Source organism: Punica granatum, chromosome 6 (genome assembly GCF_007655135.1).
Source record: "Punica granatum isolate Tunisia-2019 chromosome 6, ASM765513v2, whole genome shotgun sequence".
Taxonomy (NCBI): Eukaryota; Viridiplantae; Streptophyta; class Magnoliopsida; order Myrtales; family Lythraceae; genus Punica; species Punica granatum.
The window spans coordinates 3,325,942-3,395,969 of NC_045132.1; the positions used below are offsets into that span (position 1 = coordinate 3,325,942).

Sequence of the window (70,028 nt, forward strand, 5' to 3'; positions counted from 1 at the left end):
CTTGGCCATAATATGCCTTTTATGAATATCAAATCTACTGTAAGAAAGTTTGTCCATTTAAAATTAGAGGACCATTTAAGCCCTATTATATTGCCATCATGGTAATCCAATTAGAAATATTAGAATTTTAAATTAAGATTAGTAAAGAGAACTATTAGCTTTTATATTAATTAGTATGATTCTAACAAATGAAATAGTAATTAGTACAACTTTACCTCTTTTATTATCAATAGAGAGTTAATATTTTTTATACATAAATAGTTTTATCATTAATTTCAGTTATACAATATATTAGTTATTACACAAATTACTGCGATAAAATTAAAAAAATTACTTTTGGTAACCGAGATGCTCTAGGTTCGATACTCAATGGGACAACGTGTGTCCTTTATTAGCTATTATGATTTATATTTTATTGTATTATACTCAGAGAGCGAGTGGCTTGTTTTCCATACTTGAGAGTTGTCCTTTTCTTTTAAAAAATTTTCCTCTATTAGAACATTATTTGTTTGAGGTAGATTTTCTCTTCCACACTTGGGCAAGGGGAATAATTAGCTACGATGCCGGTTTATACTCTTCTGCACTCGAAACAATAGATCACAATGTCCAACTTGGCCTACAAAATCTATATATAATTTAAAAAATCTTTTTTTTGCAAAAAGCAAAAAAAAATCGAGAAAATTTGATCTGTCCCACATTAATATGTTTGAAAAATTAAAAATTAAAAAAAATCCATTTTCTAAAAAAAGGCCCAAAAATTGAGAAAATAATTATTGATCCCACAAATTTATGTTTATTTATGTTGTTTTAAAAAATCTACAAAATTAAAAATTAAAAATTCTTTTTCAAAGAAAAGTAAAAAATCGAGAAAATAATGACATGTCCCACAATTTATATTTAAATATTTTAAAATAAAAAATTACTTTTAGAACAGAACTAAAAATCGAGAAAATTTTATTCAATAATCGAGCATTTTAAGGCTATCAGAACGGGTCCATTACAACTCTGCTTAGATAAATTAATCAAATATAACAAAACACTAAATAGGTATATTTCACATGATTTTTTAGCGTCCAATGCAACTGTTGAAACATCGACAGGACAATTTTAAAATATAAATTACAAAATTGGGGTGATTATAAAGTACTCAGTTGCTGCAAATTTTTTGTTCCTGCAGCATCGCATGGTCCTTAAATAGTAAATAATAAAATTGTTTAAAACAATACAAAATATGCACGAAAAATTAATAATTATTTGAAGAATATCAAATATTATATTTAATTAATTTTTGTATAACCCCCACAACGTGGACTTCATGGGCAGTGCAAGGAGTTGAATACCACGGGAAGTTACTCGAGATTAGGGTCAAGTCGATACTCGAGCGGAAATGAAAAAACTTCAATAAATAGAGTGAGGACACCGTGTGATCTGATTGAACAAAAATAAGTTTATTAACCTAAAATATTTATGAGGTTGCAAAGCTTCATCTCTTGTCAAGGCTGAGCAAAAGAGAAATCACAACTGTGAATCTCATTCCCATTTTGACGATGATCATGATGCCCCACAGAATCATTGTTATTACTGAAAGCAGTTGGTGCCCCCACCTCTCCCTCAGAGAGCTCAGTCTCAGAGTAGTAAGACCTTGGGGAGCTGAGGCCACTCTCCTGCGGCCAGTCACTTGAGTTGTGCTTGTACTTGTGGAGGAGGTGGAGAGGAGAGGAGCCGATGCTCAGGCTGTTCTCCCCGCTCATGAAACTCGGTGTTGGTGACGATGGGTACTCGCCGTTGTTGTTCTGCTTCTCCTCCTGTTTCCGGAGTTTCTTCCTCTCCTTTGCTGCCTTATGCCAGTTCTTCAGGGCCTTCGCGGTCTGCTCCTCGAAGATGGCCTTCTTCATGTGCGATCCCATCTGCAAACATATATCACGGTTTTCCCAAAAATCAGTTACAAAGGAAAGGTCGTCCAAGTTTTCCTGGTAACTGGTCAGCGTTCTCGTTTGTTTTGCAGATTGTTTGGTTTGACAGGATGGAAGTGTCCTGGAATGGGATCCAGTGCACTGCGGAAGCTTGATCATCTTCTGTAGTGATTCCATTATGTTTCCTTTCCATTGCCTTCTTTTCCGGATTTGACGTCTGGGTTTAGGAAACATTAGCAGAATTTATGCGATAGAAAGATAGCTTCCAGAGGATTAAACCTCTTCCTGGAGACTTTCCAGAAGCAGCTTCTTGTTTCGTTCCGGAAAACTATTCCTGGAGTTTCACCTTTCTGTTTTTTTCTCTCTTTTAAAATGAAGAAAATAATTCCACGATACATGGCATTGCACTTGGAGTTGTTAACCGTCCAAAATGCTTAACTGAGGAAAATGCAATGCAGGAGACTCTGGAACGAAACCCAGAATTCTTTACCCTTAATATGGTTCCAGAATTCAGGACCAAGAGTAGACTTACTTGTGTTACCAGTGCGTACAGCGGGAAGGTGATGTAGCTACACAATATTTGAACGGCAACCCCAAGGCACACCCTCGTCAATATCTCGTAAAATCTCTTGTGGAAGCACGATCTTAAGCCAAACTCGTACTGCATTTCACCATCACGTCAGCCCCAAAAGAAGAAAAAAAAAAGTTACAAAACTAAGATTGAATAAACCAGGAATTGCTTACCCATATCCACAAGAAGTAGGCCATCTGAAACGCATTCTGTTAAATTAGTGGGAAAATACTTGTGAATGTTAGTGTTGGATGAAGAAGTTTCTTCTAGTGCAAGAAAGAGGGCGATAGAAATCCGAATGTTCGTGGGAAATGTGATTCCTGGTTTTGCAGGGGTATTATCGCAGAAGTATTACCTGAAACAGAGTGAAGTGTATCAAGAAGAGGATGAAACCAGGTCGGTTGAACCAGAAGTACTTGTTGCTCGTCTCCACGATTGGAGCCCCTTTAACCACCGTGGTCTTCTCCTGAATCTGTTGGGCCATCTCCATTATGATGATCTCGAGTTTAGCCCCAACTAGCAGGAGAATCTGTACATTGCGAATGACAGAAGGGAAGATAGTTATTTCCGATGATTTGATGGATATATCTCTGAAGAGATGAGATGGCTGGTGCAAGCTGCTTACTGCCAGTGGTAGGAATGACACCAATTCAAGTGCATATGATCCTGAAAAAGTAGTTAAAAGGAAAAAAGAGATGAGAATTCTTCTGTTGATTTGAATCGTGAAACGATCCTAGGGAAAGAGCGACGTGTTCAGTGTCAGGTCATACCCTTGAAGTTCGTGAGTAGAAAGACGATACAACAAATCCACAGGGGGATACTGCAGGAAGCGATATTCTGTCGTCAATACCAGCTTACCAAATGTACAAATTTCAGTTCTCCCCAAAGGAAATATGTTTACGATTGCTTTTTCGCTGTCCAAAAGCCAGAGAAAGGGAGAAGAGATCAACCTGATACCAAGGACCACCTTGAAGTCGTCTTCCATCGATCTTTTGATGTACTTGTGGAAGTCAAATTTGCTATTTGGAGCAAAGTGAGCCTGCAGATTGCAATTATACCACATTATGAATATCCTTCGAAACCGAGCAAAGGCAAATAGGATCAATCGAAGTTTGAAATTGCTCAATAAAGAGTCGGTCGAGATGCGATGGTTAATGACCACAATTCTTATACTTAAGTATTTTCTCCTATTAGATTTTTTAAGCCTATCTGTTCCTGAAAGAAATAAAAGTGTGTGCGAGGAAACTCACATTGATGAACCCGCGCCGCATTGTCATGTAGTCGACCTTTGTCACTGAAGCAAAGAACTGCCTGAAGAATGCTACCTGCAAGCATTCGGATTTCTTTATAAACTGGGCATAGAAAAGGTACGTTAGAACTCGAGAATGATTCCTAGGATTAGAAAGTAATCTTTTCAAATCAACTTCATAATTTGGGAATAACTCAGTTGTGTTTGAACTAACTCGAAAAGTATACGATTAAATGAGTCTTCTTACTGTCCATCGGAGACCAGGAGTGGTAGAGAGTCCACTGTGCCGACGAATGAATGATGTCTGATGAGTCAGTCTGAATCTTGAAGGATCTGCACAACATCGAGTAACGATAACAATATGGTTAAACTCTGCTAATCTCGACTGTTCCGAGTTTGATTAACAAGTAATTACCATTGTTGAATTGGTACTCCAGCGAAGTGGTCTCCCGCTCCCATGCTTCCCATTTCTTCATCTGCTTGGAGATAAAAAAAGAATCCGGTGCATGTTTAGATCCTTTCCAGGAACGAAATTCTGAATCAGAAAAGGAAAAAGGAAAAAGGAAAAAGAGAAAACTAATTCGATACTTTTGCTTTTGCTAGTGCAATCAGGAGGACGCTGTAGAGAACGTGAAACACTGCAAGCACGAATATGAAGATGTGCAATTGATGGACCCCTGACTGTGAGATCAATGGCACTTGGTCCTGAAATACAATCGAACCATATTTCAAAACTATCATCAGATTGAACGAGTCAATTTCCATAAGCAAAGCTGCTATGAAGGGGCGGATAAACCAATCAGCAGATGGAATAAGTCCTGAAAATGTTTTCTTTACATGTTTCGAGCAGTGATCGGTTTTCTCTTCAGGAGCAAGGAACCGGCGCCAGGGAACATCTTCATTGTACCAAAGCAACTTCCGGTCCTTGCTCAGGTCGGCGTCTTTAGAGTCATCAGAATCCTTGGTTCCGTCATCTTTCCCGCATGGAAGCATGGTTTTTGCAAAGTTCTTGGGCATGCAGATCATGGAGATCGGTTCCGTTCCCACCGTGATAAGGAGAGATATGAAGCCCAACAGCATCAACTCTGCATATTAATCAAAAGAATGAAAGAGAGAACATGTAGTTTTCTCTATTGTTTCGCCTTTCGGTGGAAAGATGAGTAACCAGAGAAAATTTTCCCAGAACTGAACGAGGAGCTAGCATGCTGTGGAGTTATGAAACTAGAATAAGAATCCGATAAGTGAAGCAGAGTGACCTGCTTTTATTTTCTCTAGAGCCTCGATCATCGCCTTCTTGTGGCGCTTCTGGAACCACTGCCACGAACACAAACAAATCAACTTCAGCAAGCAGAAACATGAAAAGCCGAAGCTGAAAAACATCAAAACACATTGGACAGACATTCCCGAGAGAGTGGATCCCATGTTCGATCAAAATGGAGATGATCACGAAGACCGCACAGACGACCGCGACCGCCCAGGTTGGTGTCTCCTTCAGAGACCTGTCGCCGGCAGCAGGAGCCATGGTAGATGCAGCGTCTAACGGGCTCAAGCTTCTTCTTCCTTGTTCCTTAATTTGTGTTTTCGGGATTGTCGTTGCATTAGCTTATGGAATGAAGCAGGATTGAGTTGAAGAATTCAGAACAGAGAATTGTAATCGACGGGAAGTCTAGGCAGAAGCACTTAAAGTAGTTGGGAAGATTGGCATTTCATTACATGTCGGGGCATGCAGTGCAGACAAAAAACAAAGTGGCGCCGGCCGTTCTATAACATTGTTTGTCAGGCAAACTATGGAGGAGTGTACGCTGACATAGTAATAGAAATTTGAATATTAACAATCGAATGGTCTATTTTAGCTTTAGACCGGTCAAGGCGAACATCTATATAGGTAGCTTAGACGACCGACCGTCCCAACAAGAAGATCCACACAAGAGTTAACCCCACGATAATTGATGGCGTGGGCGGAACATCCTGCAATCATCATTTGATCAAAACATTAAGCATGACAGCATTTGAAAACCCCCTTCCCCGAACTCACTAATTTGCGATAAGAGAGGTGCCCAGCTCAACAAGAAGCGATAAAAAATGCCTCGAGAAATCGCCAGTGTTGGATCCATTTCTGGAGAGCACGCAGCTCCACTACCACTTTAGTGGTGGTGCCATTCGATTCTCGGATAACACCTATTCCTACAACTTCCTGGTGCCCCAGACTCGATCCGCGGTGTTGAGTTTATAAGTTTATAGGTGTACAATGATGGAACTTAGCTAGGAGTATATCAGCCTCATCCCGATGGTTAACCTGGACAGCCATTCACTCAGGTACATCAAATCCCAAGTCCAAGTGCATCCTATCCTAGGTCGGTAAGAATATATTTGCCCCATCGTGCCCTAAACTCCAAAGTCCAGACTCCAGTAGGTAGCCACAATATGTACCACAGAGAAAATTAACATACTGGGAGTACAACACCTATCTCGATAGAGGTGTTCCGAAGTCATTGATGATATACGACCTTGTAACGCGGGTATGGGATTGACCGGTTTGCCACTGCGTTTCATGCTAAACCGAATAAACCATACGATTGGTGCATAAAATATGAACTGCTCTAGGCCGTGTAAGTTTTTTACATGCTTGCATCTCTTTCAATCTCTCTTCCTAGTCACGAATCCATCCAATTGGGGTCTTGCCGACTTTTGTGGAATTGGTAATCAATATCAACTGCCTATAGAAATTAATATAGCCTTACAATAGATTTTTGAGACTAAGGTGGTATTCGGTAAAATAATTGCTTAATAATTAGTTCTGGGAAAAAAAACGTATAGAAAGAAAGGAAGAATGAAGTTTTGTTAGGGATAAAAAAAACATCAATAAGTGAAAAATGACTTAATTCATTAAATCAAAATTTTCTACTTGTTTCATTAAATAATTATATACTTAATGATTAAGTAGTTTAAACTCTCATCTTTCCATATTTCTTCCATTCATTTTATATTATAACTAACTCGTAACTAACATTTAAATATTTATTTAATTAAATTGAAATAAGCACACCCATGAGTATCTTCAGCTGAGATTAATCTCGCTTAAGTGTCAATTTAATCTTAATTAAAAGATACTTCCAGTGAATTTTGAATTCTTACCATCATATGAATCATGCACAACACCCCGTGATTTAACACTTGTAATTCTCTCTTTCGGCATGAGAATGTTCTGTTTGTCTCCATTACGAGGCTGAAGAGCCTTTGACTTGGTCTAATTAGACATCATCCTGTGACGTACGGTTTGGTCGACTCCACATTTTTAAGTGTGGTTTATTTGTTACAATTATTAAATTGTTAATTATATACCCAAATAAAAATATAGTAACATCGTATTTGTTTACAATAGCACCTCAAGCATAAACTTCTTTACATATATGTGTGCAACTTCTTTACATATATGTGTGCAATTATACATCTTTGATCCCTTCAATAGAAGATGCTTTTCCTGATAAACACATATTACATTTCACCGTTGGATAAACACGGTATCCATGCCTGCTGTCATTTTACCAATCTATCAGACTGAGTCCCATAGATCACCGAATTAATAGCTCACGATAGCTCCTATTTGACGAGGCTCATATTGTTAGAAGCATATATCAAATGTGTATGGCCAGCGCAATAACAAAAGTTTCGTAAGGGGACTGAAGCATATTATCACGAGACGAAAATACTTTCCAAAAATCTCCGAAGATTCAAATTGATTTATAAAAAATATATAGGTTTTTTGGTATGTCGAGTTATAGATTTTCTATCTTATCTTTGTTAAGTTATAGTCATATCCTTTACTCCCGTGGAATAAGCGAGTTTTACCCGATGAAGGCGCGGGTGAGGAGGGTTATGTCAGTCGGTGAGACATCAGCGCTTTATATAATAAGACACCGTTGTGTGCACCCAGGCCTCCTAGGAGGCACTGCAGGCGACATGGGTGCCTGCAACAGGAGCTCCTACTCGAAATTGGCTTAGACCGATGCAAGATCGAGGAGAAGCTGTCATTGCGGCGCCTGACATCGGCTGGAGTGCCTCCAAAGGGACCAGGATGTGCACCGCCATCACCCTACGCTTGGACATAGCATATGCGATTCCTCTACCACAGCATCCACGATACCTGCCGGCTAAAGGCCTCATTCATGGCAGTAGATATAGGATCACCGAGTCGGAACAACTCAACATTTATGTTGTTTAACGTCTCTCTCTCTCTCTCTCTATATATATATATATATATATATTTATCAATATAATAATGCTCATTAAATTTAAAAATCATATCTCTCGATATACTGGGAAACGATCTGATACAAAATCAGTTTTATATCACAAATACAAAGCGCTCCAGGATCGAGTTCGATGCTATCTTATTCATAATATTCTACTTCTTAATTCATCAAACAACTGTCTTGGTCATTTTATTTCTATCCATTGCTGAATGTCTTATTCGTAATATCTATTTCCTAACTTATCAATGTTTTCTTTTCGTCATCCCACTCATTGAGGAATTGCAGGGCGAAACTATAAAACAAAGTTTAAGACCGAAAAAAAGAGAAAAAAAAACTTTAAAAAAAAAGAGTTTAATCTTCAATTTTGGGCCTAATATGGGCCACAACAGCCCATTCGTGAAAAGACCAGGCCCAAAAAGCAAACGCATATTATAATATAATATAATATAATAATCTAAAAAATGATTGGAGAATGAGTAACTCTGCGACGCCAATGCGTTGATATGCTTGTAATTTACATAATATTTAGTTACTTTACTACAGTAATTAGTAAATTATTTTGCATGCGTTGTAACATCACTTTAGACCTTCCCTCGTATCATACCATTTAATTATCACACCCTATTCAAACAATTGTAACGTGAAATTTTTAAAAACGCAGACTAGATTGAGGCGATTTATGATACATTTCTTGGGGGGTGGTGGTAAAAATTGGAGTGGTGCTTAAATTAATTCTGGTTCAACAATTGAGTTGGTCCTGAGACAACAGGATGCTTCTTAAATATTCAAACTCATCCATATCCATATTATATATTAGTAAAATTGACTCCTATAACAATAAATGCTTCCTCGTTAATGAAATACAATTATTAAAATAATTTATTTAAAAGAATAAGAGAGATATTTAAATAATTCATATATCTCATGTCATTTCTTATTATAATATGTGAACTTATTGTAATATAAAATAAAATAAATATTTGAAATAAAAATGTCGTAAAACTTCATATGTAAAAAATGAATAATCAAATTTGTATAAATATTTCAATATAATGATTAAATAAATACACAATAATTGAGACCACCAGTTGAAAATATTTATTAAACCATCTAAAGTTAGTCTAAATTTATTAATTACTCATTGTATGAAACTTAATGTTAACATTAAAAATATTTTATCGTGTTAAGAACTATATTTTCTGAAGATCATACTAATTGTTATAAGAAAGAATATGTCTATGTGCATACTAAAATGGGCATATATATATATATATGATGCAAATAATATAAACGCTACAAAGAAATTAAATTATTATATATAGAATTTATAAAATTGTTATTATCTAATAAAAGAAAATATTTATGACATAACACTATAAATTTAAGCTCACACATAAGATTAAAAATATTAAGAATAGGGATCTTCTAAACAATGTTTTATAAAAAGACAAAATAATTTTTTATCCAAATAACAAAACTTATTATGTACGACAAATCTATATTAACAATTAGCATAAAGATGTGACACAAACTATTTGAAATAATCAGTTTTTAATTATTATTATAATAATTAACATACTCTAATTTTATAAAAAAAATTACTAAAGATTATTGTTCGCAATTTAAAATTAATAATAAAATATTATTTTTTTAATAAGAAAATTGGGGTTTCAAATGTAAATAATTACAATAATGAATGATTTAAAGATATATGAAAATAATCTCGTGTAACACACGGGGCAAAAAAAATTAGTATATAGTAAAATTGATTCCACTTTGCATTAAATATGGCCATAATTATTAGAATTAAAATGGTCAATTTATAATTATATAACAATGAAATATTGGATATTGTTGTGTAACTTATATACTGAACCACAATTAATTGATCATCTATGGGAGTAAATAATAAACTATTGGCATGTGAAAAAATTAAAATATATGAAATTGAGTATAAAAATGTACATATCAAATTTTTAAGAGAAATTAAAAGAAATACTGAATAAGTAAATTAGTCCAACTTCATAGAAAGTTACTATTCAAATATTATTGTGAGAAATTTTAAACTATTTTTTTATATTTTTATGATTCTTAAAAATCAAATTGTTTCTTAAAAATATATATAATTTCTATACAAGTAAAATAAATGTATGAAAAAGATTAACCGCGTATAATAAAAAGATAGAACCCTAAAAAAATATTAGTTTTTCATATAAAAATTGTCCAAAAATTACTAATAAATCACTACCTTTATGAACTTATACTCATATAATTAAAATTGACTCCTATATTAATAAATGATCTCTCATTAGTGAACAAAATTTTAAAAAGTTTAAGAGAGTTGATTTAATCATGTGAATTTCATTTATTTAATTGGATGTTAACCTAATCTCTATTATAAGATTAAAATTATTATTATTATTATTTATGAACTTATGATAATATAAAAAATTAAACAAGGATGTCACAAATTTGCATATTTAAAAAATGGATAATGAGTAAATATATATGAACTCATCATAAGAATGTCATTTACAACAAATCTCTACAATATATTTACTATTAAATAAATTTATAATATCATGTTCACTAATTTGGACTGTTTGATGCAAAAAATATATTGAACCTGGAAAAATTACTCTAATTTTATTATTTAATTTTTTAAGTTAATTTTTAAAAATCTGTTATTACATTAAGAGGCCAATATATTATTCAAAATTCAGAATAATTATTATAAAAATATATAAGGGTGCATTTGTTTTTTAAAAAAATTTCAACTTAACTCAACTCAACTTTACTTATTTTCAATTCAACAACATAATCATTACTTATTTTTAATTTTAATTTTTTTTAATCATTCAATTCAATTTTTAATATTAAATTCTCTCAACTATTCATTACTTTTTCACAATTCAACAATACAATCATTACTTAATTATTATTTTCTCTCAACTATTCATTACTTTTTACATTTTTTCTCATAATTCAACAATACAATCATTACAAACCAATTAAAACCAAAACTCAACTCAATTCAACTCTAAATCCAAACGCATCCTAAATGTTTTAAACTCATAAATAAAAATATAATTTTTAAATATATGATCTAATAAATGAAAAATATATTGCACTATGAGCTTTAACTTATAAATAAAATTTTAAAAATAAGAATATCATAAATATTATTAAAAAAATGAGCGAAATGAAGTTTTATTCTAAGTAGTAATTGCCACTCTATATTGATAATTAATAAAAATACGATGATGCATATTGTTTGAAATAAATAGCTTCAAAATATTATTATAATAATTAACTTGTTATGGGAAAAAACTTAACTTACTTTAATTTTTAACAAAAAAAATTGTTACGATAAATATTTAAAATTATAATTAATAGTTTAAATTTTTTATTATTTTTAATCAAAACACCTTTACTTCTAAATGTAAATAATTATAATAAAATATAATATAAGAATATATAAAAACAAATAGAAGACCAGTACACTGAAAATAAAATCCGTCTACCGAGCCCTAGCTTACATCTCATGGTTGTCATAGAATTTTCCGACTGGATCGCAAAGGTGTTATCGAAGCCGAAACCACCACGACCACGATGACGACGACAATAATAATAATAATAATACTTTAAAAAAAAATAAAAATCAAGAAGTGAGCTGTCTTTCTTCATTCATCGCTTTCGTCTTCTGTTCTGCTGGAAAACGTCAATAATCTCTTCACTGCAAAATCCTCTCTTCCGTGAAGAACCCAAAGAGATGACTGCTCTTCAGAGCTCTTTCGTTACTGGGTCGATCAAAAATCCCCAATTCAGCTTCTCATCTGGTAATTCTTCTACTTCCTTTTTCATACCTCGCTCCATTGGCAATTTGGTTTGTAATTCTACAATTTTCTGCTGGAAATGTATGGAATTCAGATCACACCCACCTTCTCTGTCGCATCTTGAACGCCAAAATAAGATTTCTGCTCAGGGATGATGCAGAGTTTCATTCTTGCTAATTGCTATTATAGCAGGTGTGTTCTTGAATACTGATGATGATGATGTAGCTGCCTGCTATCATGATCGAATGGTCTCTTGAGGAGAATGCGAGAGGCTTTAGTCAAAGCTTTGATGATTTACCATGTAGAGTATGGATTTGAGCATGAATTGGCTCCGCGCAGTTTCCTTGGATGTTCCCGAATTCGAGCCAAACTCAGACTCGGGATCTGTTTGGCTTAACTTGTGCTTGAGAACTCAACCCAAGAATCTCATCATACGCTTAACTTCATTTTGGGTTGCATCTCGTACCTGACTTGGCTGCCTCGGATGTTTTGATGTTTGAAACTACGAAAGCTCAGGATTGGTCGAGCTCGAGATGAAATAACGCAGAAATGGTGTATATTCATAGATTGAGATTATAATTGTGAGGAAAGGAAGTTAATGATATCAGAGAAACTCGGTTGGGTTCATGAGCCACTCAAGATGAGTATGACCAAGCTTGAGCTGCATAAATATAAATTTGAGTAGGCAAGGACTTGACCCTTAGTAGCTTGGCTCACTCGAACACCTAAATAACGCTATGATAAATTTCATGGAAGGCTACAATCTTATATTCCTCATCATATTCCATTAGATACTTCCTCGTCAGAGCTTGTCTACATTCATAAATGAGTTATTTCTTAATTGGCATCTGTACTCTTTCTTCATCATGTCTCCGCAGATGTGATTTTCTCATTAATTTTGCGACTTACACTTCCCTTGTTTTCATGTAGGCTCGGCTCTGAAGTCTATGGAACACATGAGCTGTAGCAGTATTATTCCCAGTAATAGCTTTCTGGGTAAAGTTAAGCTTACAACTTCAGGAAGGTCACTGATCATTCGAGCAAGGTCTGTGTAGTCTTCCACCTCAGATACTTGCTTAGCCTTGTCTATATTAACTACTTCAAGTCAATAATAAAGTATGTTTCATCAAATGCTGTCTCAGTCTTTTGATTAAACCAATAAGAACTGGTAGATTATTTTCAAGCTTATCCTCCAACTGATTAATACACACTATTCACTTCTTTTTTGGTCCTTGGCATTGAGTTTCTACGGGCTTTGTGTTTCTTTGGTTCATAATATTGACTGTTTAGATGATTTCGGGATCCTCTCTCGATTTGTCATTATGTTTATGTAGTGATTGTGTCCAAACTTCATAATCTAAAGGGCCTGCGTTTGGTGCTAGCGCAGTCGGGATGAAGGAAGACCAAGTAGTGCAAGTGTTTTTGTTGGTGGCTTTGTCTTGGGAGGAATTGTCATGGGAGCATTGAGTTGTGCATACGCACCTCAGGTATTGTTGCAATGCTTTGTTTATCAATTCTGAAAAATTGGACCCTGTAGTGAACCAGAAAGGTATTTAGTAGGAGTGCTTCCCGGTTGAATTGCAGTTGGACCATTAACAAACCATGTTGCAATTTTGATCTTATTATCCACTTACGAACTGATATGTATATATATATATATTGGCAAGGAAGTAGTACACATGATGAGTTTGGTATACTAACTCACAGATAAGCAAGGCGCTCACGGGAGCTGACAGAAAAGATCTAATGAGGAAACTACCGAAATTCATATACGATGAGGAGAAAGCTCTAGAGGTATGCCATTTGCTTCATTGTTGATTCTCTTTTTTGTTGGTTCTGTTTAGTGTCCTTGGCCAGCGGATAGTCGTAGCAGAATAGTGGGCACATGAAGGCCATACTGGGGATCGATCCATACAGCCTCTTTCCCACCGGACCTGCTTGTGTAGATAATATGGATGCGTAAGAAGCATCAACGTCTTCGTTAATGCATAATTTCACATACAGTAGTACCAGGGATCTAGCCAACTACCCCTCATCTAAAGGGTGAAGAGAAGTCACCCAACTGGGACAATGAACCTCATTGAATTTTGGGTCATAGACAACATATGCACGACCATCGAATTTAATTTCAAAAATAAACAGAACAAGGCTGCCAATCTCAAACATGGCCATGACCATTTGATCTGTTTACATGGATACCATCACATCTCATCTATGAGGGCGGCACATTGACAAGGCTGGGCCAGGCAGAGACTGGCCTCAGGGAGGCCATAAAGACTTGCCTGGCCTTCATGAGAAAGAGGCTGCTTCATGGCAAAGTCAAGAAGGGCCTCCACGAACACAAATCTCATTTCGCAAGCCTGAGCTCACCGTTAATGCCCCATCCAGCCTCAAGCAGCAATTATTTTAGCTTTGCTGGGCTGAACCTTCTCTTGCCTTTGTATTTGCAAGGCCTTTCCTGCATGACAAGAGCCTTTTCATGGACAAATTCCGAGATTCTTTCTGAAAAACAATTTTGGTTGCGATCAAATTTGTTGACACTGAATGTTTCTTTTTCGTGGTTGACAGAGGACTCGTAGAATACTGGCTGAGAAGATTGAACAGCTGAACTCTGCCATAGATGAAGTCTCCTCTCAGCTTCACGGAGATGACCCTCCGAATGGAACTGCAGTTAATTCAGACGAGATCGAGGCTTCCATTTAGTAAAAAACACCATTTCGAACTCACGGTTGAGTTCGTAGTATGAGATAGGTAGTATCCGGACGTTACTTTTTTCTTTCTTTGAACACGGATGTATCTCAATATGGGATCTTCTAGAAACATAGTATATGAGAATTACGTGCTCAACTTCACATTTCGTCCAAAAATTAGTCTCAGGCGTGGCGTCTATCCCTTGTACCTTTCTTGAACATGAATTTTCTCACCTCCATAGACTGAAACCTTTGTTTTCTGCAAAATTTTCGATCTTCTCTTCCTCGTGAATGTTTTTGCTAACTTATGTCAAAGACATCTGTGTTAGTATGCATTAGGTTCAATTCTGCCTGTGGATAGAGCGCGCATGGTGGGATCATGAAGTCACAATCGACAACGAACGCTATGAAGGACAGTAAGACTATCCGATAACTCAATTGAGATTTCCCTACGGAAAAAATTAAAAAAAAAAAAGGGATTTAGTTTTGGACTGATTTGCTGCTCCTAACATTGACAAGAATAAGAAAGATACCGAACACCATTCAAGGATCGGTACTCGCCTTTGGGACGGATTTTGAGTGCACGACACAAGCTCTTTCTGCTGCACCAAGCGAATGTTGATCACACAGATGATGCAGAATGTTGGATATTTGAATACCGAAATCAAAATCAAAGGGAAATTTGATTTGTGGGATATTAGTGGTCGTCATACAAAGAAATGAGGATCCAATATCCCATGTTAGTTGGATGAATTATTAGGCTACCAGATCTGACAAACTTTCATTATTGATCCATCAAGCTAAATTAATTAGTTTGCCGATTCGGCTGGTAATCATGTGGATTTCAGTAACTATCCATCGATCGCACCTTCTCGATCCAGATAATACCCGGGTCATGAGAGCAGGCAGGCCTCGAAAACCGGTTGTCTAATGGGTCCCTTTTTATATATAATGCTAAACAGCCGATGCATCAGTTCATGTATATCGATAACCCATAAACCCTGACCTCACATCTGTGGTCTGCAACACCACAATAAGTCGGTATGTCCACGAATCATGTTGTTATCAAGTGTGAAAGTGCATATAGAGATGTTGACACATCCACGTTCTTTAAATGAACGGAGATCATCGGTGTCTGGTCTAAAAGAAACGCATGATAGCAATGCACAACTTGCCATTATTGTCGTTCAATAAATATAATTTCTTCCACGGTAAATTTCAATCATCTTGTAAAGCGGTCATTACACGAGCGATCAGAGGGTCGTAATCGATTCAAACAAGCATTTTAATCGAGAATTTTGAGCATTCAAATAATGTAAATGTAAATAATTGTTTGAATATTAATTAAATTGGAATAATTAACAGTTAAATAATTATTTCAGATAATCACGGAAGCTTCCCATTTTTCCATTGGCACGCCCTTCATGACCTCAAGAGACGTTTCCAATGTCCAAGGTTGTGCTAAAGATACCAAATACACACTAGTCATATGTACGACTAATCTCATATTAATATGAGAAAGAGCGCATAGTGACAGTGACACACATCCTCTAAAAATTTCTAAATTTGATTTTAATTAGTAGAATTAGTTATGCTTATTTATTTTGATTTTCATTTTCTTGGACTAAGCATTTGTATCTCCTTTCAATTTGAAAAAAAAAATATATATATATATATAATATTTTCTTTTGTCCACAAAGCACATGTGCGAAATTCATTGCTAGGTTGATTCAGTCCTTATACTAACTTCTATGATTATTTGAATTCCCTTACTTTAATTTTTGGTCGTTTTGGGCTTCCCAATCATGCCACCTTCTGAAATGATTATTTCTTTTAATCATGTGGTGTTCACGCACTCAATTACCAGTGCAACCTGTACTCAAGTTGAGATGGTATATATTTGGTTCGGGTTCTTGGGATTATATGGGCCTTACTAAATGGGAATCAAGTGGCATCATGTCGGCTAACAAAGTTAAGTACTAAATAAACAAATAAGAATGACATTTCGTTAAAAAAAAAAAAAGTTGCGGCAATGGAGGGACCATATTAACCCGTCATCTGAAAGTGTAGGGACCGATAAAAAAGGAAACCGGATAACGTGCAAGAGGTACCGATTTGGATCCCACTTCTGCTGGAAAAGCAATGACCTGATTTTATGTGCGATTTTTGATTGGCCTTGTAGTGTCTAGGTTATGTGGTAAAAAATTGGTCCATATTCTGATTCCTTGAACCAAGCCAGGATTGAAACTAGGTTTCTTTAAATTTCAGTTTCGATTATATATACAAGAAATTAATCCTCCTGGAAGTTGAATCTACGAGAATGGCCCTACATTGAATTGAGAAGGGCCCTTTGATTCGTCGTCATCTTCGAATCATTACAAACAAAAGAAAAGAACATTTCGTGGATAGAAATTTCTCGATTATTTGAGATTCCTCGAAATATGGAAAACATAAAGTTTGTTGTTAAATAAAAAAATTTGGAGAAAATATAATTTTTGTTGTTGTCGGGTACATTATTTCTATATATATATATATATATACATATATATTATTAGATATATTGAATAATATAATAATAGTGGTGCAAAACCCGTGAGAGGATTTGTTTTGACTCATTACAGCCAAGACAATGTCAATTTGGCCCCAATAATTCTATGGGGGTCTCCATTTTGCTTCACATGACAAATCAATTATTGCACGCCCGGAATGAATATTTGTGATTGATTGCTCATACCATGTGGTAGATGTCTCCCATGCATGTAGGCAAATCTTTATTTCCAAAATTTAGAACTATGTTATTTGCATGTCAGATAAACTATAACACAGGGCGTTTCGATAGAGGGAAATAATAAAGAGGAAATGAAAAGATAGGACGCTTCCAAGTTCCAAATGTTTAGGAGAGTTCATGGAGGGAAGGTGGAGGAAAGAAGAGGCAATTCTTGGCGGATTACTTTAAGATTTTCTCCTCCTACTCAATTTCTCTTCAAAATTTGTTTAGTCCAATGTTTCTTCTCTCTTCTTATGAAGGAAACCATGATAACGTCATTTTCTCTTTTTTCAGAGTATAAGAGAGACACATGGATTTAGTATAATTAAATTTTAATAATTAATAAAGACGCACAGATGATCCCACTACGAATATCGAATTTGAAACCTTTTTAGTTACCATGCAAGAGAACGCGTCATTGTATTGCATTCTCTTTAATCATGATAACATGATTTATTATTTATTTGATAGCACACTCCCCCGTATATATTTGAGTCATAGTTAGTCGTCTATTCATGGGTTGTAATTCATTTTCAAGGCCCCCCTAGTCTGGAATTAATTAAAAGCTGAATAAAAAATTCCCAAACAAAACTTTAGAGATCTGAATTGCTTATCTCAGGTGTGCTGGATATGCCCTATTAATACCAGATGAGCTCTGATACCACATGAGAACTGCAAAGAAAATAGATTAATTTCTAGAATACTCTTATTTATAAAATGGGAGTACATCAGATATAAAAGATAATTTCTACTTAGTATAACATATATTACGCGAAATCTTTCGAATCATATCAAATCTCAAATATTCTTATATTCATTGACATTCTCACTATAGTCCAATGATATCTGGACCAAAAGGTTGCAATTGCATGATCAAATGCGAAATCACTCCGAATTAATTCATTTTCACCTGTTACTGTACATTACATTATATAGAGAAAGAACGAGTTTTCTTCTATTAATCAAGAAAATATGATTCTTCTTTTAGATAACAATAGGTACTCTTCTAGAAAATTAATATTTATTCAGACTTCAATGTACAAATTTCCGTAGGTCCATGTAAATATATAACTATCTCGATAATTTCTTAACTACTGTCTCAACTGCGTTTTAAAACTTGTTCAGATCACAAATTAAGAAAAATTATAGAAAGGTGAATTATGAAATATTATTATACGCAATCGTACAGTAACTCTACCTGTCTTGTGATCTAAACGAGCTCTCAAGGTTCTCCATGAAATGGTTTATAAGAAGAGGGCCATTGGCATACATATAGTTTTTGGATTTAAGAGTCTTGCCTAATAGTTGGAAATAGATTATTAGTAATGGAGCATAACATTCAAGGGATACTCTCTCAACATTGAGCTACAAGGGTGATTATATATCTAATACCATTTTTTGGCTGTTAATTCAATATGGCATTACTATATATGTCATAGAAAATGATAAAACTCCATATATAATATATAATTGCTGGGCATTCATCGTTATACGCCATTAGTCCAAAACATTGAAATGTGAGCTTCTCATCCACCGACTTTTTACATACCAAATGCAATAAATTTGTGTAACTTAGGCAAGACTATTATTATTATTATTATATTTAAAAGACTCGAATATATTCATAAATTTCATTTTTTTAAAATTAGAACATTGTTGTATTAAAATTACAATGTCTTATTATTATTACTATAATAATAATAATAATAACAACGGTGAATGCCTTGACAATTATATATTATATATAGATTCTAAAATAATCAACAAATCAACGAGTTTGTTTATAGAATGACATCATTGTAATAAAAACTAAAGACTCCAACATATTCATAAATTTTGACGTTATATGTTATCTTAAGTATAATTTTAAAACTAGTATATCGTACTACTAACATTAAAACATTATTTTAATGAAATTACCCTGTTTTAATATTTTCAAATTTAATTTAAGATATAAACCATATAAAAATTAGTAATACCTTTTTTTTCCACTCATTTATGCCATAAAAGCTTGGAATTTAGGATGATTTAAATGATGAAATGAAGATCAGACCCTACTTAACCCGGCCGGATTGCCCAAGCTGTCATCCATAAACCCCAGCCATTTCCGCCCTGACCTCATGGATCACATTTTATTGGCATAGTTTGTGATTTCTGAGGTCATCCTAACTCTTCAAGATAACGTATGAGATATCAATTGGTCTATAACAAATGATTCACCAAGTGTCAGTGTGGGACGCGTCATAATTTTTTTCCTTATGAATTAAGAAAATGTTGGTATTTTTATTAAGTCATTATAAGATAGAATTATATAAAAATAGAAGAGAAAATTTTTAGATGTGTATCATAATATTTGGAAATCTAATGGATCACCATTAATTCAGTTCGAGCCGGATTAACCTATTAAAAGAGTAAAACTCTCCCATAATGGATTTTATTCATTCATAAGATTCGAACTCGAGATTTTATTTAAATGAAACAAACCCAAAATTATTTGAATCAATTCATATCGGTAATATGAGAGAAAATTTTGCCTCTTGCCCTCATCACAACTAGGGAAGGTATTATTTGTAACCAGAATTTAATTAACTCTCACTAATATATTTCTAGATCTAAATTTCCTACTAGCATAAAAGTTTTCTTTAATTAGCACCCTCAATAAAAAAAAAATCCACATCAGTCAAGAGTCATATATCACCCCCACTTCAAATCTATTGTGGCTATTATCATCTATGAAGAACCTTCCTTATTTACCACAAAAAAAAAAGAGAGAGAGAGAGAGATTATTATCATCTATTTTTATATATAAGCAAATGACACCTCCAAATTATTAATGTACAGCAAAAATAATAAAGAGCTTGCCTTCTAATGTGCCTCAAGAGTCACCGCAAAGCATAATATCCCCGATCCCACTTGAATCAGAACCTTATGGCATATTCTCCTATCACAACATTGAGCCAATCGAGTAGGGCCGATTTTATTTGTTCACGACCTCTCGACAAATATGGCCTTAACTCGACCCTCTACAACGCCAATAATGCCGAAAGAAATCGGGATAAACACAAATCTTTACGGGTGATCAACTTTGTACGTAACTAATTGTCCGCATACATTATAAGAGAAAGAAGCACAAATGAAATCATCCGACATAGACAAACCCCACGACTAGGAATAGGGAAAGTGTATCGATGAACCACGACACCAGTGTCCGCAATCACCTTGATACAAACAGATTTTTGAAAAGGCCTATATGCTCAAGGATTTCCCCCTAGGGTTAAGGCCACAAGAAATCTGGAAATGTGAAATATCCGTCCTTAAATTATCAATATAAATGAGTGTGATAAGTACGTCCTAAAATAATAGTGTCCGCTATCAGCCCGATAAAAATGGGTTCCGAACAGCCTATCTCCATGATGATTTCCACCTTGGATAGGTCACGAGAGGTCGAAATTGTACCGAAATTCGTTTAGAAAAATTAAAAACTAACAGGATGCCCTGTTCTGCACATGGCAATAAAATCAATTTCCCCCTTGACCCTAACACTATAAATAGGCACAGCTTGGATTCCAACAAATTCCAGATATAAGTATATATATCCCAATTTTCGATTTTATTGGGCATTTTCCAGATTTTCCCTTATCCTCTCTCTCCTTGTTCTTCTCCGCCTTCTGCTTCCCTCTCCGTCGCCTGTCGGCTCGCTCGGCCCCGTCCCGGACGTACGACGGCGACGACTCATCTCAGATTCTGACCATTGTACGTATTTATTTAATTTAATTTGTTATTTATTTGTCCGTTTGTTTGTCTTTCCTGTGTAATTTCCCCGCACTCATTGTTTTTATATTTCTTACATTTTTTCGATTTTTCTTGCATTATCACCCCTAATTTCGTGGAATTAAGAATTGTGGATCCGACTTGTTTCATAGATTGTGTTCTATTTTGCCGCTTCATTATAATTTACGACATCAATGCCCGTTTGTTTTCAGATCCATCATCGCGTCGTCGTGCAATTAAGGAAAAAAAATGAAATTACATGTTTCGTTCGTAATCGTTGGTTATGCTCTATAATACGCGGAATACTTCGCTAGCCGAATTGGACCACGAGGTGTTGAGAGTTGGAACATTTCAATTCAAATCAGAGATGCGGGGTGGCTTGAATAATTTAAGTAACATGATTGACTACGATTTCTCTAAATTATTCCATGTCAGCTTTGTCCCTTCCATTTGACAAGTTGAACAGTGATGTCTTTTGGCCGTTTCCCAATTAAGTTCATTCATGTGGGGTTTTCTTTGTTTTTTGTTTGTCTTCTTGTGTGTTCCTTTTGCTCTTATTTTATCAATGTCATGATGCAATGGAATGGGAATGTTGCCTTGCGTTTCAAAGTTTTGCTCATTTTACGTAGCCTAGTTGGCCATTTTTCCGAACGAATAGCTGGGGTTAGATGGTAAGAACAATTTGATTCTTTTCTCGAGATATTGCATCCAAAATTGATTTGGAGTCCGTGAGGTTTGGTAGGCCCGCATAGATACTTTGATTGACACCGACTCATAGGAAGATAAGTTAGATTTTAACACTAAAAAGAGCTGACTATTACGCCCGTTAAGAAGTTGATTCGGACAATAAGAGAATTTGCTCATAGTCTTAATATTTAAATTTTATCAGGAAGTCGTAGGAATTAATAATGTTCCGTGCTCCACTTAGATGTCTTGCTTGGAGCCTTGAGCGGCTTCGGGAAAAGATTAGATTGGAATTTAGCATCATGAACCTAGGGTTCAAATATTTAACAAGGCATGAGTTCTCTTGTGGATCGATGTGGCAAATGGACAGATTTTTATCTTTATCTTGACACGTAGGTCACCTTTCCAAATTGAAGTCTCCCTCTGTGGATAAATAAGTGTAAAATCCTAAAAAAAGTAAGTGAAATCATTAGCTTGAATCATATTGGTAGGGTAGTAATTTTTTATTCATTTTGGTTTTCCCGTCAAATTGGAAGCTAACTTCACATCAATATCATAAAGAAATTCAAAAAGCCTAAAATTATTATATAAAATGGGGGAAGATGGCGGGCCCTCCTCTCCCAATTTTTAATAATCTCGAAACGTAATTTCGAAATTACAAAAAATGCCCGTCCTAAATTCATATTATAACAATTTTCAACTCAATTTAACTCAACTTCACTTATTTTCAATTCAACATCACAATCATTACTTTTTTTATTTTTAAAATATTTTTAACCATTCAATTCAATTTTTAATATTAAATTTTCTTAACTATTCATTACTTTTTCACAATTCAACAATACAATCATTACTTAATCATTATTTTCTCTCAATTATTTATTACTTTTTTACACTTTTTCTCATAATTCAACAATACAATCATTACAAACCAATTAAAATCAAAACTCAATTCAACTCAACTCTCAATCCCAACACACATCTTTAAAAAAAAAAAATAGTTCATACTGAATTTCATAAAGACAAGTAAGAACAGTTCGGTGATGGGATGGGACCAAACTTTTGTTAGCGAATGTAGCGCTATCGATCTAATCGAATGCATAACCCACCTTCAACGATAATTGAACTTAAATTAAATGGTCAAAACTGATTTGACCAATAATTATTCCATTGATCTCTCCGTTTTTTTTATTATTTCTTGCGCAGTTGGCAATTTAGAATAGAATTAATTTCATGATAGGCCACAATCGTCTACGTACTTGATCGGGTTTTAAAATAAATTTTCCAATTGTTCCAGCTGATATGATGTCATCAATTATTTAAACATATCATGGAGATGCATGATGATGTTTGATTTAGATTTAGCGGTCCCTATTATCTCGTGAAGCGCATGCATGAGATTGCAATCTTATTCAATATCAGATCTATATAACCATGTGAAAAATATTATCCGACCGCTATATAACCATGTGAAAAATGTAAGCAGATAAATTGTTGCATAGGTTAGATCCGAGAAAGCATACTTGCCTGCATCGATCATTAGCCTCGATCGATAATGGTTATTACTCGAATGGAACATCAACTTACAGTGTTCGATGTTCTATAAGGGTGTGTTTAGGAGTTGGATTTAGAGACAGAAGATTTGGAGGGAGAGGGTTTTCCTTGTTTGGAAGATTTATTTGAGAGAGAGGGGAGGGAGAATGAGGGATTTGGAAGAAAATATCCTCCTTCCATTTTCCTCTATTGTTAAAAATCTCGTAATCCTCTAAATTAGAGAAATTTGAAGGAACTCATGTATTTTCTATTCTCACATCTACACAACTTTCTTTATAATAAACTTTTATGATATTTTTCTTAAAATTTTTATAATTTTATTTTATCTTTTAATTTATCTCCTCTCACTTTTCTTACTAATTACTCTCAAACAATGAAATTATTTCCCTCTCTCCTTCCTTTCCGCTTCTCCCCTCTCCTATCCTCTCCTGCCCTCTCATCTCCCTGCAAAACTCCCAAACAGAGGGTAAGGGATCTACAGCAATCAGGGACTGTTGTAAAACATGGGCATTGATGGCATGGACTCCCAAGTAGGACACACAACGTGAAATCTAAGGCTGAAAGCCCATGTGGGGCCTCTTGGAGAAGGAACGATTGAGTGAGTTAAGAGCAGACCATCGACCCCTCCCACGGCCCCACACGGGACCCACCGCGTTGTCGTGATGCACCCACTTCTCTTTATATGATTTTTTCGGATATATCACGTGTCATGTATCACAAATCAATTGGTCTTAATTAAACGCATTAGCACAGATGATTACAAATTTATAATATGTTGTTGTTTAAGAAAAAGATTTTGTTGTGTCTCATTACATATAATGACTTTGTGATATGCCTGTTACATACAAGACTTTTTCAAGGATCAAATCGGTGACAATTGGACACGTGTGTGTACGTGGTTGCCCTAACAAGTAGTCGTTCCCCACTTATGGGTACTTGTCAGTTGTCTTCACCCTCATGGTTGATGAAATTATATTTTTTCCAGCCAAAAAAAGATAAATCTGTTTTCTTTTTTCTTCCTTGCAAAATATGTCTTCATTCTTCGAACCTTTTCCTATAACCGTGTTCGGCGAATTGAGCTGCAGAAATATTATTAGAACTATTTTGTCATCAGAATACTGTCAACATTCGTATGAAATTGATTACAGTTAATGTTATCATAACACCACTTGTTAGAAAAACAAAATATTTTTTATATTTCAAAGTGCATCGACAATGAGCATTGATGGCCTACCAAAAATTTCACTATACATGATGAGTTTTTGTGTCTAATATGTTCACTTTTTTTTTACTAAGCATCTCAAAAGTAGGTATTATTTACTTTCTGAGTGTAATTAATATCTTTGAATTTCAATATTGATGGATGAATTTGAATGGCTTGTCTTTGCTGACATGACATAGCATGCCCATTGATGAACGATGTTATCGGATTGTATGTGCCACTGCATCCTTCCGGCCTCGTTAGAACTTGCTCCATCTTATCGACTGATTAAGTCATGTGTCAGTGACCCGTACCGCCGTTACATTCCATACTTTTTTTTCCACAAAGTATAAAATGATGGGCTCTAATTGGTGAGTCCATCCATCCCTAACGTGGGAAACCAAACAAAGGTGGCGGGTAGGGTACCTTCATGGTTCTTTCCTTCCAAGTAATTATTTTATGACCGTTACTACTATGTACTGTCTCCATATATGTCTTTTGCTAATTAATGGGCTCTTATTCACAATCCAACATTATTTATGCTCTGTTCCTTAACCTCAAGCACTTTCTTCCCCGCCTTGTCATGTCTCGTGCTCTTCTTCTTCTTCTTCAACCAGGATCGTCCTTCTCCTCCATTAGAAGCATCCATTAAAAGGGCTCTTTCAGATCCTCACTTGTCATCAGCTGAGGAATAAACGGAATCAAGAAGAAGAAGAGGAGGAAGTAGGAGAAGAAAAGAGGGAAAATGGGGTTCTGGACTCTGTTCGAGGTGGCGTCCATGCCGATCCTTGAGGTCCTGCTGATAAGCGTGCTGGGAGCTTTCATGGCCACTGGTTACTGCAACCTTCTCAACGCTGATGCCCGGAAATCCTTGAACAAGGTAATCCCCATATTTCATCGATTCACGTATGAAATTAAGAAGCCGGTTGTCGAAATATGATATAAGTTTGGGAATGTTTCTCTCTGTCGAAGTTTCTCCTACTCCTTTCTATTGTAGGGATTGCTAATGTAGAATCTTTAAAACTGGACGCAGATAGTGTTTGTCGTGTTCACTCCGTCGTTGATGTTTGCAAGCCTCGCAAAAACGGTTACTCTTCAAGACATCATCTCATGGTGCGTATTGCATTCGCAGACTTTCCGGTTTTCTCCAGGTTTTCCCGACTGATCTTATTCTCTGAAGCACGGTTCTTGATCTTGTTTAGTTTTTTCCTGTGTTTTTGCAAACACCATATATGTCAGGTGGTTTATGCCCATAAACATCGGGATCACATTCTTGGTCGGGGGGATTCTCGGGTGGATAGTTGCAAAGCTGCTGAAACCAAAGCCATACCTCGAGGGCCTTGTGATAGCTACTTGTTCTGCAGGTAAGACTTTCTCGGATTTCTTTTTGCCCCTCGAAAACCCAACCATTCAATGTTCTTACAAAATTTGATCGGGCTTGATTTCTTTGCTGTTTGCAGGGAATTTGGGGAACCTTATGCTGATAATTGTTCCAGCAATCTGCAAAGAAAAGGGGAGTCCCTTTGGGAACAAAGAAGTTTGCAGCACTGTCGGGCTCTCCTATGCCTCCTTCTCCATGGCGGTATAATAATATCTCTCACATTCGGTTCACAAAAAACCCGACAAATGAAAACGAATCACCGCATTTTATCGTTGACGGACTTTGTTGAACTAACCTTTTCTTTTCCGGGTGTGATTTGAACAGCTTGGAGGGTTCTACATATGGACCTATACGTACCATTTGATCCGGACTTCATCCTTGAAATACCAAGCACTCAAAGCATCCGATGAGAATGAGGAGGTCCCCAAATCGCCTAACCTTGACTACAATGCAAACGGGCAGACTCGCCTCCTGGAAGGGGGAGATCAAGGTATAGCCGTAAGTGTTGAGTCATCAAAGACTCTCGACGAAGTCGAAGACCAACCTGTAAGTCTCGGACATGAAACTACAGATAAGTTTCAGCATTATTGATCAAATGAGTTCAAGTGACCACTTGCCTGGTAATTCTGCGCAGATTGTTTCCAAGCAACCAGGGAGCAGTAAAGAAAAGGATGTCGCTTCTTGGACTAAGCTGAAGGAATTTCTTCACAAGATTCTCGAGGAGCTATTGGCTCCCCCAACTATCGCTGCAGTAATTAAACCATTCCCAACACTTTAATCACATAGAACAATAGGCCTTAATCGGTTTTCCATTCGTTTACTTTCTGAGAGAAAAGAAAATCATGTTTAAGAGAATGCGTTTCTGACTTATCAGATCCTGGGATTCATTTTCGGGGCAGTAACATGGCTGAGGAACCTCATAATCGGGGACTCTGCCCCATTGCGGGTAATACAAGACTCGGTCAAGTTGCTCGGGTATGCAGAACTTTAATCTTTTATTCACACAATCTGTTCTTTTCGATTCAGTATGCTAATGATACTTGGTAATATGCAGTGATGGAACGATTCCTTGTATCACTCTCATTCTCGGAGGCAATCTCACTCAGGGTAAGAAACGGATTTTGACTTCTTGATTTCAGAAGTATTAGGAATGCTACCAGCAAACAGAAATCCCTTACTTTTCGACCTTTCTGACCTTTCCAACCAGGTCTAAAGACCTCAAAGATTAAGCCATGGGTCACTGTCGGAGTCATCTGCGTCCGTTACTTTATACAGCCCCTGATCGGGATTGGGATCGTTAAGGCAGCAGCCAGCCTTGGGTTCCTCCCATCTAATAAGTTGTTCCACTACGTGTTGATGGTCCAGTACACAGTGCCACCGGCTATGAATATCGGTAAGTTGTACTTCGCAAACAAACATAGCATGTGCAGCTAGTTCACGAGCTTTCGTTCTTTCCGGGAAAAACGATCCCTTAGCCTGAGAAATCTTTGGAAAAAAACAAATGCAGGTACAATGACACAACTATTTGATGTGGGGCAAGAGGAGTGTTCTGTTCTGTTCTTCTGGACATATTTGGTTGCTGGCATAGCTCTCACCGTCTGGTCAACTGTCTACATGTGGATTCTGTCTTGACCAACAACTCAAAAAAATTTGCCACATTTTTCACCTCAGTTGAGATCTTCTGAGAAAGGATCGAGTGAGAGTGACGCTCGTTAAATTAGGTTTCCGAAGCTAAAGTACAAGCAAATGAGATAAAAGAGGACTTATATATAGCCCGCCGGGCAAGATCATCTCGGCCGTATTTTTTATTCCATACTCGATTGTTATATCGATTGCCTTCTCAATATTCTTTTGGCTGCCAGGGTTTAGATTAAGATGATTTGTCTTCAAGGGTCTGAGTTGTAAGTACTTAATTATTTTGGGTATTCTCAAGTGAAAAAAGATGATGGGTAATTTTTCTTTTTTACCCCTTTTTATGATTCTATAGGAGAAAATAGCATTTGCTTGTAATAGTTTCTGTCACTATTCTTAGCTGTTGTTAAAATTATATCTTTAATGTAATATGAAGTCCTTTTGCTGTGAAAATTCTATACGCGATCTATTTTCGGTTTTTTCTATTTTTTTTTCAGTTATATTTGGTTCTATTTTTTTACATGAACCAAAAACAAATTAGAATAATTCCAAACCATAACTGAATCAAACCAAATTTTTTAGGATACTTCAGGCCATAAATTCGATTACTTTCGGGTTAGATTTACTGGTTTATCTAATTTTCCTTTCGGAAAATGCATCCAGAAAATTTGTTATCGCAGCCATCGATTTTACTTGCTCACATAATCAAAAAAATGAATCGCAGAAAAAGTGATAATAGTGAAGAATCTTAAATAAATTAAGTATTTTCGTAGTACATTAAAATTTATACAGTATAAAATGAATTTTATATGTTATATACATTTGTAGCTCTAAAATCCATATTAACAAATATTATTAAATTTAATTTCTTATATTATAAATAAATGAAATTTTTTATTGTAAATTTTTATTTATAGAGTCCGTGCAAAGCATTAGGCTAAAAACCTAGTTTATAGATAAAAAAAATTAATGAATGAAAATTCGTAATTTTTCTTGTCAGTTATCCTATAAAAATTATGTATACAAATATAATTACATATAAATATTTTGGTTTAGTTTGTTTTTTTTGGGTTTTCAATCTTGAACTAAATCTAAACCGCAAGCGAAATTTTTTTTCATTTTTTTAAGGGCAAAAGCAAATAATTTAGGAAAACCTAAACTAGTACAAAACCAAATTCTCGATTTTTTAAGGCTCGTTTAATATTTTCACATTTAATGGTTTTCTGGTTATCTAAATTTTTTTACAGCAGCCCTACAGTGAAACTCTTCCTAACTGTACCTTCACAAGCAAATCTTACATAAAGGAAGAAATTCCCTGAACTTCCAGCAGACTGGGCCCTAGAGTTGCAATGATATTGTCCCTCGTTACAATGGTTTACGAATTATAATGAAAAAATGGTTCTAAAAGGAAAGACCAGGTTTTCTCGCCAGCTTCGTTGTGCGTAATCCGGCAATCAAAAATCTCGTTCTTGCTTGCACTTCCTCCTCATCTACTTCCTTTGATCACGAGCTTCTTGTATGTGTGTGATGACAGAATCTCAGGAAAAATCGCTCAGGTCAAGTTTGATACAGCGCAAAGGAAAAGAAATGGAATGAAATGAAATCGCTACCGATCAAACATGTGGTGTCGTACCTCTATTTTACCTCACGAAATTGGAGGTCATCGGTATGCTTACAAGAGTGCATTTACATAGATATGCTTAGAAGAGCACATTTACACAGATACGGTCCGAAGGCTAAGACTTGCACTAAATGGCCTAGATTATAGCTCTCCGTGGAATGCCTTTACAAATTACACAGTTGAAGAAGATCCGCACCTGTGGTGATCTTGACTAAATATCTTATCAAATCTATGAAGATAATTATCAGAGTAAAAGTCCAGAGCATCGAGCGATCTCACCTAAGCTCTGTCCGGAGCTCCGAGGCTTTGGTTCGAGGAGTACTCGATATGACTCCCTCTCGAATCGTTCACTGATTCAGCTCCTCCCATGCTTCTATTGGAAGCTTTCTCCAGCTGCCTCCTCTTGGAGCGCTTTCTCACTTCTTCTTCCTTCTCATCCACAAATGTGAGAAAAGTCTGTAGCCGCTTGGACCGGGAGCTCGACCCGGAGGAAGAGTCAAGCTCCTCAGGACAGTGCCGGCTGAACTGGTAGAGCATCTGCCCCAAGTATATGAGGAGAGCGAGCAGGCAAGCTAATCCGCACACGAGGAAGAGACCCCGGAAGCTCTTGAGCTGCAACCGGTCCACCTGGAGTTTCGATCCCTGTGACGTGCAGGCGATGCTTTTGAGCCATTTGTCATGAATCCTCTGGAGATCTCCATTCTCAGAGAGCTTCAAGATGGCTGTGGACATGTCAACAGCCAGTGGCGAGTCTCGTGGAAAGGCCTGAAGATTCAGATATGGAAACAGTTATCAATATCCCATTCAGGCAAAAGATAATCTCCATTTATCTGGGATATGAAAAGGATATCCAAATTCCACAGTATGAATGATTTTCAGGAAACGCAGGTTTTCAAAAAAGCAGCACTCACGAAGCCCCATCCGTTTTTGGTGAACTCTTGCCCGACAATGCTGAACTCACACCGAGTTGAGAGGAAGAGCTCGATGTAAGGACGTTCGTCGACCACAGCGGCGACCCCACCCCCCCGTGGCCCAGCCTTGAGGGCCTTCACATAATCCTCAGGCATGACAAGAGGAACAAGCCTTGATTCATGAACCCCAAGCTCTTTGATCAAGTAGGTCCGGGCAAACGAGCCCTCCTGGTACCCAATTGGGTCGTCACTTTGTACCAGGTCCTCAATGCCTTTGATGGGAGACGAGAGTTGTTGGACTGTGAGGATCGAGGTAAGACTCGCAGTATAGCTCGAGTTGATGATGAGGACCACGAATAGCCACACTATCAGCACAACACGTCCAAGGGCGCTCACGGTGTTTTCCCCTATCAAGGAGACAGCCAGACATTAAAACCAAGTAAAGCTCGTGGAATTGAGAGAGAAAGAGTGAGAGTCGAGGGATTCATCTTACTATGTGCGAAAAACCAAGTCGAAAAGCTAAACCTGCACAACATAAACATGACAGGATTAATGAATTACACAAAATCAGAACCTGAATACAAACTCCATCTTATCAGTGTTCGAACCGATCCTTTGTGAAGGTTCATTCAGACGGAACTGAACAAAATAACAACTTTAAGTAGGAACAATTATTGCACATTAACTTTGGTGTCTGTGTTGCAGAAGATACTAATATCTACTTTGTGGAAGCAGGAATAAATGGAAAACATGACCAAGTCAGAGACTTGAAATATCTTATTCTGATGAGCACGTTAACCAGTTTTTCCCAGTGAAATGGGGTATCCTTAAACTAACTCACCAGAGGATTGTGATGAATTGTCTCCTAGGGGGGCCCCGAAATTCGTCGTTCATCCTATGTTCCAAAATCCAGACAACTGTTCCCACTATGAGGAAGAAGAGGGCTGTCACGATCCACATTTCCCTCGTAAAGGGCCTCAGGAAGGCCCACGCACTGGTGTTCTGTTGCCTTACTGGGGCCACCACGACGAGGCCCGACTCAATATAGGGCTGCGTGAAATCAGCCATCTTTGTTCGTTCCATAGTAATTGCTAGATCACCCACCACAGCATCAAAATACTGCACGAATGAAAAGTGGAAGTATTTGAGAAACGGTTCTGGTTTCACTTTGCTTGGAAAACAACGGAGAATAAGATGCAAAGTATCAGATCTCACTCAAAGAGCTTTGAAAGCATGAATTGCTGTCTTTTCTGTTTTCTGGAAAATGGAAAATTTTAATAGGAGTTGCATTTAAAAACATTGGAAAACAGAAAGCTCAAACCTTCGTTAGTTGGAAGCTACAGAAACCCAAAATATTTTTCGGGAAATTTCTCCACACACGTTTCAAAACAAGAGCACAGCAAACCACTTTTTTTGGAGTTTCCTAGAATGTTTTTCAAGCAAATGGTTCAAGAGCAAATGGTGTTGAATTGTACTAATATTGCTAAGGTTTCCTTGAATACTCACATCAGTTGTAATTAGCTCCACAAGCTTGGTGGAGCTAGGGTTATGCTTCCCATCCCCGTAGGGGATCAAATTATAAGGCACAGCATATGGCAAAAGGTTAACAGCTGAGATGAACACGTCAATGCAATACCCTGTGAACTGATCAGAGCCTCCTTCTGATGGTGACACGAACTCTCGGTAACTGACTCGTCTTGGCACGCCAATCCTCAGATGCCTCCCATTGTTAGGGAAGACCCAACCCCGGGGCTTTTGTGTTGTCTCTCCGGGCCAAACCACCGGAAACAGCTGCTGGGCTGAGCTTGACCTGTTGGGTGGGCTCATATACAGTGTCTCCGGGGCAACAATCGAAAGTCCTGAGTAATTTGACCAATACCCAATTCTCCTAAATCCTGACTGCATAACATTGATGATATCACATGCCGGGTGGATGAGGTTCCGATCAGGAGTGAAGCGGACCTGACCTGACACACCAATCATATCCACCCTGAGAATGCTATTGAGTAACAAATCTCCGCCATCGAAAATGCTCATTGCATCAAGATGCAAACTTCCCCCCTTTAGATTGCTCAGCCTTGAATCATTTGAGAACGAGATGACCCCTCCCCGATCAAAAAATCTATCAATCGCACGAGCAAGGATCCAAACAGTGTCATAAGAATACAGCCCGTAAGTGCTCAAACCAAAGGTCCCATTACCCGACATTTGAGTCAAATTTCTCCACCGAGAGTAAAACTTCTTCTTTATGTCTGAATCGGGCGTGTGTAATTTCAGAGTGAGGACCCCCTGGAGGTAGTCCACGGAATCCTGCGGATGCGGGGGATCCGTATCCAAAATCGTCGAGAGCCAGTTCGTGGCAATCCAAACATACCCATTCCCCATCATACCAAGGTACTGAGCAACTTTAAGGATTCCGAGCCCCGTACTAGTATAACTATGGAGGACAATAATACGGGACTCATCTAGAGCAACCTTGACCAATGCATCAGTTATCTCATCCTGGGTTGCTTCAAGCCTCAGTGGTGCCTTAAAGGAGATTTTGCACCTTCTCTCTGCGAGCTTGTCCCCTAAGGCCGCAATCCCATTCCTGCCATGGTCATCATCAACGTAAATTGCTATCACTTCCCTCCACCCATAATAGTTGATCATTTCTGCAATCGCAGTCATCTGGAAGAGGTCATTCTGGGATGTCCTTACGAAGAATGGGAACTGAAGTGGGGAAAGCGTGGGATCTGTAGCCGAGAATGACAGCAGGGGGACTTTGAGCTCGTTTGCTATGTGGGAGATCACGTGAGCTGTGACGGAGGTCTGAGGCCCGATGATAGCCACAGTGTCGCTCTCCATGAACTGCAGTGCTGCAGAGCAGAAGAAAAGCATGAACTTGTCAAACAAAGGCCGTTGTAAATCTGCTTATTATCTGACGATCCCTCCTAGCACGAGAACCAGGCAATAAGACTCGAATCCCGTTAGGAAAGACTGCTGACTGCAGTCATCAGCAGCTCTCCTTTAAACAGATAGGAAAAGATTTTATTTCAAGGACTTACCTTCGACTATACCCAGGAAACCGCTGTAGTTTGTGTCCTGCATCGTGACTTTCAGCTTAGTTCCATTGAGAACTGTCGGGTCAGAGTTGACGTCATTGACCGCAGCTTCTATGGCAACTTTGGCGACCTTGCCTATCATCGTACCGAAAGAGAAGACAGCCCCAACGTTCACAACATCGGGTCTCGTAGACACAATCGTTCCAGCTCCATATGAGCGTCGCACCTCCTGTAAAGTTGCCAACACCAGGAGTAGAAGGCACAAGTGCGTCTTCATGGCGGGTCGAATCACTGAATCACCGAGGCCCGGATATTGTTCTCCTCATCTGAATTGCCCGCTGCGGCTAGCAACCTGGTCTAGGAAAACAGTATAACCCACAAACAACAATAATCGTACCGGGAAACAAGCAAAAAGCCGAACCAAGCGAAGTCTTGACTCCCGTTCAACTCCTCCACAAACGAAAGGAATCAGCTCAAAATTCCCCAGCAACAATAAGATTGGTTTAGGGGCAAAACCCAACAGTTATCAAGAAAGGACAACTCAAATTGGCAATCCCAGCTTGACATCGGGAAAGCTAACAGCCCCAGCATCAAGAACGGCAAAGAAACTCAATGACCCAGAGAGTGAAGATGACTCACTGAGTTGCAAGGCCCGAGTGGCTGCAGCAGCGGCCATTTCTCCTCCCAGCGGCCCAATCAGGCCCTGTATTTCAAACCCTCTTGATTTGGAGGGAAAATGGAACGAACTTTGATGAGCTCAAAGAGTTCAGCAATCTCTTCTACTCATTTGTGGCTGAGACAGAGAAGGGAAGAAGGGCCATTAAAACAATCTTAGTGTGACAGAGAATTCCTTTCCACCTTTTTGCTGTGTGAGTGAGACTGAGATAAGCTTCCATTAAAGCTTATTAAATGTTGAGCATCGGAAACAGCGACAGAGAGAGAGAGAGAGAGGGGATTGGTCCACGAGCACTGGTGGAGGGTGAACAAGGACCGACATGGAAGATGCTACCAAGAGAAAACATCCAGGGTGGATCCAAAGTGGAGAAATTTGGTGGGGCGTGGTGGTCCTCATTATTTTCTTCCAGATATTATAAACAAAATAATATAAATTAATTATTTAATTATTTCCACTACTTTCACATGGTTCATAATTTTGTTACTGTAACTCTTCCTTACGGTCAAACAGAAAGGATGAACTGCCCGCTTCCCATGCTCTGCACTTTCTTTCGTCTTTGACACGGCTGAAACTAATCTCGTTTAGGTGTTGATATGATTCTCATTATGAAATGTTACAAATGGATTTCGAATACGTACTTTGACTTATTTGTTAGTTCCATCACTATTTTCTACGGTTTGCTTCTCCGAATTCAGGAGGCAAGATTTCATTTTGCAACTGAAATCTTGCATGAACCGATTTACATCTTGAAATTCACGTTGTGCTACAGCTTGAAATTCTTATCGTCGCTCTGCTGCTCCTCTAGTTCCTACCAGTCAGGCTTCTAAGAATAACGTCATTATCCCGACCATAAGCTGCCAGACGATGCCTGATTCTAATTATCCTGGGAATAAATGAATGCATGTTGAATATTCAAATGTTTCCAGAGTCGCACGCATATCTACATGGAGTGACCCCACTTTACTTTCAAAAATTGCAAGAAATGTATTAAACTTTACAACAACAAAAAATGTGTTAGTTTGACTTGTTTTTAAAAAAAAAATCAATCTAAATATGTTGCAAAAATAGTATTTGCAGAATCCCGCCTCTTCTCTCAATCTCCCTCTGGAAACTTGGAATTATTTTTTCCTTTCGTCTATTTTCTCTAGCACTTTCCACTCCGACCAAGCTAAAAAAATTTTTTATAGACCTTTTAGAGTTGTTTTCGATCTCACATCTCATCCATGTATGTACATATTCTTTCTTATCAAGTCTATTTTGACCTTTGGGTAAGCTTCTTTGTCCTCCAACAAATTTAAGATTTACGCTCGCTTCGTAAACACTAAGGAATCTCATATTTTATAAACTAATTTAAATCAAATAATATCCTCAAAACCTTTCTCCATCATTTGCTAATATGCAACTGTGGAGAAAAATGTTCAGTTAACATGAAAAATAGACTACAAACATCAAACAAACATCTCGAAAGTCTTGCATAAAAAGAAAAAGAAAGATGAATAATTATAAGATATTTTAACTATTTCAAATTTTTTTATGATAATTCGAAACATTTAATTATTATTTTGATTTTATCATCTTTTATATGTTCAAATAAAATTATATATCATTTAGATAATACGCTTACAATTTGTTCAAGATATAAGGGCGGTCTACACCCACTTACTTTCGAGTCCTAGATCCACCACTAGTCGCACGCCATGGGGATCAATAAACCGATGGTTCTTTTATATATGAGGTATTTATACATGTGTAACTTATCGATTAAAGGAGATCATCTGTTTCGGAGCGAAGGAAATTTTCCCGTGAGAGTTGGTGTTTTGTAAATTATTGGTTATTGTGGTCCCAAAGATGAAAAACATAGCGCATGCAATAATTAATTCAGTCGAATTCTTATCTACCATGTTGAACGATGTTTCCAAAGTCACACGCCATGGGGATCAATAAAGCGATGGTTCGTTTATGAGGTATATACACGCGTCACTTATCGATACAAGGAGATTAAATGTGTAGTACGTAGCAAAGGACCAAGATTTCACGTGCAGAGTTGGCGTTTTGTAAATATGGTCACCGTGGTCCCAATGATGAAAAACACTGCGCATGCAACTTGCAAGTTGGTACTACACGAACTAAGGGTGCAAAAATGGCCTAATATGAAACGGCAAACATCTAAAGTGCGAAAATATGATCATTGCAAACATATCTTCGTTGTCTTTTTCTTTCCCCTGTCGTTTTCATTCGTTTTCAGCTTTCACTTATGTTATTTCCTTTTTTTCTTTCCTTTGCATATGTTCTCCAAAATAACTTTATAAAAGGTCATATCCTGCGTATATTCTATAAGTTAGGTTTTGATGTCATTGACACTAGTGACTACGACTTGGCACGATGTCGCAGGAGAAATTTTCGAATCTCCATTGCCTTTTTATCATATATTATGTGCATTATAAAATTTTTTGACCTATAATGAATCGTTTAACAACAATATGAAAATTGTATTTGCGAAAGATGCAGTTTTACCACTCAAGATTTGGCTTAAAAAAAAAAAGACTTGGGACCAAAATAAGAAAATGGAATACGTTAAGGCCCTTTGTATAATGAAAGATGGACTTTTATCCCTTTGAATTTATGTTCGCATGAAAAATGAAGATGGGAGACCAAGATAACAAACATCAATACTTTAAGAAGCCAAAAAAAAAAAATTTCCTAAAGGTTTAGAATTACAATGTAAAAAAAAGAAGATAAAATGCTCCTTACGTTACTAGGGAAAATAATTTAAGAAAAGAAGATAATATGCTACAATTGACACGTTTTAAACAAGAGCCGCCAAAGTGAATAAACTCTCGCGGACTAGTTGAGCCATTTGCTATTAATTGTGCCCCAAAAATGCAAACATGTATTTGTAGATATATATATATATAATTTATAGAAAAAGGCTAAAAGAAAAGGGGGCAGAACACGTGACTTTCTGAGATTATAATATAGGATCAAATTTCATTTATAGTATAATTTGTTTTAATATTTTCAAAACTTCTACGTGAGTCTTGTAAATATTCTAAATCATATTTGATTTTTATTATAAAAATTATGTCAAAGCTCTTATTGGCATTTGAATAGAGGAAACAGTCATTTGGTCCATGACGTTTTCTCGATAATCACTTCATAGTATTTGCGATAATTTTTGCCATAAAATCAACCTAATTTTCTAGATTTTGTTATATAAAATGGACAGAATTGTTAAGGAGGGTTGGCGTGTGAAAGTTGGGATGGCGTAACTTTTTAATCCCGTAAATTTGGGTTGTTTGGTTTCAAAATAAAATTTTAAAATTTTACTTCAACTTAATTCTATTCACAACAAAATAAAATAACTTATACAAAGTCAAATGGTGAGTCTCATTTATACCATTCTTTTTTCACAACAAAATAAAATAATTCATACAAAATCAAAGGGTGAACTCCATTTATATCACTCTTTTTCAAAATCAAAATCTGATTTTAAAATCATACTTTAAAACCAAATGCAGTATTATAATCTCACCCCATCTTTTTCATTTTCAAATTGATCCCAGACCCCTATATGCTGCTCCTCCTTCCCCTCACTTTGTGATTGTGAGCTTCCAACAACAAAGGCGAATGGGGCTTTCCGCAGGCCTCCCGCTCGCCTCCCCTCTAGCCAAGGTTGCCGAAGACTTGTCGCGTCTCTAATTACCTTTGTCCCTTTAAATTAAACATCCATCTTCACGTGACAACGTGCTATCCTGCGCATAACCTAACTTTGATATCATTTGTTGGAAAATCTGCAGGCCTATTCGGACATGCGTTCATCCGCAATTAAAAACTTAAGCCTATAAAATGATGAATCATGTCTCTTATAAATCCATTTATCTCCTTTTAACTTTTCCATGTAAAACAAACTTTTGTCCATTTACCTCCAATAGCAATGTCAAAGGGAACCCACTCTCCAGATTTGCTCCCTTCCAGTTGGCCTCCAATGATCTCACCTATGAGAGATAGGGTCTCCCGATATGCACGGTGGCCTAAAAGGTTCACGACAACCTTCTCTAGGGGGTGGCGGTTGTTGGAAGGGAACCCCTCTTCCCTATTTACCCTCTTCTTCTAGAGAAAATAGGGAACAAACTTCCAACTATTTCAATCAAATCCACATTGGTTAGCGTATTCTATGATTTTAGATCAATACTTCTCTATAGTTAGTCCAGAGGATTCTTTCGATACTTCATGATCTTGTGATCTTTTTTCAGAAGAAATTTTTTGTACTTATTTTTAAGTAATGATAAATTTCTGCTACTTTCGAGAGGGAAAAAAAAGGATCAATACTCTACTGCTTGCATGCTTGCAATCCGAAAACTAGCACATAGCACTTCTGTCAATTTATTATTCCTATTTCTTTTACCGATTCACCCAGCCATGGTCCATATATTGTCACATCAAAGGCCGCGTAGCCTTCAATTGAGGACTTCTGTCTTTACAGAAGTTCCGGGATGTTCTTCGGCAATCCAGAGGACTAGACAGATACATGCACCGCGCACGAGATTCATTAGATTTATAGGAAACTTGTTTTCCATTTGTAACTAAAACACATTCGAAAAAATTCACCTTACATTTGGTAACAGAATGAAGTTTGATTTAATTTAATTTGAAAAAACGAAAATAAAAGTAATTGAAAAAAATATGTGAAAAGATTTAAAGAAAAAAATAAAAAAGCAATGATTATATCGTTAAATTTAAAAAAAAATATTGAATAATTAAGAGAATTTAATATTAAATAAATTAATTATTATGATATATAAGAAAAAAATGAGAAAGAATTTCAAAAAAAATAAAAATGTAATGATTTTATTATTGAATTGAAAGAAAAGTTAAATAAAGTAAAGTTAAATTTAACTTTATTACGTTATCAAGCGGGCTATGAGTTTGTACGATACAATGTATTTTTTTTCTCTTCAGTTCTCAATTAAAATTTTAAAATATTTTAAAATAAAAATAAATGCAATATGTACAAATTACAATGAAATAATAATATTATTATTAAAAAAAATAAGAATACGTACCAAAAGTGTAGTTAATTGGGAAGAAGAGAGAAAATGAAAGAGATAAGAGAGAGTGAAGAAAAAAACTAGAAGTGGATGGTTATTGCTGTAAATTTACGATTATGTCCTTGATTTAGTGGTCTTATAAATTGCATTATGCGTAGTACGGATATTTTGGACATGTGGAAGTAAATTAACTGGTTTTTTGGGGACAAGGGGCATTCTTCTGAAATGCCGAACAAGCAGGAGCATTTTGTTTGAGTACAGTTTAATGGGATATTTTCAAACGAGTTATAGTCCATGAGAATATAGTTTTGTCGCTTTGTTTGGATATCATCTTATGAAAGATTATGGAAGGGTGGGCAGGGGTGGATTATGGATGAGTTCTTTACTTCTCCATAACTTATGTTTGGATAAACTTAATTAAATGATGAGGTGATTTAGTGCGAGAATTTAGAAAAGATATTGACCTATGATTATTTTTATAATATTATCTCAATTGTTGATGTTTTTATCCTTCAAGAACACTTCAAATTGATGAAATTAAAATATAAAGGTTATGAAGAGTTATGGTGAGATTAATTATCCCTACATAACTCTCCCATTCTTAAAAATTTTGAAAAGGCAAATATGGGTTCATATAACCCCTCCGTAACACATCCCTTCATAATTCTCCAATTACCTTCAATCCAAACAAGATGTAAAGGGAAAAGAAAAAAAAGTTGATTTTAATTCTCAATCTTTATTTATTTATTTTTTATTCTTGTTGAATTTACTCCTTTTATACAGTTTTGGTCTCTCATCCATTTTGTCATTTGAAAATATTGACGTGGCATTTATTGAAATAAAAAAATAAACTAGAAAAAGAATGGGAAGGGAGAGAGGACAGGTGCCTCCACCCGTAGCCAGCCTTCCACCTCCTAGGTCCCTAGGGGAGGGGTGACCTCCGCGAGGATATCCTTCATTCCACTTCTCTATTCGGCCCATTTTTTCCCTCTGTTTTACTTTTCTCTTATTTCCTTTTAGTCCATAAACTTTTAACTTTTCTAAAATCAATCCATCAAAAAACTATATAATATGTATGCCCTCAATGAAAAGTAAAAATTTAATCAATAGTATAAGTAACTTTCAAGATACTTATGTTTGTCAGAAACTGAATTGTACTGCATGGCACACACCACCCAAGTGTTACTGACAAACCTTCCTAACCTCGAAAAGTATCGAGAGAGCTCGAAGTTGCTAAGGTTTACTAGGGAATGCGTGTGATAGAGTCTTCTAGAGAGCTTCGGTCCCCGAACCTTCTAGAAGTCTCCCGAGTCTTCTGTAATTAATATCGGTAATTAGGATAATTGCATTTATACCAATAGATGGTAGAAGTAGTTGGATGTACATTAAATACAAAGTGCCTATATAAGGGCCTCACCTTCTCATTTGTACACATACTTGAAAAGCAATACAAGTATCATTTTCTAGAGCTTCTCTCTCTAGTTTCTCTCTCTAGAAGTTCTGTGAAGGGAAAAGTTGCCTAGAATAGCAATTCTAGGGCCGCACGGGTAGGGAATGCTAGATAAAATAGTAAGCCCGTGACAAGTGGTATCAGAGCGAAGGTTCAGGGCGATGGCAACCACTAACCAATCGGAGGTGGTGATCGATGAGACGAGGCAAAGTCCAAGAAGCAGCGGGAAAGCTCGAGGGATCCACTAAGTTCGCTTGAGGGCCGGATGACAAAGATGGAGGTTATCATGGCGGACATCCAAGGCAAGATCGAGGACGCGTCCAAGGGCATGGAGGAGCTCCGCTCGGACTTAGAGGAGCTTCAAGAGGGTATGCAGGGCGCCTTGAATACTGCGGTGAATGAGTTGACCAAGCGGAACGAGACGGTAGAAGCCCTTGCCTCGGCCATGCGCGCTGAGATCGATGAGCTCAAGGCCGAGCTCGTGCAAGTGTGGATGACTCATGTTGATGGGGGTGGCATGGGTCAGCTTAGCGCGCGTCCAGATGTCCCCAGGCCCAAGGAGTTCAAGGGAACTAGGGTGGCCAAGGACATGGACAACTTCATATGGAGTATGGAGACCTACTTCCGTGCGACGGGAGTAGAGGACAAAGCTGTCCGTGTGGGGATGGTCTCCATGTACCTTGTCGATGTCGCTTTACTATGGTTGCGTTGGAGGTGCGACGACCGAAGTGGCAAGACGGTCAACACTAGGGAGGAGTTCAAGGCTGAATTCCGCCAACAGTTCTACCTTGAGTATGCGGAGGATGAAGCTCACGCCAAGCTTCGACGCTTGGAGCACAAGGGTGAACTTCGGGAGTATATGCGTCAGTCCACATAACTCATGCTTCAGATTCCGTCACTGACCGACAAAGAAGCCTTTTTCCAATTCATGGATGGGTTGAAACTGTGGGCTAAGCAAGAGCTATAGTGTCGTGGCGTGCAGGATCTGCACAAGGCTATGTCGATGGCGGAATCGCTGGTGGAATTCCGCTCGTCAAGCAAGTCTGACTCGAAGGAGAAGAGCAAGCCCAAAGGTGGGGGATATAAAGAGAAGTCCCACCGATCCGATGGCGGCAAGTCAGCCAAGCCAACTTTCAAGGACAAGGCAGGGTTGAGCAAGCCAAAGGGGAAGGATGAACGGATACTTAAGTATTTCTTATGCGATGGTCCGCACATGGCTCAAGAATGTCCTACCAAAGCCAAGCTCGTGGCGTTGGTGAAAGCAGATGAGGATAAAGAAGAGGAGACGCGGTTGGGTTCACTGCGTATCCTTAGCTCCATTACAACTAGGAAGGCCAATCGGTCGAAGGGGGCTCATGTTCGCGGATGTTGAAATTGCCGGGAAGGCATTTAATGCTCTCGTTGACACAGGAGCCTCCAATCTCTTCATCTCCGAAAAGGGCGCGAAGAAGCTGGGACTTCGCGTCGAAAGAACAAGGGGGCGGCTCAAGACGGCGAATTCCGAAGAAGTCCCAACAGGCGATGTTGCTAAGGACGTGGATATTCGGATCGGACAGTGGAGCGGAAAGGAAACTATTGAGGTAATCCCTCTTGATGACTACGACTTTGTTATTGGGATGGATTTCCTCGACAGGATTGATGCACTACTCGTCCCATTCGCAGATTGCATCTGTGTGTTGGATGCTAAGTGCCAATGCGTGGTGCCGGTCAAGCGGTTAATGGGAAATGGGCAAAAGACCTTGTCGATCATGCAACTAAAGCGAGGGATCCAGAAAAGAGAAGTCACGTACTGCTAGTTCCACGGGGCTAACGGAAGCGTAAAAAGGAACAGAAATTCAAAATTTCTTACCCGTGAAACTAATTCCAAGACCTACTAGAAGAGTAAGAGTAAATAAAAGCGTACCTGGAATATTTAAAGTTGTCGACCGAGCGTCCCACGCGTGACGCCTCTACTGGTATCCACACCGACTTTGTCGACGAGTTTTCGAGATCGGCGGTACTAGAGACCAACACTCGAAAGAAACACCCCGATGCGACACCCGAAATTTATTAGACTAGTATGATTAATTCAAATTGAACAATTCAACTTGAATTTCCTTACACTTATACACGTACACCCATATACATGTATATATATCTCTTATATCTAAACATGCATGCTGCCCCTTTTATAAGCAATATGGGGAAGACAAATTCAAAGCCCCACCGATGTGGGATTAAGGAGAATCAAGGCTCCAAGTGACATGTGTAAGTCTAGGTGACATCATTTAATTAGTCCATGTGTATAGCTAAGTGTTATCATACAATTGGCCCATGTTTCTTTCTATAATTGGCTCCAAGTGGTTCCATAAAAATAACCACTTAGCACACCATTAAATCTAATAAATCGGGTCTAATTAATCGGCAAATTTAATCTCATTAAATATCCGATTAATCGGTCGCACCATAAATCATCTAATCTTTATTAGACAATTTTGTTGTTTCAAAATATCTCGTCAAGTTAGTCGTAGTGTGTGACCCTGTAGGTTCCCAATTACGTTGATAGTAATATCGAAATCTCTATTTTAATATTACAAACAGTGAGCGGCATCTAGCAATGCATCACTGTTACTCAAGTAATCGGAAAGTCAATTTCTCGACGAACCTCGTGACCTATATTACCGTGTAATATAATCCATTGTCCTCTATATCTCTATTGAGCCCAAGGCATGGTCGATGACATCCTTGTATGGCTTAATATCTCTCTTTCTTGATTTACCGGGTAAGTCTATCAGAGCAAATGAGCTCGATATCATTATATCGACTCATTTGGGTATGCATACACTTTTAGACTTAACCACCAAGTGGCCGTGAGATATCGCTCCCGTTTCGTAGGAGGGACAAATCCTATCTTGGTCACTCACATTCTTTTCCATGCTTTGTGGCATACCCAATAACTATCTTTATAACCAACCAGTTACGGTGGCGTTTGACAGTATCAAAATATACGACATTACACGTAGGAATCCATGGTGACCTCAAGTCAAAGGACCATGACACTATAGTCACTTTGAGATATGCTAATGACAGTCACGTAACAACCCATGTAGCAATCTCATGGCGGGTCAGTCCAATACACATTACTCTTAATGTATACATGTGGTGTGATTTGATATCTCCATATCCATGACCTATGAGATTTGGTCATCAATCAACACTCACACTAGTCTAACCGTATTACCGTTGTCCTAATTAACGATAATACTTTGACTATAGACATTTAGGAATAATGTTCAGTAATTATAGGATCTCACAATCAAGTCACACTTGATGCCTATTGAACCTACTATTCCAAGGACATTATTGTGTAAAATCATATTTAGCGCAATCTACACAATAACAGATATGCCTCGTTTTATAATGAAATAGATATCATATTACAAAACTGATTATAGATTGCCTCTAGGGCATACACCAATTCCCAACAATCTCCCACTTGCACTAGAGCCAATCTGGCACATGTCTTATGCCAATAGATCTAGTGTGAGCCTCGTGCTTGCGCTGCACAAGAGGCTTCGTAAGTGGATCTGCGAGATTCTCATCTGTTGGTATTCTGCATATCTTCACATCTCCTCTGTCGATGATCTCGCGAATGAGATGGAAGCGCCTGAGTATATGTTTGGATCGCTGGTGAGACCTGGGTTCCTTAGCTTGCGCAATGGCTCCATTGTTGTCACAATAGAGATCCACTGGGTCTGCGATGCTAGGAACCACAACAAGTTCTGTCACGAACTTCTTGATCCAAACGGCCTCTTTTGCAGCGTTAGAGGCAGCAATATACTTGGCCTCTGTGGTAGAATCGGCTACTGTCTCCTGTTTGGAACTCTTCCAACTCACAGCACCTCCATTTAGGCAGAACACATACCCTGACTGCGATCTACTGTCGTCCTTATCGGTCTGGAAGCTAGCATCGGTGTAACCTCTTACAACGAGCTCTTCTTCGCCTCCATATACCAAAAACATCTCCTTAGTCCTTCGTAAGTACTTAAGGATGTTCTTTACTGCAATCCAGTGTCTTTCACCTGGATCTGATTGGTATCGACTCGTCATACTCAAAGCATACGAGACATCTGATCGAGTGCATAACATAGCATACATGATGGATCCAATAGCTGACGCATATGGAATCCTATTCATGCGGTCCCTATCCTCTCGAGTAGAAGGACTCTGAGCCTTCGAAAGGCTTATGCCATGTAACATAGGCAGCGACCCTTTCTTAGAATCATGCATGCTAAAACGCCGAAGCACTTTATCTATGTATGCACTCTGACTTAGGCCAAGCAGTCTCCTGGATCTATCTCTATAGATCTTGATACCTAGCACATAGGTAGTTTCGCCTAAGTCCTTCATAGAGAAACACCTTCCCAACCAAGTCTTCACAGACTGTAAGGAAGGAATGTCATTTCCGATCAGAAGTATGTCGTCTACATACAACACCAAGAAGATCACTACGCTCCCACTAACCTTCTTGTAAACACAGGGTTCATCTTCATTCTTAATGAAACCAAACTCTTTGATTGCATCATCAAAACGAAGATTCCAGCTCCTGGAAGCTTGCTTCAACCCATAAATAGACCGTTGTAGCTTACAAACCTTTCCGGCACTATGTGGATCGACAAAACCCTCAGGTTGTGTCATATACACATCCTCGAGGAGCTTCCCGTTCAGGAAAGCAGTTTTGACATCCATTTGCCAGATCTCATAATCATAATAAGCTGCAATTGCAAGCAAGATCCTTATGGATTTAAGCATAGCCACCGGGGAAAAAGTTTCGTCATAGTTAACACCATGAACTTGTTTGAAACCTTTTGCCACAAGTCGGCCCTTAAAGGTAATCACATTACCGTCCATATCAGTCTTCTTCTTGAAGACCCACTTACACCCAATGGGTTTTGCCCATTCAGGTGGATCAACCAAAGTCCATACTTGGTTAGTGTACATGGACTCCATCTCAGATCTCATGGCCTCCAGCCATTTCTCAGAGTCAGGGCCTATTACGGCTTCCGCATAGGTTGTAGGCTCATCATTATCTATGAGCAATACGTCATTGTCTTGAGTCAAGAGAAATCCATATCTCTCGGGCTCATGACGTATCCTACTAGACCAACGAGGCTCCCGTGTCACCTGTGTAGAAGATTGTGCCACAACAACTTGTGGTACTTGTTCTGCAACATCGTCCGTCGATTGGTAAATGTCATTTTGTGGTAGAACTTCCCCAAGTTCTAATTTCCTCCCACTAGTTCCTTTGAAGAGAAACTCTTTCTCAAGGAATACCGCAGTTCGAGCGACAAACACTTTGCCCTCGATGGGATTATAGAAATAGTATCCTCGAGTTTCCTTAGGATACCCCACAAAGTAACATTTGTCCGATTTAGGGCCAAGCTTATCCGAAGACAATCTCTTCACATAAGCTTCGCAATCCCATATTTTTAGAAAAGACATCTTGGGACGCTTCCCATACCACATCTCATATGGTGTCCTTTCAACTGATTTCGACGGAGCATTGTTTAATATGAGAGCAGCTGTCTGTAGAGCATATCCCCAGAAGGAGTCAGGTAAGTTTGCATGACTCATCAAAGATCGAACCATATCTAATAAAGTTCGATTCCTCCTCTCAGCTACACCATTCCACTGTGGTGTTCCAGGTGGAGTCAGTTGAGATAAAATCCCACACTGTTTAAGATAGTCAGCAAACTCATAGCTCAAATATTCACCTCCTCGATCTGATCGAAGAACTTTAATGCTCTTACCCAACTGATTCTCCACTTCATTCTTAAATTCTTTGAACTTTTCAAAGGATTCAGATTTGTGTTTCATCAAATACACATATCCAAATCTACTGAAATCATCAGTAAATGTAATGAAGTAGAGATACCCACCTCTAGCAAGCTTGTTCACTGGTCCACATACATCAGTATGTATGAGAGCCAGATGATCACTAGCTCGCTCACCTTTTCCGGTAAAAGGGGCCTTAGTCATTTTCCCCATTAAGCAAGGTTCGCATGTCTCGATCGATTCTAAATCAAACGAGTCCAGTAATCCATCCTTATGGAGTCTAGAGATGCGATTCTCGCTAATATGGCCTAAACGACAATGCCAGAGGTAAGTCGGGTTCGAATCATTAGATTTGAGCCGTTTGGTTTCCACATTATAAATAGGCGTATCTAGATCAAGAACATACAGACCATTACTTAAATGTGCACTGCCATAATATACATCATTCATGTACATAGAACAACACTTGTTCTTGATAGTGAAACAAAATCCCTTCTTGTCCAAACAAGAAACAGATATTATGTTTCTACTAATAGCAGGTACATAATAACAGTCGTTAAGATCTAATACTAGCCCAGTAGGCAAAACTAAGTGATAAGTCCCTACAGTTAATGTAGCAACTCTTGCTCCATTTCCAACTCGTAGGTCCACCTCGCCCTTTGCCAACGATCTACTGTTCTTTAGGTCCTGCATATTTCCACAAATATGAGCACCACACCCGGTATCTAATACCCAAGATGTAGAAGTAGTAGATACATTGATCTCTATAACATGGATACCTGAAGTAGAAGTCTCACTTCCCTTCTTCTTCTTCAACTCCTCTAGGTATACCTTACAATTCCGCTTCCAATGTCCAGTGTTGCCACAATGGAAGCAGTAATCATTCTTTGCCACCTTGGCTTTAGGCTTCAACGCACCCAAGTCATACTTGGATGCACCTTTAGCCCTCTGGCCTTTACTCTTGCCCTTGCCCTTTCTTTTGGTCCCCTGGACCATTAGAACAGACGTCCCCTTACTGATATCATGCTCAGCTGTTCTCAACATGTTAAGCAGTTCAGGCAATGGTTTATTGTAGTCATTCATATTATAGCTCATGATGAACTGACTATAACTGCTGGGCAGCGACTGTAGGACTAAATCTGTGGCCAACTCTTGACCCAGAGGAAATCCCAGTCTTCCCAGAGTCTCGACGTACCCAATCATCTTGAGTACATGAAGACCCACCGGGCAACCCTCAGTCAACCTTGCCTGAAAAAGTGCTTTAGAGATCTCGAATCTCTCATGTCGGGCCTGCTCTTGATAGAGCTGCCTGAGATGCACGATCATATCGTACGCCTTCATGTTCTCATGTTGCTTCTGAAGCTCCGAGTCCATGGTGACTAACATGAGACATCCGACGTTTACGGCATCATCATGATGCTTACTATAAGCATCTTTCTCAGCTTGGGGGGCATCGTCAGGTGGTGGCGCAAGAAGAGGTTGCTCTAAGACATATAGTTTCTTTTCTTGGGTGAGAACAATTCTCAAGTTTCGATACCAACCAAGGAAATTATTCCCTGACAGTTTGTCCTTATCAAGGACGGATCGCAAACAGAAAGTACTAGAAGTGCTCCCTGCCATGGTAACTACCATAGAAATATACAAAATAAGTATTATGACACATCAATATTTAATGAGGACTTTATAAATATTGCTCCCACTATTTATATCAAATCAATGACCCTCAACATTGATTCAGAGAATATCATTCTCATAGTAGCTCAAGATCCATATCTCACCAAGCTCTGAGTCAGCGAGGGCTGATTCACCCAGAACTGGCTATTTAGGTAGGGAACTCACTTTCCCAATTGCATCACATGCAACTCTTGATTAGTTGAGTGAATAATTCCTTATTCAAATCTATCTTATAGATCGATGCCCAACTACATGCCTCTGAACTCCTAATCCTATTAGGCTTGCTCAGTTAAGTCCGACCCACTGGTAAACACAACGTCTTACTAGGATAGATAAGGGCATCCTGCGAAGGCAAGGTCTACACACTCATCGATCTTGGTCTTGACGAGCGTTACACGGTGGAAGGATATGGACTTAATATTTTGAGGGATTTGATTAACATTTAATCGATCTCACCATACACTATTATGTAACAATTACATAATAGTCCAAACGCATAACTATTATACTAACACAACTAGGACATAGTCCATGTCTAACAGTCATGCACCGCAAATATCAAACATAATCATACCAGTACCAAGCATAAAATCATATTTTATGCTATTATCTACTCAGATTCTAACTAGCTAGGCTTTGATACCAATTGCTAGTTCCACGGGGCTAACGGAAGCGTAAAAAGGAACAGAAATTCAAAATTTCTTACCCGTGAAACTAATTCCAAGACCTACTAGAAGAGTAAGAGTAAATAAAAGCGTACCTGGAATATTTAAAGTTGTCGACCGAGCGTCCCACGCGTGACGCCTCTACTGGTATCCACACCGACTTTGTCGACGAGTTTTCGAGATCGGCGGTGCTAGCGACCAACACTCGAAAGAAACAACCCGATGTGACACCCGAAATTTATTAGACTAGTAGGATTAATTCAAATTGAACAATTCAACTTGAATTTCCTTACACTTATACACGTACACCCATATACATGTATATATATCTCTTATATCTAAACATGCATGCTGCCCCTTTTATAAGCAATATGGGGAAGACAAATTCAAAGCCCCACCGATGTGGGATTAAGGAGAATCAAGGCTCCAAGTGACATGTGTAAGTCTAGGTGACATCATTTAATTAGTCCATGTGTATAGCTAAGTGTTATCATACAATTGGCCCATGTTTCTTTCTATAATTGGCTCCAAGTGGTTCCATAAAAATAACCACTTAGCACACCATTAAATCTAATAAATCGGGTCTAATTAATCGGCAAATTTAATCTCATTAAATATCCGATTAATCGGTCGCACCATAAATCATCTAATCTTTATTAGACAATTTTGTTGTTTCAAAATATCTCGTCAAGTTAGTCGTAGTGTGTGACCCTGTAGGTTCCCAATTACGTTGATAGTAATATCGAAATCTCTATTTTAATATTACAAACAGTGAGCGGCATCTAGCAATGCATCACTGTTACTCAAGTAATCGGAAAGTCAATTTCTCGACGAACCTCGTGACCTATATTACCGTGTAATATAATCCATTGTCCTCTATATCTCTATTGAGCCCAAGGCATGGTCGATGACATCCTTGTATGGCTTAATATCTCTCTTTCTTGATTTACCGGGTAAGTCTATCAGAGCAAATGAGCTCGATATCATTATATCGATTCATTTGGGTATGCATACACTTTTAGACTTAACCACCAAGTGGCCGTGAGATATCGCTCCCGTTTCGTAGGAGGGACAAATCCTATCTTGGTCACTCACATTCTTTTCCATGCTTTGTGGCATACCCAATAACTATCTTTATAACCAACCAGTTACGGTGGCGTTTGACAGTATCAAAATATACGACATTACACGTAGGAATCCATGGTGACCTCAAGTCAAAGGACCATTACACTATAGTCACTTTGAGATATGCTAATGACAGTCACGTAACAACCCATGTAGCAATCTCATGGCGGGTCAGTCCAATACACATTACTCTTAATGTATACATGTGGTGTGATTTGATATCTCCATATCCATGACCTATGAGATTTGGTCATCAATCAACACTCACACTAGTCTAACCGTATTACCGTTGTCCTAATTAACGATAATACTTTGACTATGGACATTTAGGAATAATGTTCAGTAATTATAGGATCTCACAATCAAGTCACACTTGATGCCTATTGAACCTACTATTCCAAGGACATTATTGTGTAAAATCATATTTAGCGCAATCTACACAATAACAGATATGCCTCGTTTTATAATGAAATAGATATCATATTACAAAACTGATTATAGATTGCCTCTAGGGCATACACCAATTCCCAACACGTACCTTGCGGCCTTGAAGGTAGATGAGGATGCGGGCTCCGGAGACGACGTACTAGTGGAGGTCGCCCAAGTCCTCGATTCCTTCAAGGATGTGATGCCGACAGAACTTCCGAAGAACCTTCCACCTGAGAAGGAGGTGGATCATCGGATCGAGTTAGTGCCCAATGCTAAGCCACCCGCCATGGCTCCTTACCGGATGGCGCTGCCATAGTTGGCGGAGTTGAGAAGACAGCTCAAGGAGTTGCTTGATGTTGGCTATGTCTGACCTTCGAAGGCCCCGTTCGGTGCCCCGGTGCTCTTCCAAAAGAAGCACGACGGATCGTTGCAGATGTGTATAGACTACCGGGCACTGAACAAGCTGACGGTCAAGAACAAGTATCCTATACCGTTGATTGTGGATCTCTTCGACTAGATTGGGGAAGCTCGTTGTTTCTCTAAGTTGGACCTACGGTCGGGGTACTACCAAGTGCGGATCGCGGAAGGGGACGAGCCTAAGTCCGCATGCGTAACGCGATACGGTTCTTACGAGTTCCTCATCATGCCCTTCGGGTTGACTAATGCGCTGGCCACTTTTTGCACCCTCATGAATAAAGTACTCCACCCGTTCCTTGATCGATTTGTGGTGGTTTATCTTGACGATATCGTTGTATATAGCCGGTCACTCGAGGACCACGTCGAGCACTTGAGACAGGTGTTCGAGGTGCTACGGGAGAACTCCTTGTACGTGAAGAGGGAGAAGTGTGCATTCGCTAAGAGGGAAGTCCCTTTCATCGGCCACATCGTTGGTGGAGGATGAGTCCGAATGGATCCATCGAAGGTGACCTCGATCATGGAGTGGGAATCGCCAATCAAGGTGACAGAGTTGCGTTCGTTCCTTGGTCTCGCCAACTATTATTGACGGTTCATCAAGGGCTACTCAAGCATCACCGTGCCACTCACGGACCTCTTGAAGAAGGCCCGAGCCTGGGAGTGAACGGACGAATGTCAAGCGGCTTTCAATCGCTTGAAGCGGGTTATCACGGAGGAGCCCGTTCTCACGTTGCCTTGTTATGGGAAGCCGTTCGAGGTGGAGACGGATGCCTCGGACTTCGCTATCGACGGGGTGCTGATGCAAGAGGGCCACCCCATCGCGTTTGAGTCTCGGAAGCTTAGTGACATTGAGAGGCGGTATACGGTCCAAGAGAAGGAAATGACAGCAGTGGTGCATTGTCTCCGGACTTGGAGGCACTATCTCTTGGGCTCAAAGTTCGTTGTGAGGACGGACAATATTGCCACGAGTTACTTCCAGATACAGAAGAAGTTATCCCCAAAGCAAGCTCGTTGGCAAGATTTCCTGGCCGAGTTCGATTTCATGATGGAGTATACACCAGGGAAGAACAATGCCGTGGCTGATGCACTGAGTCGACGGGTGGAACTTGCCGCGATCAGCCGACTTGAGAGTCCACTGTTGGGTCGGATCAAGGAAGGGCTGCAGCATGAAGCTAAAGCCCGCATTCTCTTGGAGCTCGCTCGCGAAGGGAAGTCATGACAATTTTGGTGCGAGGACGACCTTGTTTACACCAAGGGTCGTCGAGTCTACGTGCCGCTCTATGACAACCTCAGGCGGGAGATTTTACGAGAGTGTCATGACTCGAAGTGGGCCGGTCACCCAGGGATTCACCGCACATTGGCACTCGTCGAAGAGCGGTACTATTGGCCCCAACTGCGGAATGATGTGGAGACTTTCATGAAGACTTGTCTTGTGTGCCAACAGGACAAGACAGAAAAGAAGTCGCCCGCAGGACTCCTCGAGCCTCTCCCCATTCCGGAGCATCCTTGGGAGAGTGTTTCAATGGATTTCATAGTCAACCTTCCAAAGTTGAAAGGATGTCAGACGTTGATGGTTGTGGTTGATCGATTCTCGAAGTATGCGACGTTCATCTCGGCAAAGAAAGAGTGCCCAGCGGAAAAGGCAGCCCAACTCTTCATGAAGCACGTAGTCAAGTACTGGGGCGTGCCGACCACGATAATGAGTGATCGTGATCCTCGATTCACGGGGCGATTTTGGACTGAGCTCTTCAAGCTTTTGGGCACGAGCTTAAACTTCTCTACGAGTCTCCATTCTCAAACCGATGGCCAAACGGAGAGGGTGAATGCACTCTTGGAGTTGTACCTACGACACTACGTGAGCACAACGCAAAAGGATTGGGCGATGATGATCGATGCAGCCCAATTCTCCTATAACCTACAAAGGAGCGAGTCCACCGGTAAAAGTCCCTTCGAGATTGTGACGGGCCAATAGCCATTAACCCCGAGTACGGTGGCATCGGGCTACAAGAGGAATAGCCCAGCGGCATACAGGCTCGCCAAGAGTTGGCAAGAAGAGGCGGATTTGGCACGGTCTTGCCTTAACAGAGCGACGAAGCGAATGAAGAAGTGGGCCGATAAGAAGCGTCTCCACGTCGAGTATAGTGTAGGCGACCTTGTGTTGGTGAAGTTACGCAACATTCTTTGACACAAAGACGTGCACAAGGGCCTTACACAGAGATACGAGGGCCCATTCCAAGTCCTCCAGCGCGTAGGTAACATGGCATACAAGGTGAAACTCCCTAAGAAGCTAAAGCTCCACCCGGTATTTCACGTGATTATGCTGAAGCCGTTCCAGGAGGACAAGGAAGATCCAAGCAGGGTCGAGTCCTCACGTGCACCAATTGGGGCTAAGGCGGCATACGACCGAGATGTTGAGCAAGTCTTGGTTGATCGGGTCGTGAGGAAACGTTGGTGCAAGCCGAAGCGTGAGTACCTCATCAAGTGGAAGGGGTTACCCGAGAGTGAGGCAAGTTGGGAACCCGCAGAAGACTTGTGGTAGTTCACAAAGCAGATCGAGGCTTTTTACGCAGATGATACGACGAGGGCGTCGCCAAAATAGGTGGGGGAGAATGTTACGGATAGACCTTCCTAACCTCGAAGATGATCGAGAGAGCCTGAAGTTGCTGAGGTTTACTAGGGAATGCGTGCTATAGAGTCTTCTAGAGAGCCTCGGTCCCCGAACCTTCTAGAAGTCTCCCGAGTCTTCTGTAATTAATATCGGTAGTTGGGATAATTGCATTTATACCGGTAGCTGATAGAAGTAGTTTGATGTACATTAAATACCGAGTGCCTATATAAGGGCCTCACCTTCTTATTTGTACACACACTTGAAAAGCAATACAAGTATCATTCTCCAGAGCTTCTCTCTCTAGTTTCTCTCTCTAGAAGTTTTGTGAAGGGAAAGGCTGCCTAGAATAGCAATTCTAAGGCCGCACGGGTAGGGAACGCTAGATAAAATAGCAAGCCCGTGACACAAGTCTCCAGAAATAAATTGTACTGGTTTGGCACGATCGAGTGACATAATTTTATTTGTAGTATTCAAATTACTCTAAAATCATGTAGGATAATACTCTCGACTATGAAATATACGCGACTTGTGTAGTTGAACTTGCTTGTCATACGGACTTATAGGGTCTTGTGAACCGTATAATTAGTTGGACGAAACCATGATTCTCTCTTTTTTTTGTTGGAGTGTTAACGATAAACTCTTGAGGATGCAACGTGGACTAAATGCAAATATTTAGGGTGCAAAAAGCAATTAATGCAAACTTGGACATATTGATCCCTCATTTTTCAGCACGTACCATAGTATTTGGAATTCTAATAGATCTCGACTAATCAAGTTCGATCCGGGTCGGCTCGCTAAATGGTTAAATTCTCTCAATCAATGATTTTCTCTATTTATAAGATTGGAACTTGAAACTTTGCTTATGAGGAACATGCCGCCAAGCCACTTGAATTAACTTTTGTTGGTGATGTCAATCCTCGTTCACCTTCTCTATTCGTCACTTTTTTTTTCTTTGTGCTTCAGTTTTATTTATTATTTCTTTTCAGTTCATAGACTTTTATATTTTCTAAAATCAATCATCTAAAAATCAAGTATCATATATAAACGCCTCAATGAAAATTTAATAGAGTGAAATTATGTAGAATTTAATCATTACTCTAAGTAGCTTTTAGGATTTTAATGTTTATAAGAAATTAAATTGTACCGCATCACGCACACCACTCGAGTCTCTTGAATCAAATATGATTAATCTAATGTGCTTGAGCGATATAACTCCATTTGTAAGTGAGACTCAAAATCATATTTGAGTGACCCTGAAATTATATAAGAGAATACTCTTAATTACACCACATATTAGACTCGTGTGGTCAAACTTACCTGTCCTGCAGACTTACAGAGTATCTTGTGGACCGTATAATTGGTAGGAAGAAACCAAGGATCGTCCTTGTTTTCGAGTGTCTAGGATAAACTCTTCGATATGCAAAATGACTTGAATGAAAAGTCTAGGGTGCAAAAAGCAATTAACCCAAACATGGACACATCGATCCCGTCGTCTTCGACTTGTCGAAGACCCAATTTACGTGTCGGCTCACCAGAAACTTGCTACAATGTCGACCGCGAAACCTGCAACCTCTGCCACCTTACTCCCCCTCTTCTCTCTCTGTCGGTCTCTCTCCTTCAATGCCAATGGCCCTCCCTTCCCTACTGCTTTTCTGTGGCCTCCGCCTCCCTTCTCTCTTCGATCCCCTTCTTGATTTCCTGCTCCGACTCTCAATTCCCATCTGGCTTTTGCCGATCACGTCATTCGGAACTGGAGAGATCCTTACGGTAAAAGCAAAGATCCTCACATGGGTATGATTGAAATCCACGAAACATGGCGAAAGCTCGAATCTTGAATCCATCGCCGGAGCACAGCATAACAGCTGGTCGTGAGCTGTAATAGCAATGGGGGTGTTCTGTCTCTCCAGGGCTCAATTTATGGCTCTGTGTTAGGGAAGACGATGGACTCAGTCAGTCAGTGAGTGAGTGTGTTCGAACAGATGGCTCCAGGGACGGAAGTTTCGCCGCAGGTTAGGCTAGGCGAGGAGCAGGGCAAGGGGAGCCGATCATCGTCTCCGATGGAGGATGAAGACGGTGACACGATAGAGAATCTTAACCAGTCCAAGGGCGGGAAGCCTCCATTGAACCTGTCTGTCATGAGGCATTGTAATAGCTCAGCTCTCTTGGTTGAATTGGTGAGCTCCCAAATCTTTTCTTCCTCGGTAGATTTTGGAATAGTTGTTGATCAAGGTGAATGATTAAAACCTGTTCATTAGAAAATAGGATACCCTTCGGAAGACTCGAAGTTCGGGTTAATGCTGGTGTGTTTGAGATAGGAGGATACGTTTGACAGAATTTCCATGTACAAATTTCATAGAGCCTGCATGGATGATATAAAGTTCAGATCTTTGGAGCAGGGATTAGGATTACAAGTTTTTTCGAAGCATCAGTGTTTGCCCGTGTTCTCTTTGGCCTCGTTGTTCTCATCCATTGTCGCCTCTTGCATTTTGTTCGTTCTTGTTGTATAATATGAACTGTTACATATTGGAGGGAGTTTAATCTTCGATCCCTTAATTGGATTGTAGGATCAAGATGCCGGAATGACCAAGTCCCCGCCGAATGAGATGTCCAGCTTTCTCCCAGTATTCCGATCGGGAAGCTGCTCAGACAAAGGACCCAAGCAGTATATGGAGGACGAGTACATCTGCGTGGATAATCTACATGATCACATTGGGACCAATGCAGATTTACCGACTCCAGGAGCATTTTATGGGGTGTGTAAGTTGCTATATATAGAGTTCACATTCCTCTACCTTCTAAAAGAATACCCTCCTGTAAAAAATCCTTTTAGAGTAGGCCAACTTAAGGCATTAATTTTCAGATGTTCTGTTGCGATTGTCATCGGGGTACCCATATGCCCGGGGTATAGAAAATGACCGATAGGTATGTTGTGCCAGTTTGCTGCTGGCCTGACTGTTTGAGGGACGATATATCGTCCATGTTGACATATGATGCTTAGACTTTGTTATGTTGCAGGTATTTGATGGTCATGGTGGTGTTGATGCTGCTTCCTTCACCAAGAGAAACATCCTCAAGTATATAGTTGAAGATGCTTACTTTCCGACTGGCATGAGGAAAGCCATGAAGAGTGCTTTTGTGAAAGCTGATCATGCTTTTGCGGACACGAGCTGTTTAGACAGCTCCTCAGGCACCACCGCCTTGATCGCACTGATCTTAGGAAGGTAGCCATTTCAGCAAAATTCTCGAAAAACTTAAGTGTAGGCCTAGCGATAAAGATGTAGTCATTGGACTACATAGTCTCAGGTTCCTGAAACTAAGAATATCCTGAAAAATTTGGCATCCTTTTCCAGATTTTCTGTTCTCAAAACTTCTATATTACAGCCAAGAGTCACTTTCCAGGAATATGTTTGTAGTATCTTCCCACCTGATCAGGCATAAATTTTCACAGGACTATGCTAATTGCCAATGCTGGGGACTCAAGGGCCGTGCTTGGAAAGAGGGGAAGAGCAATCGAGCTTTCAAAGGACCACAAGCCCAACTGCACCTCGGAACGGCTAAGGATTGAGAAACTGGGCGGGGTCATATACGATGGATACTTGAATGGGCAGCTCTCGGTGGCCCGAGCACTTGGAGACTGGCACATAAAGGGTTCCAAGGGCTCAAAATGCCCGCTTAGCTCTGAACCTGAGCTAGAAGAGCTGACGCTGACAGAAGAAGATGAGTTCCTGATCATCGGGTGCGACGGGCTCTGGGACGTGATGAGCAGTCAGTGTGCAGTCACGATGGTGCGACGGGAGCTCATGCAACATAACGATCCGGAGAGGTCCTCAAGGGCGCTCGTGAAGGAGGCGCTCCAGAGGAATACCTGCGATAACCTGACGGTGGTTGTTGTCTGCTTCTCAAGGGACCCACCGCCGAAGATCGAGATCCCAAGGTCTCACAAGCGGAGGAGCATATCTGCTGAAGGTTTGGATGTCCTCAAGGGGGTCTTGAACGGTGTATGAAGAGGAAGAAGAGATTCAGTTAAAGTCCGTTTTTGTTTCTCCTTCTCTTTCTCTCTCTCTAGGGAGATGGAATCGGAACCTGTAGTACAATGCAGTACAGACTACAATACAGTACAGCTCGGGGATTTTTCCAAGTTACTCCCACCCCCTGCTTGAAGTATTGCACTCTTTCATCAAAATTTTTTTGGCAGCTGTAGTACATTTTGAGATTTTCCCTTTCTTAAAAACTTCATTAGTCTGTAGCAATGTTTGTGTGAACTGTTTGTTGATGTCAAAGTCATCTTCATCTTCGCAAAAGTTTTCAGTCGGGTGCTTTCAATCGGGCGTTGGAGATGCCTCGCCAACTCACCAGCCATCACCCAACCCCTCGAGGTCACCAGCAGCCTAATGGTTTGTCGGCGATCTAGAGGGGGTGGGTGATGGCAAGCGACGAAGCCCCATGTACGCTGTTCTTTCTTTCTCGCAATTCATTTATCTAGTGAAGTACCATCTTGGCTAGTTCGGGGCTCATTTTCCGTAGAAAGAAAGTACTTCCTTGGAAATTGCTTAAACACATTTGGGGCAAAACAATCCTCCAAGAAAATCGAGAATACCTTTGCATTTGTTGTCGGCCAAGAAGTTATTTTCCATGAAAGCACATTTGTTGTCAACCTCAGACAAGAAACTTGACACCCTCCAATGCTCAGACTCTGTAAATCTTCGAGATTGTCGCACAATTCCTCCCCAGTAACCCAACAAATCTCCCTTCTCCTCTTCCTCTCAAAACCCATCTCATCCTCAGCCCTGCCGCGGTCGCCGTCGTCGAGTTCGTCGACTCTTGTTCCTTCTCACGACCACATTGCCCGCCTGATCCTCGACCAGAAGACTGCCTCCTCAGCCCTCCACGCCTTCCAATGGGCCGCGAGCCTCCCCGGCTTCACCCACTCCCAGTCCACCTACCGCGCTCTAGTCCACAAGCTCTGTTCCTTCCGCCGCTTTGATGCCGTCCACCACCTGCTCGACGAAATGTCCGGCTCAATTGGGTCGCCCCCAGACGAGGACATCTTCCTCACTATTGTCCGCGGCCTTGGCCGGGCCCGGATGATCAAAGATTCTATCAAAGTCCTTGACTTGGTGCGCAAGTTCGACCGGGAACCTTCCCTGAAGGTCTACAACTCGGTCCTCGACGTGCTGGTGAAGGAAGACATTGATGTGGCTCGGGAGTTCTATAGGAAGAAGATGATGGGGCATGGAGTCGAGGGCGATGAGTACACCTTCGGGATACTGATGAAGGGCCTATGCTTAACGAATAGGATCGGGGACGGGTTTAAGCTGTTGCAGGTCATGAAATTGAGCTCAGTGAAGCCGAACACCGTCATATACAACACGTTGCTTCATGCCCTCTGCAAGAATGGAAAGGTGGGTCGGGCGAGGAGCTTGATGAGCGAGATGGATGAACCCAATGATGTGACCTTCAATATCTTGATATCGGGTTACTGCAAGGAAGAGAATCTGGTCCAGGCTCTGGTTCTGTTAGAGAAGAGCTTTAGTTTGGGTTTTGTTCCGGATCTTGTGACTGTAACCAAGGTGCTTGAGCTCCTCTGCAATTCGGGACGAGTTATGGAAGCGGTCGAGGTGTTAGAGAGAGTAGAGAGCAAAGGAGGGGCAGTAGATGTCGTGGCTTATAACGCGTTGATAAAGGGGTTCTGTAATTCGGAGAAGGTGAAATTGGGGCGCAGGCTTATGAAGGATATGGAATCTAAGGGATGCCTTCCGAATTTAGACACCTATAACGTATTGATTACGGGTTTTTGTGATTCTAATATGTTAGATGCGGCAATGGAATTGTTTGATGAGATGAAAACGGATGGTGTGAGGTGGAACTTTGACACTTTCGATGGATTGATTCACGGACTCTGTTCGGGAGGAAGGGTGCAAGACGGGTTCAAGATTTTGGAGCTCATGGAGGAGAACAAAGGCGGCTCTTCTGGTCGCATTAGTCCTTATAACAGCATACTATATGGTCTATATCGAGAAGGTCAGATGCATGAGGCTCTCGATTTCATGATCAGGATGGAGAGACTGTTTCCCAGGCAAGTCGAGCGGAGCTCGAGGATACTCAGGTCCTGTAGAGAGGCCAGCATGGACGATGCAATGAGGGTTTACGAGCAAATGAATGATGAGGGGGGCTCTACAAGCGTAATAGTCTATGATGCCCTGATTCGAGGGTTCTGTGAAGAAGACCGTGTGAGGGAATCGTTTGAGATTATGAATGAGATGATATCTAGTAGATACTTCCCAACTGCTTCGACCTTCAATTGCCTGATTAACACGTTCTGCCAGCAGGGGAAGGTTCCGAGCGGTTTGAAGCTATTGGAGGATTTGGTAGGGAGAGGATGCATGCCCGATGGAGAAAGTTATGCTCCATTGATCGATGGGTTCTGCAGGACCAGGGACTTGCCGAGAGCTTGGAAGGTTCTCGTGCAGATGGTCGAAAAGGGCGTCTGTCCTAATTATCTGGTATGGGAATGTCTGCTTCGGTGTCTAACTCAAGATACAGCGTGGTCGGAGAGCGATCACATATCTCGTATTTGTAACTTATCACAGCAAGATACCGAGACTTAATTCTTTTGGCTAACTATTTGTAGCTAGCTTGGAATCTGCTTTCTTCTTCTTCAATACTGGAATTGAACCGACAGCTCAACCGTATTTAAACACTGGCTTTTTCCGAGTAGTTATTCCCGTTCCAGTTTGCTGTTAGAGTCGGCCCAAACGTAACGATCGGTTCCATAAGGTTTCTGTCAAAAGCACAAATTGAGTTGGATTTTTCATTGTAATATACAACTAAAACTGATTCCAGCAGGACAAATTCTTGTACAGACCGGGCCATTTTCGTTTTTCTACAGAAATGTGACTCCGGTTGGGACTTGATTCGGGTTAGAGAAGCGGGATTGAACCATTTTCGTTTTTCTACAGAAATGTGACTCCGGTTGGGACTTGATTCGGGTTTAAAAATCGGGATCGAACCGGGACCCTGATTGCTAGAACTATAAATTGGCACATCTCTAAATGGGCGTCCTAGTAATTGTGCCCATTTATGAAGCTTAGGATATGGTCAGAAAAACGGTGTTAAACTGTCAATTGTTTTGCTTGCTAGGCAGAGATGGAGGAGCCCTTAGGATATGGTTGTCGACTATCAGAAAGTGGTCCTATGCTATTTGACAGTGCCACGGGCCCTCAAACAGTGAGCCAAACACGAACATCAACTTCGGAATGCGTTACCAAATGTTTCATTTGCCTCGGCCTGAACGCGAACTCGAACATTTAAGCCGTTTCTTTTCTTTTTTTCTTTCCGGGGATCGCATAATATGGTAAGGTAATGCTGCAATCTGTATTTCGGTACGGAAAACAGTTTCCAAATTCTTTTGGATAACAGGTTGGTCCTGGTGTAAGATGACATAAATCGAATATTTTGTGACTCATATGGTCATGACATGTAAGGTTATTACATCGGTCGGTCCTGATTCCTTTTTACTTATTTTAAAGAGTTCATTTTCTCTTTAATATTTTCAGCGGATAAAGACCATCGATCCATAAAAAAGAAAAAAAAATAGACAATCAATTCATGCTTTTAGTTTTACCAAAATATATCTTACCAAAAAAAAAATTTGTTTTTCAAATGTTTAATATTTTCAAAATATAGGGCTGATTTTTCAAAGAATTTCATATCAAACATGATTGCAAGAAACAAAAGAAAAAAATGAAAATCAAACAATCAATAAAATAACTACCACCGCACCCTCTCGATTAATCAAAAGTCTTAAAATGATGAACGTGATTTTTCTAGCTCCCATTTTTTTTTTATATTGTTTCAAGAGAATTCGTTTTTCCAAAAGCCTACTGTTCTAACTTGGATCGTCTTCAATTCATCGATAATACGACTCCTTCCGCCGTGTACCAGTGGTTGTCGCCATCCCGCCAAATCCATCGACGAGGATGACAACAAGGTCTAATAACTAGCACAAATTGGAGGAGTCCGGCGCAGTAAAAGCACCTTGATTCTTACATCTGCTGATCTTTTCCCCCTTATATTTACTATTTAGGGTAAAGAAACAGTTTTACCGACTTATTCATGACTGGCCTATCCGAAGTAACCGATCCAGAAAGCTCCTGCATAATCGTCACTGGTTGAAGTATGGTGGCAGCTACCGGTGTTGGCGGCGGCGCTACTTCTACGATCAATAAAGAGCGAGATTCGCGTGTAAAATTGATCCAACCAATACTAAATTTACTTTTCTCTCGCATATCCAAATAGAGAAAAGTACACCACAGAGGAGAAAACACTTTTCTTGTAAATGTTTTTCGGGGAAAACAAATTCGAGCTTCCGAATGCCATCTATCTATATCTAGCTAGTCGTTTTCAACTTTGCAAATATATGCGTTGAGTGCGAGGTGCAACCGTTGGCCAACTTAGAAAGTCGAATTTCCCAACATTTTGTTAGCTTTTTGCTGTGCCACATGGACCTACCTAGTAAAAAGAAGAATTTTAGTGATGGTGAAGCCACTTCATCCTTTTTTTTTTCCCAACACCTAGTACTCCGCAAGCCTAATACAGATCCCGATTAACTCACACTTGAGGCAGGTCATCCCCACTAAAAAGTAAAATTGTTTCAATCGTAAATTTTATTTATTCAAATGATCTAAATTATAAATTTTATATAAGAAAAATATCCGTTAAATTACCTAAATCAATCCAATTTAATTAATGGTTAAGCCACTCAAATCTTATTCCAAATAACCAACGTGAGTTATTTTAAACGATTCGATACTTATTCCACTTAAGTAAGGTCTTGAGTTGGATTCTTGTAACTGCAAAAAAATTCATGTTTGGAGAGATTTATCTCTTAGTGGGTCAACCCAGCTGAACGGATTAGTCGGGGCCAATTGAATTTTTGGATATCAGACCGAAAAAAATCTTATTCCAAATAATCAATATCTTATTGGATAGGAGAAAGTTTAAAGGAAAATTTATTGTATACTATATATATATATATATAAGTTATATCTCGTTCTTTGTCATCCTCTAATGTTACGTACAACAAACTAATTAACGAAACCTTTTTTTGTAAAATTGTGATTAGCAAAAGGGAAAAGGCCTAATATACCAAATCATATAGGTTAGGGCGCCCAATGCTATGACTGTTACTTTTGCTACTTTTGTTATGATTGATATATACTAATGATGCATGTATTTTTCTTTGGCTGTTGGAAGGATGGTATTGTTGCATCCAACCAACAACTCCTTGAAATTATGACCATTCCACTTAACCTAATGTGACCTAAATCCATTGCCCACCGAGGAATTGTATGTGCATTAAATAACTCAATTACCGGTATTAATCTCGAGTACAACTGAGCGGTAACGACCTCCTCATTCTTATAGAAACACCATATATTTCGTCACTTAATACGAGTATGCAGGTTGAATAAAACAATCGAGACAATTGAGAAGATATCATCGGAGATTATAATTGAGGTGAACGATGAAATACGTACGGATAGGTCGGGGAGACATGTGAGCTCGAATTTGCTGTGTATTGGGATGTGCAATTTTTAGGGTGAGAAAGAGAAGCCATTTTTTTTTTCTCTCTTCAAAGACACCCCAAAGAAATTGGAAAAAGAGAGAATTGTGGAGAGAGCCTAGTGGTGAAGGCCACACAACAAATACTAAAGAAAAAAAAATACAAATAATAATAACTAATTAAACAAGATAATAAATAAATAAATAAATAAAACACTCTCCTCATCTCTCTCTCTCTCTCTCTAAGGCTGCCATATAAAGAAGAATGGCGGAGGAAGGGAAAACCTGACGAGAAGCTTCATTTTCCTCTGCATCAATCAACCATTACCTCCGACTCCAGCCCACGATCACGCACAAGATAGCCAATTCGATCCAGGGTCCAACCCAGTTTTAGAGGGATCGGGGGAATCGAGGAGCAGGGCAGGGGCGGATCAGGTGGGAACATGTCGTGCTCGTCGTCGTCGGGCTCGGAGGAAGACGATGAGGGGGTCGACTCCTACAGGAAAGGAGGCTACCACGCTGTCCGGGTAGGGGATCCGTTCGCTGGAGGCAGGTACGTCGCCCAGAAGAAGCTGGGCTGGGGTCAGTTCTCCACGGTTTGGCTCGCGTACGACACTCAAACCTCTGTACGTCCCCTGTTCTTCTCTTGTTTTCCCTCCTCCCCCGTTTCTTGATCGATCTTAAGATTTGTAGCATGCTCTGTGTTGGATCGTAGATTCTTTGGTTTTGGGACGGGGAGATGAACATTTCTGATGCGGGATCACGCGCACGTGCCAAGATCGTTAAGGGTTGTTGGGAATTTTGTCGTATTAGATTTGTACTTATGAGCTGGGTTTGGTTGGTTCCATGGATTCTGTTATTGGATCGTGTGATTTTCCCACTAAAGATCTTTGCTTTCACGTTTTCACATTAATCTCGAGCCTGTTAAGGGAAGTTTTCGGATTGCCCCGGCTGTCTGTCTGATTCCAACCTGTGGCCAACGGCCTGTTAGGAATTTCACAATCCGAAAGTTAGCATCTGTTTTTAACTGTCTATGAGGTAAGGTCTGTATGTTCATTTAATAACTCCGGAAGCGGTATTCTGGACTCAGCTTGCTTGATTTGGAGAATGATCAATTGCTCATATCATAGGTTCTCGACCAATCAATGCTTGCCTTTGTGTTGTAGCAGTGTTTTCTCCTTGGCGAATTACTTAATGTAGCGGTGTTTGTCAAGGAGTTGTGTCCTCGGGGGGTTCTTCTCTATGGGGAGATTTCAAATTTCAAATACCTTTCCGTGCAATAAATCTTGAAGCAGCAAATCCCGTCGAAACTCGAAACCGGGTTATAGGTAGATAAAATAGCCTCGGGTGTAGTTTTGCTCGGAAATGGGGTGTTCCTGAAGAAATAATAAGACCATTTTCTGTCTGAGTTTATATTTGTAAGTTCCTACATCATTTGCCAAAATCCATTGTAGAACTATATGTGTTTGTTGAGTATGCAGAGATATGTATACTCGAGAAGCTTAGGGAATATTTGTACTTCATTCTGTTCTATACTAGAAAGTGTGTGCGGATAATTTTTGATATGTTAATGGGTTCATTTTTTATCTATATTTTTGTTTCCAGAAATATGTGGCTCTTAAAATCCAAAAAAGTGCGGCACTGTTTGCCCAGGCAGCCCTTCACGAGATTGAGGTATTGTCAGCAATTGCTGATGGGGACCCATCGAACTCGCGGTGTGTTGTCCAATTGATGGACCATTTTAAGCATGTTGGGCCGAATGGGCAACATCTATGCATGGTTCTCGAATTCCTTGGGGATAGCTTGCTTCGACTAATAAAGTACAACCGCTATAAAGGCCTTGAGTTGAACAAAGTACGGGAGATTTGCAGATGCATTTTGGTGGGATTGGATTACCTGCATAGAGAGCTCGGTATAATCCACACTGACCTGAAGCCTGAAAATATTCTTCTTGCTAACACTATTGACCCGGCCAAGGACCCAATAAGGTCCGGGGCCTCCCCGATACTGGAGAGGCCCGAAGGCAACCCTTACACAGGGGTCACAATGAGCCTCATTGAGAAGAAGCTAAAGAGGAGGGCTCGGAGGGCCGCTGCTAAGATATCTGGGAGAAGGTCTTCGATGGGAGGGGCAGCTCCGAAGCCGGAGAGGAGCATGGAAGGGATTGATGTGCAGTGCAAGATTGTCGATTTTGGAAACACGTGCTGGGCGGATAAGCCAGTTGCCGAGGAAATTCAGACGAGGCAATACAGGGCTCCCGAGGTCATTCTGCAATCTGGATATTCCTTCTCTGTGGATATGTGGTCATTCGCCTGCACCGCCTTTGAGCTTGCCACTGGAGACATGATGTTTGCTCCAAAGGGAGGCCAGGGCTTCGGCGAGGATGAGGTAAGCATATTTTTCTTCTTGATTTCATGCACCTAAATCGTAGGGGCACGTGTTAGTCCTTGACTGAGGTTACTGGCGATATTGTTGTTATCTGTAAAGTCACCACCTTGTCCATGTTCTGAGTCACGACATCCCTGCTCTTCTTTGCCTGCTATGCCTCCATGCTGCAACATGGGTACTAAGCTTCTGTTGGCTCAGAGAGCTTAGACAAGTCAGATATCTCAGAGCGACCAAAATTTCTTCCAGGAACAGGTTTTCAGTTCCTCCTCAAATAAAAGTGATTATGTCATTATGTACTGGATTACATGTCATTCCATGGGCTCAGAACCTACGAGCTATGCTTAATGAGTCGCTTATATCTGTACATAATTATACCTATCCGAAGTCAGGATGGTAACGAAGTGTTTTACTAGACCAATTGTCGAGAATTTAGGCACCATGAGAATTAACTTATCTACACCATTTCCGGTGATCTGGAATGGCTGTGTGTAGATCGACTTTGTTTTGATGTTACTGGCATCTAACGGTAGCTTTTTATTAACTAAATTATGATTTGGTGAAAGGCCTTGTTTCTTTCTTAAGCTCTAAGAAGAAGCAATGTATTTTAATTACTCTGTGTTTGGTTGGTTTCAGGATCATCTTGCCCTCATGATGGAACTCCTCGGAAAGATACCGAGAAAGGTGAGCTCCTATGTTAGCTTGTTCTGGTACATAATTTTCGTGATCCAAAGCACTGTACAGGCTATAGTATCTTGCAGGTCCCTGGAGAGCAATCGGTAAGATTGCAATAGCAAGAGCATTATCTGCATAGCACTTATGAGTCCCATAAGTATTTTTATGCAAGTAGGAGGATCTGATTGGTTCTTACTCATGATGTTCTTTGATTTGCAGATAGCCACTGGGGGAGCCCGGTCAAAGGATTTCTTCGACAAGTACGGGGACCTGAAGAGGATCCGAAGGCTTAAGTTTTGGCCGCTGGATCAGCTCCTCATGGACAAGTACAAGTTCTCTGAGACCGACGCCCGCGAGTTTGCAGAATTCCTCACCCCAATCCTTGACTTCGCGCCTGAGAAGCGGCCCACAGCCCAGCAGTGCCTACAGCACCCGTGGCTCACTATGAGGAAACAATCAGCCCACAACGAGACGAGCAACGATTCCAACGTCCGAACCGTGGAGGCAAGGGTGAGAAGCCTCCAAATTAAGGTGGGCAAGTGAAAGAACGAAGGAAAGGGGGAAGTGCACACGATGGGCTTATAGTTATGGCCCCATTTTTTTTTTTTTATATTTTTTTGTGCACTCCACAATGGAAGTTTTTCTTGTGATTTAATTTTTGGGTTTGTAATATGAAATAAAGATTCTTTTATTTTTATTGGGTTTTGATTATTTTTGGGTGATCTTAACACGAAGATGTAAAGTAATTATTGTGCGAGGGAATCGAACTTTGACACTAAACAGATGCTGATGATATGATCATAGGCTGGTCGGAGAATTGTTTCTGGCTTCGATTTATGTTCACATTATTTGTGTACTACTTGATCTACGAATCAAACAATTGATTTTCATCTCCTGTTCTTTCTCTATGCTTCACTTGATTGCGCATGTGATTCCATTTGGATAGTATAGGTATATAGTAACTCCGAGACTAATCGAATGGTATCCGATCTCGGGGTTGGACGGGGTCGTGGAAAACAACTTCTGGGTTTCTTTCTTAATAGGAAACGAAAACGGGAAAACAGAAAACGGCTGAGATTCTCCGAAGGATACTTCTCTCAAGGCTTCTTATGGATCTGGAAAACTGCTCTTCTGCAGTTCTTGATGGGCCCCATCCATCCATCCAGTTCCAAGAGAATATCATATCACGTATTGAATGAATATGGGCCATTGTTGGTTTGTGGGCCCCAACCACAGAAATTGATGGTCAGATAACATATGGATAACGTTAATAATATATTCCACTCACATTTTGTGAAATTACACTTGTACCCTCCAAATTAGGACAAATTGCACAAAGACCCCCCGTGATGTCAAAAAAAAAAAAAGAAACCTGTCAACTGAAAAGCCTCTGGTGCAGCTAAAGACACTAGGATGCAAACGAAATGTGGAACTATTATATTGACAACGATGAGTTTATTATTCCAACCGCGAACTCTTATACATGTGTGAATTCTCGTAAATCCGCATCTGAACATTCATGTTGGGTGGATCCATCAAAAGTAAAACTATATATTGATTCCTTGTCGACCTGAATTCTTGTTTTTGAGATAATCAATTAGAAAAGAAAGAAGATCGAAGTCTTGCTAAAAGGTGGTTAAAATCAGCCAGGTTATGCTAAGAGGGCTCTGGTGCTGATTCTGAAGGGAAACCGAATTGCAATTTACGTGTAAGGTGTTATAATTATATAATGTCACGTTATTTACTGTTGTTTAGATTGAAAGAAATTGAAGGAAATGAAGTGAAGGGGAAACTCGGGAAATTGAACGTGGACGCAATTTTTTCCGTATTTTAAGGAGAGAGTTGTCCTGATAAATGGTCACAGTTACAAGCAATCACACAACTTTAGTAGAAAATTTTAAATCGTCATACCTCATATTGATATAGCGAGAAAGAACCAATAAGAATTATTTAACGAAAAATAATTATGACAATTATCCGAGTGATTAGTACCAATTCCTTTATTTCATGCAATTTAATTGGTGTTTCCTCACGTTACGTGACAAGGTAAAATCACGCAATAACTTCTCTAAGTTTAGCGTTTAGACTGTTATCAGAAATGTAACATTATCATCCTAAAGAAAAACATCCCTTTCCTGCCATCTGTTTTGCCTGCGCAAGGAAGAACAAGAAACCTGCCCTTCTCTTACTAAAACAGATAGTTCATGCAAAAATCGCATGTAACTCTCCCGTATCAGTAATTCGTATTTTTGGGACGTCTTTAATTATACAAAACGTGACGCCACGAATCGGTTCAGGAATAGCATCAATCCTGAAGCAAAATTAGGAGGCAAAGTTAATGATTCTCGGGATCGGACGAATTTCAGTAGATACAGAAGCAACGCGAAGTCACGGTACATCCCAAACTTCATGATGGTAAATTTTAAAGGAATAAACAATCTTTTTCGAGCTGAAGAGATCTCCAGCTGAAATTTCCCATTCAGGAGATGTGCTGCAAGATGCTCTGAATGAGAGAACAATTTTGCAGTTACTGACGAATCAGAGTCGAGGATTTCCCTCGGACTCGGATTCGAAGAAATGTCTTCAATCATCTGTAGCTAGATGACGGGAGGAATTCCCGGTCATCGGTTGCCTTGATCGTTGATACATGAAAAAGGAGGAAAGTGAAAGAGAACGATAGACCTCCATCTTATCAAACTCTCTGAATAACATCAGTCATCAGTATCTGTCCAGAGCAGCAGCTACTCGATGCTGAATCAGTCGGGACTTGCTAAAAACCATACAGATACCGAGGCGGGGATCCAAGCAATAAGAACATTCAAATATACATTTCCTGTGTCCAATTCATTACAACAAAGGCAGAGGAAACAAAAAGGACAACGATGACAACAACAACGAAAAAATATTCAAATAAGGCCATTTCTATAGGAACTACAAAGAGAGAGCAAACGCAAATCCTACCTCAGCCCTTCAACGTCGTAAACAAGTCATTAGCCACAAAATTTTGGGAGTACCTTTACGACTGTGCAACTTTATTTTGCTTCACGCAGGTAGGTGCATGAAAGTCCTGGCACTTCCAAATTGGTGCCGCTGCTGTCTCTAATTGCAGGGGCAAACTATCGCTAGAGCTTCCATTAGAAAACAAGCCATTTCCTGTCCTGGGTTCACTCACTGGATAGCTTTTAGTGCCCGTTGTCTCGTCCCTGAAGGCACAATTGCTTAAGGGCAACTTCTTTAGCTTCACTCTCCCCCTCCTCTTACCGTTTGGCGATGCATCGCCTGGTAATAATTTCTCCTTTGAGTGGCTCGACTCCCCATTCTCCATTTCCGACTGCCCAAAAGGCTTAATATATTTGATTCCCCTCTCGCTGGGCGAATCATCAGGCCCTGCATCACCAGAGACGGACTGCCCGTTACACTTGGGAGAATCTCTCTCTCTTTCTGACTCTGTGTCCTCATCGGAAACTCTAATCTTATCTTGGGGAAACGAGATCCTCAGCTTCTTGTGCTTATGGCCCCTGGAACCGGAACTAGATGAAATCTTTGAGATCCTCGGGGAGCTATTGATGACTCGGTGGAGCTTTCTCGCCAGCTCTTCATCCGTCTTACAATTTTCCACCGGCCTATACTTTTTGTACAGAGAGTTTACATGTACATGTTTCTTAAGCTTGTTCTTTCTCAGGTAACTGTCCTTACTTGCCGCATCCTCTGAAAATGAGGCAACCAAATCTAGGGCACTCTTGGCAGCGGCCACAGCCCTCGCAGCAATAGCAGCCTTCTCCTCAGCAGTGGCTCTCGCGGCCCTTGCAGCTCTTGTGGCCGCCTCAGCAGCTGTTCTCGAAGCCTCCGCGATTTCCTCAGGTGAGAGATCGGGGTTATTTGTGTGGGAACTCAGCAGATTATTCAGGCGGGCATCAAACATGCTAGGAGACGATGGGGAGGCAGTAAAAGACCCATTCAGGGAGCAATCCGCGTCACAGCTCTGCTTCTTCAACCCTGCAAGGAGACGCTTCCGCGGCGGCAGGAGGACATCAGCATCCAGTTGATTGACATCGCATACATTAGCCTCCATTTTTCTTAGCTTTCCGGCTTTGCCCTAATTCTTGCAATCCCAGGATACGCCGATTTCTCGAAACAAATTGAGGCTCTGCTCCATCTAAGTTAACAGCTGACAAGATAAACCAATCACAAACCGATTAACAATTGAATCTCTCATTCTCGTCAACCAATCATTAAAATAAATAAATAAATAAAAATCTCATCAAAGATTCGTCTTAATCGGGATTGGGATTGAGAATCGGAAGAGCGGATTCTCAACTGAAAATTCATGCTGCTGTCCTTGCAGAAAGAATAAGATGAAACAATTGAAACCCAATTGTCAATCATCACAGGTTTGCATCATTTCTAGGGCATAACTAAAACC

The 70,028-nt window shown here is 39.7% G+C and overlaps 8 protein-coding genes across 11 annotated transcripts in view; 5 read left to right on the forward strand and 3 right to left on the reverse strand.

Annotated features, from left to right (window-relative positions):
• Positions 1-1,406: 1,406 nt before the first annotated feature.
• LOC116210318 (MLO protein homolog 1-like) lies at positions 1,407-6,095 on the reverse strand. Its single transcript, XM_031544178.1, has 14 exons — positions 5,133-6,095; positions 4,990-5,047; positions 4,571-4,818; positions 4,322-4,438; positions 4,149-4,209; positions 3,981-4,066; positions 3,735-3,809; positions 3,435-3,523; positions 3,255-3,304; positions 3,110-3,150; positions 2,840-3,013; positions 2,658-2,693; positions 2,446-2,574; positions 1,407-1,907 (listed from the first exon to the last, which is right to left on the reverse strand). The coding sequence occupies exons 1-14, from the start codon at positions 5,253-5,255 to the stop codon at positions 1,494-1,496; spliced, it is 1,701 nt and encodes a 566-aa protein (XP_031400038.1). The 5' UTR covers positions 5,256-6,095; the 3' UTR covers positions 1,407-1,493.
• A 5,496-nt stretch (positions 6,096-11,591) lies between these two features.
• LOC116212472 lies at positions 11,592-14,779 on the forward strand. The gene is made up of 5 exons (XM_031547104.1): positions 11,592-11,825; positions 12,753-12,867; positions 13,210-13,309; positions 13,530-13,616; positions 14,391-14,779. The coding sequence occupies exons 1-5, from the start codon at positions 11,759-11,761 to the stop codon at positions 14,523-14,525; spliced, it is 504 nt and encodes a 167-aa protein (XP_031402964.1). The 5' UTR covers positions 11,592-11,758; the 3' UTR covers positions 14,526-14,779.
• A 6,108-nt stretch (positions 14,780-20,887) lies between these two features.
• On the forward strand, positions 20,888-27,985 carry LOC116211857 (protein PIN-LIKES 7-like). Of its 2 annotated transcripts, XM_031546381.1 has the most exons (11): positions 20,888-21,032; positions 25,107-25,369; positions 25,523-25,602; positions 25,729-25,853; positions 25,950-26,071; positions 26,195-26,416; positions 26,505-26,621; positions 26,745-26,845; positions 26,925-26,977; positions 27,078-27,263; positions 27,378-27,985. In XM_031546381.1, exons 2-11 carry the CDS (start codon positions 25,235-25,237, stop codon positions 27,500-27,502), a joined length of 1,266 nt encoding a protein of 421 aa, XP_031402241.1. In that variant the 5' UTR covers positions 20,888-21,032; positions 25,107-25,234; the 3' UTR covers positions 27,503-27,985. The 2 variants fall into 2 exon arrangements, with proteins under 2 accessions (XP_031402241.1, XP_031402240.1); XM_031546380.1 differs by lacking the exon at positions 20,888-21,032 and having other exon boundaries at positions 25,014-25,369.
• Positions 27,986-29,095: 1,110 nt separating this feature from the next.
• LOC116211104 (glutamate receptor 3.6) lies at positions 29,096-34,047 on the reverse strand. Of its 3 annotated transcripts, none has more exons than XM_031545329.1 (7): positions 33,718-34,047; positions 33,082-33,430; positions 31,541-32,892; positions 30,876-31,153; positions 30,528-30,559; positions 30,035-30,441; positions 29,096-29,888 (listed from the first exon to the last, which is right to left on the reverse strand). In XM_031545329.1, the coding sequence occupies exons 2-7, from the start codon at positions 33,353-33,355 to the stop codon at positions 29,403-29,405; spliced, it is 2,829 nt and encodes a 942-aa protein (XP_031401189.1). In that variant the 5' UTR covers positions 33,356-33,430; positions 33,718-34,047; the 3' UTR covers positions 29,096-29,402. The 3 variants fall into 3 exon arrangements, with proteins under 3 accessions (XP_031401189.1, XP_031401187.1, XP_031401188.1); XM_031545327.1 differs by having other exon boundaries at positions 33,082-33,435; XM_031545328.1 differs by having other exon boundaries at positions 33,082-34,047.
• Positions 34,048-54,509: 20,462 nt separating this feature from the next.
• On the forward strand, positions 54,510-57,217 carry LOC116211405 (probable protein phosphatase 2C 47). The gene is made up of 4 exons (XM_031545770.1): positions 54,510-55,155; positions 55,546-55,734; positions 55,997-56,202; positions 56,430-57,217. The coding sequence occupies exons 1-4, from the start codon at positions 54,961-54,963 to the stop codon at positions 56,983-56,985; spliced, it is 1,146 nt and encodes a 381-aa protein (XP_031401630.1). The 5' UTR covers positions 54,510-54,960; the 3' UTR covers positions 56,986-57,217.
• A 215-nt stretch (positions 57,218-57,432) lies between these two features.
• Positions 57,433-59,681, forward strand: LOC116211404 (pentatricopeptide repeat-containing protein At2g17525, mitochondrial). Its single transcript, XM_031545769.1, has one exon. It carries the CDS (start codon positions 57,664-57,666, stop codon positions 59,587-59,589), a length of 1,926 nt encoding a protein of 641 aa, XP_031401629.1. The 5' UTR covers positions 57,433-57,663; the 3' UTR covers positions 59,590-59,681.
• Positions 59,682-62,777: 3,096 nt separating this feature from the next.
• Positions 62,778-66,448, forward strand: LOC116211255 (SRSF protein kinase 1). The gene is made up of 4 exons (XM_031545548.1): positions 62,778-63,171; positions 64,151-64,933; positions 65,567-65,614; positions 65,825-66,448. The coding sequence occupies exons 1-4, from the start codon at positions 62,989-62,991 to the stop codon at positions 66,146-66,148; spliced, it is 1,338 nt and encodes a 445-aa protein (XP_031401408.1). The 5' UTR covers positions 62,778-62,988; the 3' UTR covers positions 66,149-66,448.
• A 1,955-nt stretch (positions 66,449-68,403) lies between these two features.
• LOC116211916 overlaps positions 68,404-70,028 on the reverse strand; it is a 2,104-nt gene continuing 479 nt past the window's right edge. Inside the window, exon 2 of the mRNA XM_031546457.1 lies at positions 68,404-69,773. Coding sequence (XP_031402317.1) covers positions 68,622-69,677 — 1,056 coding nt within the window. The 5' untranslated portion in view covers positions 69,678-69,773 and the 3' untranslated portion in view covers positions 68,404-68,621. The remainder of the gene's footprint in view (positions 69,774-70,028) is intronic.

Bases quoted from the DNA above. Each gene is read 5' to 3' on its own strand.
- LOC116210318 (XM_031544178.1), bottom strand. From the start codon at position 5,255: ATGGCTCCTGCTGCCGGCGACAGGTCTCTGAAGGAGACACCAACCTGG. The intron at 4,067-4,148 runs GTAATTACTTGT...GATGTTGTGCAG, and splicing joins GGAGTACCAATTCAACAATG to ATCCTTCAAGATTCAGACTG. The intron at 1,908-2,445 runs GTAAGTCTACTC...ATATGTTTGCAG, and splicing joins TGTACGCACTGGTAACACAA to ATGGGATCGCACATGAAGAA.
- LOC116212472 (XM_031547104.1), top strand. From the start codon at position 11,759: ATGACTGCTCTTCAGAGCTCTTTCGTTACTGGGTCGATCAAAAATCCC. The intron at 13,310-13,529 runs GTATTGTTGCAA...ACTAACTCACAG, and splicing joins GTTGTGCATACGCACCTCAG to ATAAGCAAGGCGCTCACGGG. The intron at 13,617-14,390 runs GTATGCCATTTG...CGTGGTTGACAG, and splicing joins ATGAGGAGAAAGCTCTAGAG to AGGACTCGTAGAATACTGGC.
- LOC116211857 (XM_031546381.1), top strand. From the start codon at position 25,235: ATGGGGTTCTGGACTCTGTTCGAGGTGGCGTCCATGCCGATCCTTGAG. The intron at 26,072-26,194 runs GTATAATAATAT...TGATTTGAACAG, and splicing joins ATGCCTCCTTCTCCATGGCG to CTTGGAGGGTTCTACATATG. The intron at 26,417-26,504 runs GTAAGTCTCGGA...AATTCTGCGCAG, and splicing joins ACGAAGTCGAAGACCAACCT to ATTGTTTCCAAGCAACCAGG.
- LOC116211104 (XM_031545329.1), bottom strand. From the start codon at position 33,355: ATGAAGACGCACTTGTGCCTTCTACTCCTGGTGTTGGCAACTTTACAG. The intron at 32,893-33,081 runs GTAAGTCCTTGA...TCTGCTCTGCAG, and splicing joins TTTCCTGGGTATAGTCGAAG to CACTGCAGTTCATGGAGAGC. The intron at 30,560-30,875 runs GTGAGTTAGTTT...TATGTTGTGCAG, and splicing joins CAATTCATCACAATCCTCTG to GTTTAGCTTTTCGACTTGGT.
- LOC116211405 (XM_031545770.1), top strand. From the start codon at position 54,961: ATGGCTCCAGGGACGGAAGTTTCGCCGCAGGTTAGGCTAGGCGAGGAG. The intron at 55,156-55,545 runs GTGAGCTCCCAA...ATTGGATTGTAG, and splicing joins CAGCTCTCTTGGTTGAATTG to GATCAAGATGCCGGAATGAC. The intron at 55,735-55,996 runs GTGTGTAAGTTG...GTTATGTTGCAG, and splicing joins CTCCAGGAGCATTTTATGGG to GTATTTGATGGTCATGGTGG.
- LOC116211404 (XM_031545769.1), top strand. From the start codon at position 57,664: ATGCTCAGACTCTGTAAATCTTCGAGATTGTCGCACAATTCCTCCCCA.
- LOC116211255 (XM_031545548.1), top strand. From the start codon at position 62,989: ATGTCGTGCTCGTCGTCGTCGGGCTCGGAGGAAGACGATGAGGGGGTC. The intron at 64,934-65,566 runs GTAAGCATATTT...GGTTGGTTTCAG, and splicing joins AGGGCTTCGGCGAGGATGAG to GATCATCTTGCCCTCATGAT. The intron at 65,615-65,824 runs GTGAGCTCCTAT...TTTGATTTGCAG, and splicing joins TCGGAAAGATACCGAGAAAG to ATAGCCACTGGGGGAGCCCG.